This window comes from Lycium barbarum, chromosome 6 (assembly GCF_019175385.1).
Source record: "Lycium barbarum isolate Lr01 chromosome 6, ASM1917538v2, whole genome shotgun sequence".
NCBI classification, from domain to species: Eukaryota; Viridiplantae; Streptophyta; class Magnoliopsida; order Solanales; family Solanaceae; genus Lycium; species Lycium barbarum.
In genome coordinates, this window is record NC_083342.1 from 130,247,225 (window position 1) to 130,308,172 (window position 60,948).

Genomic DNA, 60,948 nt, shown 5'->3' on the forward strand with positions numbered 1-60,948 from the left:
GTTGTACCCGTTATTTGATCCATCTTGACCCAAGCAATTTTTGGCAGGTCAGTTCATGACTCGTTTACTAATTCAACTCATTCAAGCTTGATTCCACCCTATTTGTTACCGCTATCATCAATATTGTCTTAATTGTTTTTGCTTTTTTATAAGTAAAGTATTAAGTATTTAATTTCAAAAAGTATATATATTTATACTAAATTCTAACACATCGTCACAGAATATAGTATTGAACTCGGTAGTAGTAACTAATGCCTTTTTTTTAATCAGTCTCTATGTATGGCATTTTTACTTTAAAAAGAAAACAGTCAAGTATCATGTTGTAGGATATGTCACAAGAATCCGAGGTAGTAACCAAGTTTATATAAACCTGAAAAAGAAAGCACAGAGAAATAAAAACCTAGCTTCCTGGGTTCATGAATAATGTGTCTGATATTTGGATCGATTAAAATCGAAACGTACTATTTGTCACATCAGTATATATATTGTCAGAATTTCCATGTCCAAAGAAGTATTCATTTTTTAAGTTATGGTCTCCCGTGACTTTATTTATTTCCTATAGATACTTCTGTCTTTTAATGAGCAAGATGAAGGTGAAATTAAAGTTAGAAGTACGTAGGGCACCCCAATAAATGATGGCTTAATTTCAGAGAAGGTCATTCAACTTGTAATATAATTACGATAAATCATCAAACTTATTTTTCTAATCATAAAGTTACTAAACTTTCATTTTATTTCATGCAAAAAAAGAGTTCCATAATCCAAATAGATTATCCCGGAAAATTACACCCAATGACTTGAAAATGGGTGGCTTGTCTTGAATTTGCCCCGCAAACCCAAAAATCCAAAGTCAAAACTTGTTAAATTTGAAATTTTATGCATGAGGTATGCGAAGTCAAAAGTTAAAGATTATCCACATCCAAACTCATTCTTGCAAATCACCCAGATTATCCATACAAAAAAGGCGACTATGAGACTAAAGACTTTTTTTTTCACGGATTGGCCTTCAAAGGCGTTGGTCTTTAATTTTTGCCCTTCGCTTAAAAAAGTGGTTGAAATTATCCCGAGTTAATGAATTCGAATCTCCGCTCAGTAAAAATAAAAATAAAAAGGTATGATTGCTCGAATCCACCCAAAGTTTTCAACCCACGGTAAAAAGCCTGTGTCATTTGTAATTTCCTATTTTTACTGTTTTTTCTTTCTCCACCCTTTGGTAAGATATTAAAGTAATTTTCATGAGGTGCTCGCATTTTGTAATAGAAAATTAAACTTCGCTACAATGAGTTTAACTTTTGTCATTTGGAGTATAATTAAGAAAGAATTTAGCTTCTATACATTAATAATATAACCTTTCTACGCTATAAGATGATTACAGATATAATTGCAGATACATCACGATAATAAGTGAAATAATCAGTAATCTGAAATTATTTTTTAAAAAATAAGTAATCTTTTATAGCAAATTAAACTGTACTCATGTAGTATAAAAATTTATTACAATGCCTGCGGACATGGGCGGAGCCACCTTAGGCGAAGGGTGGTCAGGTGCACACCCTTCGTCAGAAAATTATACGGTATACATAGGTTAAATGTTTGCTATTATGAATATATATTTAATTTTGCACACCCTTAACTCAAGCGAGAAGAAAATTTGCACACCCTTCGACTAATTCCTGGCTCCGCCACTGCCTGCGGATATAAATTAAATCCAGAAATTATAGACATAAAAACATGGGAATGCACGTGTGTGGTCTCAGAATGTATTCAGATATCTTCGTTCTCATGCATGCTGAACATGCATATGTTAAAAATTTGTCTATTTACTTCCTTTCCAAAGTCACTGTGTCACTCAACACGCCAAAATGTTGTTTTGTTTTCCTTCTTTTTTATTACTACTACAGTATTATTTATTTAATGCATTTCATGTTAGATAAATTACTCATATTTTAATGGATAGTAGCTTTGGATACTTACGGCTCTGAATTTGATAATGACTATAAGGTGCCAGAAATTCGAGTTAGAAAATACTGCTATTAGTACGTACAGAAATGACGAGTCACAAGGGAACAGCAAATAGACATTACTGTGGACAAACTCATAATTTAATTTAATTTAACTATTTCTCCCTTTTACTTGTTGCTGTTTAAAAAATAAAGAAACTAAGATCCTCCCTTCAAGCTGACTCACATGCTATCATAAACAACGTTTTGGATTCCATTAATCATAAGCAAGCATCTTACATATAACATATGTGTATATATTCTGGAAAATTAGATCAGGAAATAAAGTGGCTCTATAATATTTTCACTTTTTAAGGAGCAGCTGGGGACTAATGCATTAAAAATGCGCTACGTTTGTGAAGCCTGAGCAAATCTCTGAAGTCAAGACAACAATGACAAAAAATGAGCAATTGAGTTACATTTGCATAGCATCGGCATATATATGTCCACCACAACTAGTTTTGACTTTAATAAATTGACACAAAAATATTGGTATGATAATATTGTTATTCTATCCATGGTTGCTAATCTGAAATCTACATTCTTTTTAAATTAGACTGTCAAAATTTTCCTTACTTTTTTGAAATTGCGGAAGAGTTATATATTCAGTATCTGTAATAGGTCGTGAAATTAGTTGAGGTACATGCAAGGGGTCCTCTTTTACCTTCTCAAAAAAAAAAAAGGGCAATTTATGTAAGTGAAGTTTGTTAAAAGTGTACTTGTATTAGATGGCCCAATTTCAAAGTGAGAACAAATCATTGTGCTTGCTCTTTGCTTCTTTTTTCTTCTTCAATTCGGAAAACGTGACGATTTAAGCAATTCTAAATTACTAGAGATTTGTTATATTAGGAACAAACCTGTAGCTCGAAGTTTACGTCAAGATCTAATTCTTTAATAGCAGCAAATTGAAGAAAGTGGACCAGAGAGTGAATGAGAAAGGGGAAATTGAATGGCTTAATATAAATATAATTGACATCTAAACGGTTCTATTAATAAGTATAACTTAGAGATAAAGAAAGTTGGATGTGGTAAGCTGACGAGACTGTGTTTGGTAAAGCTAGACTATAGGAAGTACTTTGAATATAATCTTGTTCCCATTACATATAAAACTTCCTCAATATCTCAAACTCAAAGTCTCTAATTTATTGTTTAGTATAGTATTATTTTGGACAGTTTGGTTAGACAAACTACTTGTAGATTGACGCTGACTAGTGACACTCTTTCCTTAAGTTGTTGGTATTAAGTTCAAACATCACTTCATTGTTCACTAAACACATTTGGTGACCCAAGTTGGCTAACAGACTCTTTGACACAGTTAGACACTACATTTTAAACATGTCATCAATTGTGACACTGCTCTTCGAACTTGTAACCTCTTGACTATTTGGCCGTCTCATTGGGGACACTTTCTCATATTCAATTAATAAAATCACTATATTCACATGGCATTATAGATGGAAAGGGAAGGGAAACAAAGAAAAAGGAAATCTTGCATGCTTAGGAAAAGAGAAGAAGGATTTAACGATGATTGTGAATTGTTTGGCTTTACCAAGGCTTATAGTCTAGTGGTATCATTGACAATTTCCCGTACAATATTAATAAACGTACATTTAATTTTCCATTGAGAATTCTCGTGCAATATTAACAAACCTGCATTTAATTCTCGATGTCCCTCTTGCTTACGCCATTCCGTTCCCTGCTCCCCACTATGTGATGTAATGGATACAATTCTGAAAAAAAGAAAGAATATTTAGCTCTTGTTTGGATGTACTGATTAGTAATGGTTCCTAAACTAGTAATCTTGTTTTTAACGGGCCTGTTCGAATCCCATATTTCGGCCCATGTGATTTGAAATCTATAGGCCCAAATGGATTGACAACTGGGCCTCCGGATGAATTGGAACTCCATCCAAACAGGGCAAAGTGCACGGATACTTGATTTTGACGCCACCATTTAAATTATGTACGCCTTTAAAAAAATTGTGTACGTGTATCCACTTGGGGACAACTTCAGACATACAACGACTAACTTCAGCCAATGTATGTCTGAAGTTTCATATAGCTGAAGTTAAGGTACATACGACTGAATTTTAGTCCTTTTTGCCTCATTTCAACCATATATGACTGAAGTTCAGTCATTTTCGCATGACTTTTGTCATTTTGCTTGAACTTTGCACAAAAATAGCTTAAATTGGGCAAAAATGATTGCATTAAAATGGGCTGGTCTTTAAATTAGAAAATCACCAGTGGACTATCTTCTTGCTTACCTTAAGTTAGAAAATCACTACATTCAACATGGCATTGATACATTATAGAAAAAGGGTAAAAATTTAGCATGGCCGTAAATTCTTTGGCTCTTGCTTAAGCAAACAAAATGAAAAATGCTCTCTACTGATTTTGGGCAATTTGCACGATTGCCCTTCATACGGACTGGTCTTTAATTTTTGTCCCTCAATTCGCTGGTCTTTAATTTTTATCCTTCGGTTAAAATGGTGGCCGAACATATCCCGAGGTTCTGGGTTCGAAACTCAGCAGAGTAAAAAATAATAATAATTTCGCAAGCCATATTTCTATGAATCCTATGCCTATTCGGGCGAAGTTACATAGAACCTATGTCGTACTTTACCTTATAAGGCAGACTTTTAGTTATGCCTTAAGGCAAAGTTTACCGCATAAGGCAGACTTTTGACAAAAGTCTTGCCTTGCGATTTTTTATTTATTTTTTTTACTAAGCGGGGGATCGAATCAAGAACCTCGGGATATTTTCTGCCACCTTTTAAAGCGAAGGACAAAAATTAAAGACTAGCAGTTTTAGGGACAAAAAATAAAGACCACCCCAAAAGGAGGACTTGTTTTGGGGTGGTCTTTAATTTTTTTTTCCATTAAAATGATAGTATTTAACTTTTGCCCTTAGCCTAAAACCTCAAGGTTCTGGGTTCAAACCCCTGCTCAAGCGAAAATTTAAAAAAAAAATCGTTTCGCAGAGGTTGCCTACAAACTCTGCCCTATCTGCCATAGTTTGTTTGCAAAACTCTACCTTAGGGTAGAGTTTGCAGGCAAATTATGCCTGATGGAGCAGAGTTTGCCTGCAAACTATGCCTTAAGGCAGAATTTTACCTTAGGTAGAGTTTGAAGGCAAAGGCAGAGTTTCGTAGGCAAAACTCTGCCTTGCGAATCCAAGTTTCACCTAACAAATTTTTTTAAAATTTTTCACTGAGTGGAAGTTCGAACCCGGAACCAGTGAGTTTTAGGCGAAGGGTAAAAATTAAAGATTAGCAATTTGAGGGCCAAAAATTAAAGACCGGTGCATTTGAATGGCACTCCGCACACAAAAATAAAAAATGATTAATTAGTGTTGACACCCAATTTTGTCCCGCCTCTCCTCCGAAATACCTATTTGTGCTTCTAATATTTTTGAGAAAAATAAAATAAATATATATTATGTTACTATAATTATTAGCCTCTTATCAATACCGCCATTGCATTATTCTATCAATTATTATTATTACTATTACCGCATTTATTATAATTCACAATTTTATCATTTCGGCATTTTACCAGCTTACGCACACGCATCGCATTTAGCTTTGCATAATTAAATAATAGTATTTATTTTACTGCGGATTTTTAAAAAAAAAATTATTACACGGCTATTATAACACCATATGATTTTATTACCCGAGTCCTAATAATCACACATTTTGTATTAAGCAATATTTTGTCACCCTCGGTATATCATTAATTAAAACGGGTCTTTTATTCAAATTCAGAAGCCAAACTATTTCTTGCACTCAGTCCGTATTTTGATTTATCGGATCCCGAATCAAAGCCCAATCAACTCATAAATACTTTTTGACCAGCCCATATTTTGATCCCAATTTTTAGACCAGTCCGTGTTAATTCGCTAGCCCATTTTTTTAAATACCCGGTCCAAAAATTGACCCAGTCCACAAATGGACCGGGTCTGACCCATACCCGTTCACAATAAGGGAAACCCTTTTAGGGTTTCCCCTCATTTTTCACCAGCGCCGCGCCTCCCCTCCCCCTTTCCTCCTTCGTCTCCCTCATCACCTACGCCCATACCTCTATCTTCACCACGTGACCCCCATCCCGCACCCCTCTGCCATCCCTCTGCCATCTCCACTCCTCACGCCACTGTCACACCACTTCACTTTGTTCCCCACTTCGTCACACCACCCGCTCCTCTTTTTCATCGTCATCGTCACCTCATCTCCACTTCACCTTGTCGTTCCCCACTTCTCTCTTTCATCGTCATCGTCTCCCCCACGTTGCCTCTGCCGCTTCTGCCCCTTCCACCTTCCTTTGTTTCCCATGCCTCTGCGCTCCACTCCTTTTTGTCCCCGCTCCTCTCAAACTCCAACCGAAAATCAGTCTATAAGTATTGGTTTCATCATCCATTAAAGGGAGGATTTTTTTTTTATTTTTTGGGGAGCTTGATGGTTGAAACCCCAAAAGAACAGAGCCCTTTTGATTCAGAAAATTCCCAAATAATAGTAGATTTTCGGTTCAAGAAACCCCTTGCAAAGTATATATATTTTTTTAACTGTCACAATATTACCTAATATCGATTCGAAAAAGAAAACGCTTTTGGTTTATTTTTTGTTGGCTGTTTCGAATCCGAAAGGATATCGACTTAGAACTTGGTGGTGTTTCGAGGTAATTCGAAGACTCGGAGCCTCACTTCGCTGCACCCGAAGAAGGTAATATACCTTCCATTAGTTAAATTTTAGCAAATGTTTTGAGTACTTAGATTACTTATGTGATTCGTTTTGGTCAGTCACGATTTAGTTCATGTTTGTGTTTGTGGCATTATGCACGATTAAGCTTAAGTTAATCCTGTTTCTAACACTGTAGTCGATCAGCTCTATGCTCTGCCTCAATCGGGTTAATCATATTGCTAGCTGGGTCTTTATTGATTATTTAGTCTTCATTTTATTGGTTCTATGCATTAATTTCTAGTTTGTCAATTAGGTGCATGTATTTACTTTTAGTGGTTCTGCAGTGTTTCAGTTTTATCTTAATCAATTCTACGTATTCAGTTTTGAAGCAGTTTAAGTATAACTTGTGTGTTCCAAAATGATTGTTCACGGATCAGTTCAGTAGTTGTTGGGTTGTGCCATACAGGTCCGACTTTGGTTGTTTATGCATCAGTTAACCTGTGATTTTGCTTGACTATATTTCTATATGATATCACATGTTGTAGTTTATGATTATTCCTCATATAAATTTAGCAGAAATCTTGTTGGATACAAGCATAGATACTTATTTAGATATCTTAGTAGTTTGGGATAACCCTGAATGTTGTTTCAGTCTGATGTCCCTATGGTATTCATGAATGCATTAGTGCTAGTTTAGGGCATCCACAAGGAATCTGTACAATTGTTTAATCTGTCCTTATATATCTGGTGTCTTCATTAAGTGGTACTTTGAATTAGAACTGGCCTCGTATGTTGTCGATGTCCAAATGCAGTCATGTCATCTGTTTCTGGATGGTTAACTTGTGTGTGATGTCTAAGAATGTCTACTCACCTTTTTTTTTACTGATGTATGAGATGCTATCATATGTTTGAGATGTTTTATATGAATACTTTGGTTCTGAATATTTGTTCATCTTAAAGGTTGTGTTGGCTTAATTCTAAACACATTAAATAAGACCATATTTAATGACATCACTGGTATCCTTCTGTGTTTACCAATTCCTGTGATTTGAGTACCTGTCCTTATCTAAATTAAACAGTGGTCTTATATGCTTATATCCTATCAGTGTTAGTTTGTAGTTTGCCTTCTGCAAAACCAGTGTCCCTCATGCCTGTTCCTGCTCTATATTATGCCAAATGCTTCCAACATATAAGTGTCTTTTGTTAAAAAGTCAGTAGCCTTCTCTATGTTGTGATGAAATTATGACCAGCCTGATCCCTTCAGTATGTTGTATTCCCTGTGTTATTTAATATATTCCAAGTTTTACCCCTTTTGCATCCTGTTCGCTTGACATGATAAACCTTCTCCCTTAGTTATTTTGTTTTGTTTAAATTGTGGTTTGTGCAGTTCATGTTATGTGTTTAATCATATGTTAGTAATAAACTTGATTAGGAATATTATGCTATTTCGTCAGAATTATGGAAGTAGGCATGATTAAGATCAGATTGTGACTTTGCTTAGTTGTAATTATAGTTTGGCTGAAACATTAATGGCTTGTCAAAAAAGTTACTCAGTTCTGTCCAGTTTTCTTACATATCAATTCGCGTTGGTTTGTTTGGAAACTATTGATGTATTAATCAGGGGGCAGCCCATTGTGTCAATTAAAAGTCGTTGAGTTGCTCATAAATTGTTATATTTAGTAAAGTCTGAAACCAGATCTATGGAGTATGTTTGGGTTTGCTGTTGCTTGATATTTTGTCGTGATCCTTATATTGCAACCATGTTCGATTAGTTATGCATATGTATGTATGAAATATACATTCATTAGGTGCGGTATATACCTGATCTGTTTTTAGCTATATTTTGCATGTTTAACCTCATTCGTTGATTATATACTAATCCTTGTCTTTCATTTTTTATTTTTTTTTGCATGACCATCGCATACGAGTCCGAGGGACTTGTCTCCTTTTTTGCATTCGGTGTTGGGCTAAAAGCCCAACGAAATCTCCCTCTCATCAGCTCCGTCCGCGGCAAATAAAATTCTGGGCCAAAGCCCAAACGAAAAACCGCAGCAGCACTCCCTAAAATGGGCTGATCCATTTAATTCCCGTCCTCTTTATCTTATTTTACTTTATGTATTTGATTTGTATTATTCGACTAACCCCCTTTACTTTTTTTTTGCTTTCTTAACTTAGATGAACTCTAGTAAAATAGTGGGTTAGTTTTAGCAATGGGTAATTAGTTCAAGGAAGACACATAAACAATTCTATAAATTTTATTCTTTCTTTTTCTTTTCATGTTAAAACCATTTATAATGTCTAATATTTATTTTATTTAAAGATCGATTTACAAAAATAAAATGATTATATATATTTAAATGAAAGAAATTATGTTCTTCTTATCTAAACCTTCAAAACGTCATTAGTATGTAAAATATAAAATCAAGTATTATGTTTGTAAATAACTCTTCAAATTTGGAATCAATCGCACATCATTTTAGCTAAACCTAATTAATAAAGTTAATGAAAAAGGAGGGAAATTTATGTCCTTTTTCGTCATAATTTTCTTCTAAACAAAAATGAGTCTAAGCATTTCTACATCACCATATTGATATAATATAAGTTTACTTAAGATTCACATTAGCTATTTTATATTTGTTCATGCTCTTAAAATCACAGAAAAGAATTATTAATATCTCGCCGTTTGGTTTGTCAAATATTTATTAAAATACTGTACGAACCCGCGTCTTCTTCTATTTATATATTCTATGCAAATCTTATTTTAAGAAGCATTATTATTTAAAGCTTTTTTAGCAATTTTATAAGTTTTATTCGAAATGACGTTTAAAATCTTCCTTTATGTAAATTATTATATTTTCTCTAAATCTTATCTCAAGCAACAGTTTATATTTTTCCTTAAAATTTCAGCAGTATTTATAAGCTAGTTTCTTTAACTTTAAATATTATATTTGCATCCTTAGCCTTAATTAATTAACCTAAGTTTGGTCGGATAACCGTAAGTTAACGGATTCTAAAGGATGCCTAACCCCTTCCCTTTAGGATAATATAGAGCCCTTACCTAGAATCACACTGGTTAAGCAGACCATTAACGGAGGTTTAGTTTTAACTTTACCTTAGTTAATATTCAGGTGTCCTAATTCACCGTTAAATTAATTAGGTGACGACTCCTTTAAACAAAATAAATAGGAATCACCAATACGTCATACTCCTAAAATTTAATCCGGTTAAAATGGGGTGTGACAATTAGTACTGCTACGGTGCTACCTAAACTGGTAATCTTGTTTTCAACGGCTGTTCGAACCCCATTATTCGGCCCACGTTAATTCTATTATATATAAGTGCGGAAGAGGGACCAACACAACATTGTCTGCTTGTACCAAGAGCTTTATAAATTATACACGCAATGAATGCTTGTACCAAAAGCTATATAACTTGTACACTTTAACCAACTATTTTTTTATCCCAAGTAGACATATGTCACAGTACTTAATATTTATTCCCTTCTCATGTATAGACGTATGCACTTCAATTTTAATTCTCCGACACATTTATTTCCTCCGTGCATTTTTACCTGTTCACTTTTGACTTTTCACGTTCTTGTTGAATATTTATTCTCTTCTCATGTATAGACTGTCGTACCCCATTTTAACCGGGGTTAAATTAGGGAGTACAACATATTGGTGATTCCTATTTTTGTTTTATTTTAAGGAGTCTCCACCTAATTAATTTAACGGTGAATTAGGACACCTAGATGTTAACTAAGGTAAAGTTAAAACTAAACCTCCGTTAATAGTCTGCTTAACCAATGTGATTCTAGGTAAAGACTCTATATTATCCTAAAGGGAAGGGGTTAGGCATCCTTTAGAATCCGCTAACTACGGTTATCCGGCCAAACTTAGGTTAATTAATTTAGATTAAATATAATGCTTAAATCTTAAGAAAATAGGTTGTAAATGTTATTAAGGTTTGAAAGGAAAACATAATGATGTTATTTAAACTAACTTGAAGAAATACATAGTAGTCCACTCAAAAATAAAACTTATAAATGTTGTTAAGCTTTAAATAATAACTTTATTTTAAAATGAGATTTGCAAAAATATAATGATTTGTGTATGGATAGAAGCTTTTACAGAAGACCCAGCCAATTTAAACCTAGGATAAAATTACATTATGTGAGTATAGTGATGAAGAAAATCTAGACTTATTTTTAGAAATAGAATGCAAAAGATGATGAATTTTCTTTCTCCTTTCACTAACTTATTTAACGATACTCGGCTAAAAAATATATATATATAATTGGATGAATCTTGAAAACAATGTTTATAAAATATACTTGAGTTTATATTTGCGTATTAGTGATGTTTTGAAATGTATATGATGGTAAGAATAAAATATGATTCCCTTTACTTAAAATATATAGTCATGCCATTTTGCAAATCAATTATTCCAAATAAAATAAATATTAGACATTTTTAACATGAAAAGAAGAGAATAAAAACTTATGGAATTAATTATTGGTTTAACTACCCATTACCAAAACTAAACCTACTAATTCCACTAAGGTTTGTCTAAATTAAAAAAAAATGTTAGTCATGCTATACAAATTAAATGCATAAATAAAAATAGAGGAATAAATAAATTAAACGGGCTCAGCCCATTTGGGCCGCTGATCTGCTGCTATTGGGCTTTTTGCCCAGTAATTTCTTTGTATTGCTGTGGGCTACTGCTGTTATATGGACCTTGGCCCATAACTTTGTTTTCTATTTTTTTTTTACTGCGGACAGAACTGATGGGGGGCTGACTTGAGAAGATTGCGTTGGGCATTTAGCCCAACAACGAATGCAGGAGAAGAACGAATCTCTCGGACTCGTATGCGATGGTCATGCACAAAATGAAAGGAAAAGGATTAATACACGATCAATGAACAATGTTCAACATGTAGAATATAAACTCAAAACAAATCAGTAAGTGGTGTATATAGTATGTATATTTAATGTATACCTCATGTATACACAAATCAGCCACCATACACTTATGACATAAAAAAAAAGGCAGATTCATGATATACCAAATATCTACTGAATTTAAGAGAGATATTTATGGCATAATTTGGCATGCTTTATATCGTATTGGATTCAACCACTTCAACAAAGTGATACTAAGCTAGCAAATAATTCGAAGATTTCAATGAAGATACATACCGCATGTATTCATACAAACTTGGCCAAAATAGGACTCAAGATCATAAAAGATAATTAGACATGTACAAAACACAATCAACCTTTCCCTTAAAACCCGACAAAATAACATAAGTGAGTAGATAATTCATGAAGACAAACAAGACCTCCTAGATGAGACTTAGAACCCAAACGTTTTTTCTTTTTTAAAGCAAGAGGTGAAAGAAGAATGCCAAGCGTAGATATATGACCAAACAGAGGAACCAAACTTCCTTAGTTAAACTAGTGTATTCATTTTTTCAGTATCCACGTAAGGAGTGAAGAATAAAGTGGGTCATGGCTTAATGTCTAGCTCACTATTTAATTGGAATCCTTTTTAACAAAGAAGTTTAAACATAATACAAGGTAAGCAAGCTCTAATACAGAAAGGAACTTGTACATGATCCCTAGCTTTAAAAAATGGTAAAAATATAGAATCATGGTAGTTTGGGCACCATATTACACCACAACAACCTTTAGAATATTAAAACCCAGTTTTAGATTTATGAACTCCAACACACACAGGCCAAACCTCAACCATTCAAGATCTTCTTTGTTTATGTCCCTAGATAAATAGTCAAAGACAAATGAACCAAATCAAACCAATATTGTTCAAGATAAGGGCCAGACAAGTCCCCCATTCTTTAATCAATCAACAAAATTAGTATTAGCATGAACAGAACCAACATGGTATTCATGAAATCCTTTATTCACATATTTGAGAGTGTAAAAGAAAGATTTCAGCATTTTTATTCTCAGCCTGTGTATTTCAACCAGTAGGATAACAACAAAAGAAGTAAAAATACAAATAAGGAAATCACATCACAGGGACAGTTTTGTTAAGCACATTATCATACATGTTCAAAATAGGAACTTCACACAACTCAAACAATGACAAGCACTTCCTCATCTTTCAAGATGAATGCAACAGAACCTACTTAAACTTACTTAATGATGACATTTAACTTACCAAAGAAACAACTTATGATTGAGATCATGACTCAACTACTTGTATTTTAACTAGTCACACATTATTCCCTACTAGACTTCATTCTCAAACTCATAAACAACTATTTCAACACTCATTGTTCATCAGATTAAAAAAAAAAAATTATCTCGTTGGACATGTAAATGGGGCGGAAACTGTCTCCAGATTTCTCCCCTTTAGCAAAACAGAACCAAATTGGAAAATACTTTAATAAGTTCCAAGAAAAGGACACCAAGATATGGAATCCCTTAACATAGACTGGTTTAAAGTATCTAAGCATGTTTGAATGCAAAAGAGAGACATCCACAACAACCAAACAGACCCTTAACAAGCGAAACATAAGCCAAGCTCGAACAAGATACCGCAATAAAACAGAATTAGAATTGAATTGAGGATAAAACAGGTTTGGTTCAACAGGTTCTTTAATATTCATGTTAGTCCACTTCCAAGAGTTCAAATACTCGATTTGGAGCACAATAATGTTCTAAAGGACCTAAATAAAGCCATAAACAGAAAAGAAATACACACAGGTAACCATCAAGCATACACACACAAGTTCTTTAATATTCATGTCAGTCCACTTCCAAGAGTTCAAATACTCGATTTGGAGCACAATAATGTTCTAAAGGACCTAAATAAAGCCACAAACAGAAAACAAACACACGCAGGTTCCATATGGATCAGGTAAACCATCAAGCATACTACATAAACATCATTAGCAATTTGACTACACAAAGCCTCCAAGCCAGCACAATGCAATCAAACTATTCACTCGCGCAAGTAAACAAATCCCTAATGGCCGTATGCTAATGCAGGAGCAGAAACAAACACACTATTCTACACTTTATGTGAACTGACACAAGTCCAAACAGGGCCATACACAGATCGATTTTAATCCATTAATTTAACTAAGCATATGACCAGATTTAGGTGATTCTGAACCAGACGTGTACTTAGTAAAATGTAAGACTAACAACATCTAATCCATACCACGTAGTCATTAATCTAAACAACAACATAAAAACAGTTAACTATGAAACATGCTAATACAACACATAATTAGCCGCAAATAACTAAAGAAAAACCGCACCCAATGCAAATGATAAGAGGGATGGGGAATTACCTTCTTCGGGTGCAGCGAAGTGAGGCGAAGGTTTCGATATAACCTCGAACACTTCAAATCTACTTCGAAACACTACAAATCCCGAATTTGTATGCCCTTCGAATCCAAACAGATGCCGAGGGCAAAATAGAACAAAAATGGTGTAGATTTTGACTCGATATCGAACAATACGACTAAAAGAATTAATGTCATCTATGGGGGATTTCTTGCGACTCGAAAAACCTCAGTTTCTTGGGGAATTTTTTGAATCGAAAACCCCTCCCTCAACTGGATCAAAAAGTGAGTACTTATAGGGAAATTTTAGGGCTTTTCGTTTGACCAGAAGAGAGAGATGAGCGGGGAACAAGGGAAAGTGGGGAACAGAGGGAAGTGGGAGCGGGATGTAGGCGGCGGTGGTGGGGACGAAGATGATGAAGGAGAAATAGAGAGAAGGGAGTGGGAGTAGGGAGTGAAAGAGGAAGGGAGAGGAGAGAGAGAGAGCGATAGGGGGGTTGGCGGCGTGAAGGAGACGAAAATGAAAGGAAACCCTTTCCTTTATTTTGAACGAATCCGGGTCGGGTCCAAATGATTTAATGGACTGGGTTGGCTAAAATATGGGCTGGTTGGGTAATTATTTGGGCTGAATTTTATGAATTGATCCGAAAATAGTACGGGTTCTAAAGAGGCCCGTTTTAAATTAATCATATACTGAGTGTGCTAAAATATCCCCTAATATAAAGTATGCGTTTATTAATATTTAGATGAAAATAAAATGATATGACGTCGTAATAGTTGTGCAAAATATTTTTTAAAGTTCAATAGTAAATGAAAGATATTATTTAACGGTGCGAAAACAAATGCGATGCGTGCGCATAAGCTGGTAAAATGATAAAAATTGTGAATAATAATAATAATAATAATAATAATAATAACAATAATAATTATAATAATGGTAGTAGAAATGGTAATAAAAGATAATGACAGCATAATGCAATGCCGGTATTAATAAAAACTAATAATTACAGTAAAAATATAAATACATTTTTTTTTTAGATTTGCCAAAATATTAAAAGCGTAAATAGGTATTTCGGAGGGGAGGCGGGACAAAATTGGGTGTCAACATAGACGTATGCACTTCAATTTTAATTCTCCTACACAAATTTATTTCTTCCGTGCATTTTTACTTGTTCACTTTTGACTTTTCACGTTCTTTAAGAATTAATAAATCCCACGTGGACATATGTCATAGTACTGAATATTTATTCTCTTCTCATGTATATACGTATGCACTTCAATTTTAACTCTCCGACACATATTTATTTCCTCCTTGCACTTTTACTTTTTCACTTTTGAAACTTCACGTTCTTTCTGAATATTGATTCTCTTCTCATGTATACATGTATGCACTTCAATTTTAATTCTCCGACACATATTTATTTCCTCCGTGCACTTTTACTTGTTAACTTTTCACGTTCTTTAAGAATTAATAAATGAGATAGTCCCTCCGTCCCATATTACTTGACTACATTACTTGACTTTTCACGTTTTAAGAATTAATAAATGAAGTACTCCTTTCGTCCCATATTACCTGGCCACGTTACTGTACTTGAATTTTCACGTTCTTTAAGAATTAATAAATGAAGTACTTCCTTCGTTCCATATTACTTGGCCACATTATTAAAATATATATATCTATTTTTTTATTCTATATTTTTCTTATTATATATAAACGCCCAAGGTGGACGAACACAGCAACAAAAAGTTGTACAAAAAGCAACTGAAATTGTACTCTAAGCAGGGACTAACATGTGTACATTTCAAAAGTTGAACATTAATTCTACCTCCGGTGTGTTTACATTTTCCCCACGGGTCCGCAACGTCTTAATTGTCATTTCATTTCCTTCATTTGACATATACTCTCTCTGTCTCAATTTAAGTGTCTATGTTTGACTAGACACGGAGTTTAAGAAATAAAGATAGACTTTTAAATCTTGTGGTTCTAAATTAAAAATGTGTATCATCTAATAAAATATCCTTTGAATCTTGTGATTATAAACTTGACATGTAGGATATTTGAATTGTCAACTTACTAAATATAAAAAGAGGCGGACATAACTAAAATAAGATAAATTTTAACTACAATTGAGAAATTAAGGGGAAAAATAAGAGGAAAAGAAAAAAAAAATACTCCCTCCGTTTCAATTTATGTGAACTCATTTAATTGGGCGCGACATTTAAGAAAAAGTGAAGACTTTGAAACTTGTGGCTCAAACTAAGTCTTGAATATTTGTGTGGCCGTAAATCCTTTCATAAAGTGAATTAGTTTCCAAATTAGAAAAAAGGTCATTCATTTTGACACAGACTAAAAAGAAAATAGTTCACATAAATTAAAACAGAGAGAGTATAAAAACTCACTAAGGAGAATCTTATTATTTTTTGTAAAATATACGAATCATAAAAACTAGCTAAATTGAATAATTAAATTAATTATGTGAGCCCCGTGCATCACACATAGTTTACTAGTCTGTAATATAAGGCCCAAATAGATTTGACAACTGCTTTGTTTCAATTAGCTCAGATTCAATGAGATACTGATACGTGTCAATAGAATTTTAAGTATGTCGGTTGGTCCATTTTTTTTTCCCTCTTTGCCGCTCAGGATTTTCTATATAAGCACTGTGACCTGTAGATAGTCTCATTTCAATAAAAATATCTTTTACCGGTCACATGAATTCTCTCTAGAATGTGCTTTTACAGATTCAGAATTCGTAACTTTTATGATGAAAATGTATTCTTCTAATCGATAAATCTCTGTGAATTCTGAAGTTGAATTTCTTCTTAAAACAGAAAATCGCACAAATCAATTTCATTCAGATCTAGTTTAGAATCACAATATGTACACCTGCATACACGCAATTATTCTTCCAGAACCTTCCTGTACACAAACCCTAATATACCTGTATATTCTTTTTATTTCACTTTAGTCCACAAAATTAGTTACAGGGCGTAGTCAATAATAGAAGGCCACGTGTATAGGCCATAACAAATTTTATTCCTTTTGTTTTGTATACTATATAAAAAGCAACGTACAATATTCAATTCAATAGTACAGTAGAAAATTTCTACAATTGCTTTGTTTTTCTAATATCACTGCATTTTTATTTCTTCTTGTTATGGAGGCTACAATTGATCCGTATTATCTCAACGGATCAGAGAACACAGTAACGGGTTAGTATTTGATGGATCAGGTTATAGTATTTGGAAAGGTGCGACGCTATAGTATGGTCATGGATATTCAATTCTGTGTCTAAAGAAATAGCGAAAAGCGTTGTATATTCAAACTCTGCTAAGGATATGTACTGTAGATTGGAAGAGACGTTTGAGGAACCATATGGAGTTAAATTGTTCCGATTATATAAGGAGTTAGTAGGATTGAAACAGGGAAGAAGCAACATTGCTACATATTTTACAAAATTGAGTAGTATCTGGAATGAACTAAATAGTATGTATTGTAACATGAAATGTGACTGTGGTGCTAAGTCGCAATTTTACAAGGCCGAGGAAGATAGAAAATTGATGCAATTCCTTATAGGGTTAAATGAGTGTTACGTTGGGATTAGAGGAAGAAGTTTGATGATGAGCCCCTTGCCGTCACTCAATCAAAGCGTATACTCTCCTTATTCAAGAAGAGATGCTAAGGGAAGTGCAATCTGGGCAGAAAATGAACATTAATGATGCTAGAAAATGAATCTCGAGAGCAATTATTTTAAGAAACAAGGTGACACTATAGATAAATGTGATAAGATCCACGGATCTACAGCACATTTTAATAAGAGGAAAGTTGCGAATGGACTATTCGGTTTGCTGTTACCTCATGATGCTTGCCTTTCCACTTTATCATTTACATCTTCTGTTCCTTCCATTTTAGCTGAAAATTTGCATATAAACAAGTCTGTAGCTACTTTCAACAATGTACGTTCAGATTTGTGTATAAATAAAATTGTTTCAAATTCGGTTTCTTTTTACAATCCTTTACATTTGCAGGATACTCTTTGGCATTATCAGTTAGGACACATTCTCTATTCTAGTATGAGGCATAGACCTAATTTGTGCTGGTCTGTGTGACGACATTTACAGTTTGCACCTTTCTTTATTTGAAATGCACTGTGATTTTTATGATTCTGAGTTCCAGGGTTAGGATTGCTTTCGTAGTTGGGCTGGAAATGAAGAGCTTACTCTGAGTAACAAACACTTGGTACTCTAAAATTTATCGCCATATCACTTTTGGGTTGTTCCAGTTAAGTTGTTTTGGATTGTATTTTGCTGTCACCATTGACACATTATATTTTCAAAATCTGTTATGTACTCAAGCTGTTTCACCAATAAAAGAAATTATTGTCTGATTTCTCCTGAAAAGGGAAAAAAAGAAGAAGAAAAAGAATGCTTGATGTTCTGTACATTTTATTGGCACTGAGAACTTATTCATTTTCAACTCATATGCTCCATGGTCAAATCATTTCATCATAAGAACAACGTAGCCCATATTCTTGAATTGGAATCCTGGAGGACCCATACATAGCACTTCAAACACTTCTCTGAATGATTTGGAAGGATGCTGCAACTTGCAAACCTTAGTTAAGTTTGAGGAATGCAGCTATATCCGTAATCAATTGTGGCCCATTCTCAAAAAAAAAAAAAAAAAAAAAAAAAAAAAAAAAAAAAAAAAAAAAATGCAACTGTATCCATTCATAGTTCCTCTGGGGTAGATCCATGGCAAATGGAGCTTCTTCATTGACTTCAACTCCCCATTTTGGGTTTATCTGTGGATAGGTGAGGAGGAATGTGAATGATGTAAAGAACAATGCTAGTAAGAAGAGAAATCCAAAGTTAGCTTTGTTGCCTTTTATTACTTTTATTTTCCATGAAATTTCAGCTGTTGAAGATTCAGCGAGAGCAGGGTTGGCCCTTTGCTATATTTGTTTGGCTTCTTGATTTTCCCTTTATTTTGGGGCATAGCTGAAGCTCTAGCACAGATGAGCTTTCCACAAGGTTTCCTGCAAATGGAGGATATGTCATTTGGATTTCATCAGCTTTTGGCCCTTTCAGGGAATTTCAAGAAGGCTTTTGGAAATGGTTTAGGGTGTTATGGATAACGCTCTTTACCCAATATTTTTTCTTGATTACGTGAAGCATTCGTTATTTATATTTAATCACTTCATTGGAAGAATTCGATCCCTATTAGGAGTTTGGCACTTACTATCTCTTTCACACACTTGAATTGTAGAGGCCTGCATATTCTTGGATTTTCAGCTGTTTTGCTTGCAAGTTTTGCACTTTCCTGTTTTGGTGTGATGGGGATTCCCTTAATTCCTGGGATTTATTGTGTATTTCAAGAAGGTGGAATGGAGGGGATACATCAATACCATGTCTCGAGGAGGCCAATGCTTTCCAAAGGCACTCTTAGGACCGTTATTTTGATGGTTTCTTCATATCTTATTTCACTTCTTGCACAGCAGGAACTTTGGATTCAAATCATAGTGAGTGGAATGGTGGCTTTGCGCAAGTTGTAACGCTGATTGTTGGCTTTTGGCTGAAATGGTGGATCCAGGCTGCTGCTGCCTGCTGCTGCGATGTCCAGTATGGGTTTATTTGAAGCTGAAACGAGCAGTGATGCCTTCCAACTTCTTGGATTAAGTGAAACGGGAATGCTTCCTTCTATATTTGCTTCAAGGTTTGACAGGTTTCCCATTGATTCTTTACATTTTGTACTACACTTTTAATGATTAAGCACTTGTAGTTCACAAGGCCTTTTCCTTGATATTAGAACTTCAAATCTCAACAAAACATAGAAGTATTCCATCTTCTTAGCTATGATGATCATGATTTTCCAAAACATATTTTAGAGTGATGTTTGCTCTTGCGAGTTGTACTTAGAATGTCGCATGCTAAACCATTGTTATAGGTATCTTTTACTTTTTCGTAAAGAGCATTAGCTTTGTCCAGAAGAAACATCAAGCTAATGATCTGGAGGACCTGTCAGGAAGGTGTTTCTGATGAAGCATTTCTTAGCCGACTCGTGGAGTCTAGAGAAAATACAAGATTCTGAGACATTGACAATAGAAAATTCAGAACTAGAGTAGATGTTTTCATATTTTGTACAATGGTATCAGATAGAATACATACAAAGTTCAAGATAACAAAAATATGGCATATCTATTAACTCGGCAGATTACCTGAGTAGGAATCTGTGAAATGTATAGACAGCAATATTGAGTAGGAATCTGTTCTAAGTTCTTATGAACTGCAGATCGTGAACTAACCATTTCAGATTGCTCTCCAAATTTTGATTGACAACTGAAGATTAATGCATTCGGATCTTCTTTCGTGCAAATTTTGTTCTTGTCAAGCCACCACACCGAAAATGAAGTCTAATTGAGCTGGATAGTTGCAATGTGTACCTTTCTGGGAACTTGTTCTTTCTCTTCAACAAGGCATTTGCTGACGGCTCATATTTCAGCCTTTTCCACCTGCCTGCTCTTTTATCTTCTAAAATGGATAATTATAAATACCTTACTTTAAGGCAATGGTGGTACTATTACCTCAATTATTAAGCCATTACAACCAACAGAAATATGCGATACCATAATACTCTGTACTTCTAACTTTTTGATCTCCTATTCACAAAAATAAGTACTACTTATTATTATTCCTACTCACATGCATTTTTTAAGTTTACCTGGTTTATCATTTGAACATAGTACGATTATCGGTTTATCGACCTCTTTAATTAATAAAAACTGATACGTGTGTTTTTTTCATTACTACTGTAGTATTTATACAAAACAGTCTTAGCAAGTCATAATTGTTGTTGAAGAAGGTCAACAACATTGATCTATTATGTGCTCTATAAAAATAAAGGCTCTTTTTTTATCTGACAGTGGTAAAAAACACATTATTTGTACTATTTCCCTTTTCGTTTACCTGCTTAGTTATGACTTTCAAATGTGAGTTTACATAAATAGACTAATTTTGTAAAGAAATATTTCTAGAATTCCAGCTATATACTTGAAGCAAGTAAACAAAGTTTGATACTACTATTTTGGGATCCAAATGAAAACAAAGCTATTTATTTAACATTAGTTATCAAGGGGTATTAATATAAAACTTCTCCAAATATACATAAAAACCATTTTTTATTTTATACGGCGCCTAAAATTGCCGCCATTTGGTTGAGGGTAGTAGACGGCATCAGCCAAACACGGTCCAATGAAACTAGCTCATTCAGAGTTTAATAATACGGACATGACTTACAAATATCGCACGTGTGACATTAGGTCTTATAAGTGAGAACTATTCGTGTTTGGCTTATGTTCATTACTCGAAAGTCGAAACACAATAAACCAAAAAATTAGTTTACAAAAGACAGACGGATCGCAAAAGCATACCTCAAAACAGACCCGATTAAAAAAATAAAAAAATAAAAAGACAAGCTTTGAGTGACCAACTCGAACGTCGTCTTCGTCCACACACAGGTCAATTCCTATTCTATGTTTGTGTCATTACTTCAATTTCGTTAATTGGGGTTTTTAATCTTCTTGTTTAATTATCAAAAGGGTTTCCTTAATTTCATGTCAAATGCTTAATTGTCTTTAATTTTAGTTTGATTCTCATCTGGTTTCTCTCTCTATGTTCCTCGATCGGTTAATTTGAATTTGGGTTTAGCTTCCTTTTTGTTTAATTATTTTTACTTCGTTTGATGGTACTCTCAATTGGGTTAGTTTTACTTTCATTTTTTTAAATGAGGTTAATTCTACTTTGAAATTGTTAAATTGGGGAGGGGGGGGGGGGGGGGGGGGTAAAAGCTGTCTTTAATGCATATTTGGAACTAGTAATGGAAGAATTGCTGACATTATCTTGGTCTAGTTAATTCATGGATTAATTCCATTTGATCTAAGTCTTGAAAAGTTGAATTTTAACACTGCAAACTAGGAAAGTGTATTTGCAATTAGGGCTTTTTGGGTATCGGTAGTAAATGATGTTATTTGTTTCTGATCTTTGCTGGAAATTCACGAAAGTCTGGTATTTTGAATGTCTAGGAGCTTCGATTGAAAATGGTGAGCAAGCACCATTATACTCGAGTTGATACATTAGAGCTGAGAGATCTGATATGTAGGAAGATTGGGCAGCAGAGAGCTGAAAAGTACTTCAATGAGCTTAGTAGATTTTTCAGTTCAAAGCTGAGCAAGGTTGACTTCGATAAGTCTTGCATTCGAACTATTGGGAGAGAGAATATCCACCTACATAATCGTCTCCTTCTCTCCATTGTGAAAAATGCCTCTTTGTCTAAGGTTCCTCCACCAAAACCTAAAAAGGTTGATGAATCTCTCAGCATCAAGGTCGGGAATGGTTACCAAAGAAGTTGTCTACAGTCGCTCTATGGTGATGCATTTCCCTCATCACCTCGCAAAACCAGGTCTCCAGTTAGTAGGGACAGAAGGTTGCGGGACCGTCCAAGTCCTCTTGGACCACTTGGGAAGAGCCCTATAACTTGTGAAGAAGCAGCACCGAGGATACAAGAACAGCAAAGTGCCACGGAATTGCATTCTCTTGGTAGCAGACCTCCAGTTGAAGTTGCATCTGTAGAAGATGGGGAAGAAGTTGAACAATTTGTTGGAAGTCCAGGCATTCAAAGCAGAAGCCTCGTCACTGCCCCTCTCGGAATTTCTGTGAATGTTGGTGGTGCTCGGAAAACTCTCCATAGTGGATCTGTGTACAACTTTAGTCTGGAGACTTGTCAAAGCCATAGAGAATTGCCTGATAGTAGATCGTTAAAAAGCCGTTTGGAGCAGAAGTTAGAGTCAGAGGGGCTTGGCATATCATTGGACTGTGCTAACCTGCTAAATAATAGTTTAGATGCATTTTTGAAAAGGCTGATTGAACCTTGCATAGGACTGGCTGGCTCTCGACATACAAATGAACATATCAGACGTCGTAATGGCCAAATACTGCCTGGATGGTACGGGCAATTTCCTGGGAATTATACAAAAAGACAAACAAAATCCTCGTGTGTAAGTATGTTGGATTTCCGAGTGGCAATGGAGATAAATCCTCGTATACTTGGGGGAGATTGGTCCACGCTACTTGAGAAGGTCTGTGCGTCTGCTTCAGAATAAACAGCTCTTTGTCATCAATCTTGTTACCAGATGGATAAGTGGAGATTTCAAGCTTTTGCGTCTGATTTGATGATGAGGTTCTTGACATGATTTCTCACGAAATGAAGTATAAGTGAGAATTGTCAAAGGAACAAGCATGTGAATATTGTGGGAACTCGTCGGATGTGTGGGATGAGATTTGTATTCTAGGAGAATTGGTCCCTTGAAAGGGACATGTTTACATAGATTACTCATAGATATTGTTTAGAAGCACTCGGTTTTATGTCATTTTTCATTTTACAGCTGAGGTTTTCTATGAAATACTTTCATGAAATAAATCATTTAGTTCCATGCAGCTGTGTGCTATTGTAACTGAGAAGTCATCAAGTGAATCAATTTCTAACCATTACTGAGTGCTTTCAGCTCCAAAGATTTTCCAATTTTCTGTCTCTTCAATGATCCATTTTTGCAACATAGAAGCAACAATTATATTTCCTATGTCCAGTGAAGTGGACATTTTTTTTCTTCTTCCTGGGTTGAGGTGTCAAGTGTGTTCCTCCTCTAGAGATGAATGAGGTGAGATATGTACTTCTTGATTATAACTTTGTCCAATGTGATGCCTCATTTGTGGCTTCAAGCTTCAGGTGACATATGCTTCCATTATTGGCTGCAAAATGTAATATAATGGTTCAAAGAACGGTTGCTTTCAGCAGTCATTTGTCTCTAGCATATCTTATATTTTTTCCTTTTTGATTGTTTAGCTTGTTACTGCATTTCTGGATGTTAGTGGGCTTTTTTCCTCACTTTGTCATTCTTACTTTCTGGTCCATCCAAATGATAATGCCCTTTAGAAGTACGAGGTTGTGGCCGCCCCAAAATTATTGAGTTTGATCTGAAGTGATGTGATGCCTTATTGGTGGTTTCAGTCCTTCAAGTTATGTATATGCTTCCAGCGTTGACTGCAAAAGGTTACATCATGGTCCAAAGACTCGTTGCTTTTGGTGTCTTCTGTTTCTATCGTATTAAACATTGTTACTCTTCCTTATTGTTTTGCTTGTTAGTGCACTTCTGAATGTTGGTGGGCGTTTCTTTCTCACCTTGTCATCCCTATATCTAGTCCATCCAAATGACCAAGCCCTTTAAAAGTTTGAGGTTGAGGCATGCACTTATTGCCCTTAAATTGTTGAGTTTGAACTGAATTTGTCCAATAAGATGCCTGATTGGTGGCTTCAAGCCTTCAAGTGATATACAATTACAGTCTAAGTTGCGCGAACTCTTCATTTTGATGCCACACCCGTCTCGACACGGGACGGGTGCGGGTGCGGGATACGTCCCGGATACGGTCAACCAACTTCGGATATTGGGACAAATTTGGGGGGAAATTGAGATTTTGATTTCTCAAAATGAAAGATAAAACAGATTTAAGACATGGGAAATGGTATACCTTTGGTATTTTATAGTCCTTTTGTCTCATAGTCGTTGCTTCATGTTTCAGGACAAACAGAGAGAAACGAAGAATGCAAGGGGATCGTGTTCTTTTGTAGCTCTATTTTTATAATTTTGAATTTTCTTTGCCGAATCCCCACACCTGTATCCATACCTGGTTCCGCACCCCCGAATCCTAAAATTTAGATTTTGCCGAATCCGACACTCGGATCCGTACCCGTATCGGATACCGGCACCCGAGTCCGAGCAACTTAGATTACAGTATTGGCTTCAAAAGGTAACATCTCTGTTCAAAGCTTATCAGTGGACTTCAGTATGCTTGATGGGTTTATTTCTCTTTTCTGTGCTTTCATTCTAGTTCATCCAAAATACAAAACCCTTTAAATGTTTTGAGGTTAAGGCATGCTCTTCTTGTCATTAAATTGCTTGTTAGTACAGTTAGAAACTTTTATGTATGTTGGTGGGGCTCTTTTCTCCGACTTGCGCTTGCCATCCCTTCTCCTGCGATACTGCAGTTTGCACTTCTAATTTTCTCTTAATTTATAAAATATATGTTCTTAAAATAGTGACACTTTATTATCTCAGCTAATTCTCCTTACCAGGTAATACATGAACATGTATACCAGCATTAGATAGAGCAAAAAACATGTGGAGGGCTTTCCCATTTGGATTGAATTTTTTTACTGATTCAATTGAGTTTTAATTAGCCAATGTTTTCATATACAATAATTGTGTACAGTACATTTTGTTATACTATGTTTGAAAGGGACCAAAACAAATTTTGTTAACTCTTTTCCAGTGATTATTTGGGGAAGCTGAATATTGTGAAACTTTGCATCATTGAAGCGATTGTTGTTTAATTACTTGCCAGAAAAGAAGCAAAATACGAAAACAAGGTAGGATTGAAAATAAATAAAAGGGAAACTATACCATAGCTTGTAGATTGAAGATAGATGTACAGATCTGTTTGTGTTGGATTAAGTTACTTGATTTTCAGTTCTTTTTGTATAGTAAGCAATGTAATCAGAATCAGTGTGTGGTTACAATTTCTTTTAGCATTTGCTATCATTTTAGTGAAACTGAATAATTTTTTCAATTATCTGATATTTACTTTTCTAAATAATCAGGAATCAATTTGAAAATCCAAACCAAATGGGCCGACTGAATCAAGAACAGTGTCCTTGACATCATCCTGCAGTAAACTGTCCTTTTTAATCATTCTTTTTCAGTGTTGTTAATTTGAACTATTGCTTTTCTTTTTTTTTATTTTGTTTCTCAAATATTGTCATATGTCAGTCTATTTTATCGACCATCAGAGTGTAGTACTTCTGTACATCAACATGCTCCCACTGTTTACTGTGGTATGTATGCACAAATTCTGACAGCCTTGATGTAGCTTCAGAATTCTGCACATCCTCGCACAAGCTAAGCTCTATGTTGCCTTACAATGGAGGCAATATAAGAAATTCTTTTTGTGCACGAACAAATTTGAACTCAAAAGGAATAGAAGCACATTTTATAAGATTGGCACATTAAATATCACACACGTCTCTATCTGTTCTGTCTCATAATTTCTCCACAACATGACAATGAACTTTCTTCTTGTCTATGTTTTGGCCTCCATCTAATTTCTTCTCCTATATTGAGCGTGCCTGGCTTAGTTGAATCTGCAGAGAAGAGGTTTTACCTTGTGCAACAGATGTTAACCTTTGTCCCAGCAACTCGGGGAATATCAACCATCTATTTTTTGACTGCCCAATGCATATACTGACTGAACTGAACCGACTTTGATATGATAATATGCCCCAAGGCTAAACTGCACCGAACTTTGTGGATGCGCTGATGCAACTGTATGCATGAACTATACTGTACTGATCGGGCCACAGAATGATTTAGGTGTTTGTAACCCCATTGTATATAATGGATGTAGATTGAACGTCGTGGGATCATTGCTGAACTTGTAGCATCGTTTCCTTGAGCTATAGGCTTTAGCTACTCAATTGCAACACATGTCGTTGTCGTTGTCTGTTTGATGTTAAATGAAGTGTACTGGGAGAACAATTGTAAGCTCTCATCTGCTGTTTGGAGGAAAATGAATCAAAAGCTCAAGGTTTTCTGGTGCATCATACCCAACCCTGTAAATGTCTAGCATGTGTTAAATGTGTTTTCCTACATAGAGTCTTAATTGTTTATCTGCTGTTGACCAACTCCTCAATTGTAAATACACAAAAGACTTAAGTTGATAATAACACTATAATGGCAGGATGGTTATCATTATTCTTTCTCCAATCTTGTACCTTCTGACTGAAATATTTTAGCTCACAATTCTATCTCGAATTATTGCAGCATCTCTTCAAATTAATAACAAAGTCTCTGATTTCTTCAAAAACAAGAATATTGTGGTAAGCATTAATATAATTCTCAGGAGAATACACCAAAGAGTCTTTTGATTCAATGATCCAACTGATGGAGATCTCGAGATCTTAATTTTGATCTCAAAAAAATACATATTACAAATTATTACAACAAAAGAACACGCAACAAGCAAGCCATTATTTTGGAAAGAAAAAAAAATTGGCAGAGTAAATGGAAATGCTCCAAACAGGAGGATGAAAATGAGTTAAAAGTCAAGGAAATGGTGGAAAAATATTGAAGCTAAAGATTTCAATATCAGTAGTAGGTTGGTGGGGGAGATGGTGATGGAGGTAGAGGTGAAACATAGGTGGCAGATTGCTCGTACTTCGTAGGTGGTGGAGGTGAGGCATAGTTGGTTGGTGGTGGAGGTGATGCATAGGTGGCAGATTGCTCGTACTTCGTAGGTGGTGGAGGTAAGGCATAGTTGGTTGGTGGTGGAGGTGAAGCATAGGTGAGTGATTGCTCGTACTTGGTAGGTGGTGGAGGTGAGGCGTAGTTGGTTGGTGGTGGAGGTGATGCATAGGTGGCAAATTGCTCGTACTTCGTAGGTGGTGGAGGTGAGGCATAGGTGGTAGATTGCTCGTACTTCGTAGGTGGTGGAGGTGAATAGTATGACGGTGCTTGTTCATAGGTCTTTGGTGGAGGTGGTGGAGATTTATAGTAAGGTGGAGGTGGAGACTTATAATAAGTTGGTGATTGCTCATAATATTTTGGTGGTGGAGGTGGAGGTGACTTGTAATAAGAAGGTGATTGGTATTTTGGAGGAGGTGGAGGTGACTTGTAGTATGTAGGTGATTTCTCGTAGTATTTCGGAGGGGGTGGAGGTGATTTTACATAATAAGTTGGTGGTGGTGGAGACTTGTAGTAAACTGGTGACTTGTAATATTTTGTTGGTGGCGGTGAGTTGTAGTATTTAGTAGGAGCGGGAGACTTGTAGTAGTGCTTTGATGGAGTTGGCGACTTGTAGTAGTGCTGTGAAGGAGCAGGTGATTTGTAGTACTTTATCGGCGATGGCGACTTGTAGTAATGCTTTGAAGGAGTTGGTGACTTGTAGTAATGCTTTGAAGGAGCAGGTGACTTGTAGTACTTTACCGGCGATGGCGACTTGTAGTACTTTACTAGCGATGGTGACTTGTAGTAGTGCTTTGAAGGAGTTGGCGGCTTGTAATACTTTGCAGGAGCAGGTGACTTGTAGTACTTTACTGGCGATGGTGACTTGTAGTAGTGCTTTGAAGGAGTTGGCGACTTGTGATACTTTGCAGGAGCAGGTGACTTGTAGTACTTTACCGGCGATGGTGACTTGTAGTAGTGCGTTGATGGAGCAGGCGACTTGTAATGCTTTGAAGGAGTAGGTGACTTATAATACTTCTTTGCAATTGGCGACTTGTAGTAATGCTTTGAAGGAGCAGGTGACTTGTAATACTTCTTTGCAATTGGTGACTTGTAGTAATGCTTTGAAGGAGTAGGCGCCTTGTAATATTTTGCTGGTGAGGGTGATTTATAATATTTTACTACTGGTGAGGGTGATTTATAATATTTTACTGGCGATGGCGACTTGTAATAGTTGTGCTTCGAAAGAAGAGGTGCTTTGTAATATTTGTGTGATGGAGAATATTCAGCAGATTTTCCAGGTTTTTTGTAGTAAGGAGTAGGTACATGATACTTAGACGGAGATGGTGATTTGTAGTACTTCTTAGAGTTGTAAGAAGGTGAGGGTTTAGTATACCCATAGGAGTGATCAGCAAAAACAGTGCTGGCTGCTAAGCAAATTGCCAAAGCAGCTACAAGTAGGGGCCATTGCCCCAGCTTCCCTAAGCTTCTCATTTTATCTGCAAACCAACTTTACTTAGAGAAGAGACAGAGAGAATTAAAACTTGTCCTGCATATTTGAGAAGGGAGCTCTGGTTTTTATATAGCAATGTGGCATCTTTCTGGTTGACATTGATATAATGGTTTCATGGTTACCCACTAAGAAGAGAGCAAAGGCCAAATAAAGACTTGGCCATTACTAAGTTGGAGGTACTCTCAGGTGACCAAAAAAGATACAAAAAATTAAAATAAAAACAAAGAGGGATAGCACAAAGTAGTTAAGATTTGAAAATTTCTAAACTATAAACTGAACAGAGAAATGGTGACATTTTCTTTGTTCTTTTTGCATGATGAAGGCTGTGGAGTGAATGGCCTTGCAGATAAGGGACATTCAGTTGATATGGTCCTTTCTGATCCTTGTCTCTTTGTAATTTCAACTATAGAGGTAGAGGATCAAAGTCAAAATGGCTTACCAAGTGGGCAATAAAGAAAGAATTGGCATAAGCCAGCTAAGGAGAGAAATGCATGTCACCTCCTTCTAAAACAGCTCGCAGTTTCTGCATGTTTCTATAATCAGATGGTCACTGAACTTTATCCATTAGAATAGAATAGTAGTCGTAATACTACTTTTTGTTACATCAAAATAGCTTGACTCTGGCCATTATAACAATAAAGAAATAATATTAAAGTAACTGCATTTTGCTCATTTTGACAATAAAGCATAAACCTTATACACTTTAAAAGTCAAAGTCACCTTTAATCAATAGGTTTTTGTCATTATAGTAGGTAAAGTTTAGTGAGTATTACTGTTATAGAGGATAAAATTTAGTTGCTTTAATGTGACAACAATAGCTTTATTTCCTTTCATGTTGGATACTTTTGCAAGCTTTATTGGGTAGTTAGCAAGATTACAACTATATGCACACTGCAAATACATCTTTGATATTCAGAACAATTTGGTACATTAACAAATTGTAACAGAGGTTTCTTCTAATCCAAAAATTGTCAACTTGCAATGAAGTTGAGAATAAGGATACAAATGCAAAATCTTCAAAATTAGATCTATGCCTGCCCTTCATAGTCAATATCCTCTTTGGCAAAAGCTAATAGTGTAATATGCGATTTCTTTAACTAGAACTAGGATATACAAAAAGAACCATGATGGTCCAAGTAACTCTTAAATAATACATTCAATGGCATCATCTGTGCTTCTGCTGAAATTCTGGTCCACCACACTAACATGTCATCGGGGAGAAAATCATTCCAAAGCCATGCCTCCAGCCAGATTGTTAGCAAGAAGAATATGTGAATTGTTAGCAGAGAAGACATCATATAGCTTCTTATACAAGGATCACGTCGTAGAGACTTTTTCTTGGCTTGCCATGTAGGTCAGATACACATTCCATACGTACGAAAATGTGTTGCTCACAAGCGGCTGTCAATGTAGTAACAACATCTAGTTAGTTACCCAATCAAATAAATATACGAATACATTATTTCTATAATAGGAAAGACAACCCTCTATTGAAAATGAAGGGGGAAAACCACTTTTTTCTTTTGGTACCATAGAGAACTTCATTTGTTACTCTGAGCATATATGTATATTTAAAAAATTACTAAAATATTAAACAAAAGTGCATTGGGTTCAGTGACGAAAACACAAAGTTTGAACCCATCAAATTTTAAATCCTGGATTTGTCTCTCAGTAGGCCAAAGGCCTAATGGCAGAAAAGGACATCTTAAGTTATGTAAAGTAACCTTACAGGTCGATGAGACCCTAAGCATACCTGTAAATGAACAGGAGCAAACTTGAATGTAATGAAATCACATATTGGCCAGTACATAAGACCATTGACAACCGTGGGAATCAAGTCGCGCTTGAGTCGGGCAACAATCTCTGAACTACTTTCACCTAAGGGTAGCAACCAATACAAGGATTAGTGATACAGGCATCCAAAGTTAATGCCCATTGTAATTCAGAAAATAAAATTGGAAGAGTTTGAATAAATGTCAAAAGTAATGCTAGTTCATTCATCTAATAAAGAAGTTTGGGATATCCAAATTCAAACTTAACAAGCATGGTAGATAGCCATTAAGGACTAATGGCGACAAAAAAGTAAAAAAGGGAAAGGAGCTGATCCACTTCCAATCAGTAAATATTTACTGATGGATCTACTAAAGAAGCAGCTTGCCAATGAACTGACAGATTCTTATGTTGTGTCAAATTTATCAAATAGATGTTCCTTATCTAACCTTAATTTTTGGTTTCTGTGTCACTTCTCAGACACACTGGCACAAAAGGAACAGGTTCTACCTTTAATATCAAGGGCTCAAGAATATGATAATTGTCCAAGTCCTCCATAAATATTTTATTTTATTAATGACGGTAAAGTAAAGCCTACTCAGTCGTACCTTGTGCTGCAGCATTCATGGAGAAGAAAATAGAGTTAACTGCAGGGCCATAAACTGTCTGTCCCAAAACTATTTTTTTTAATGTTGAGATAACATCACGCTTTGGAAGGCGCCTTGACAGAAAATTGAACCAGAAATGAAGTGAAGGTCCAACAATTAATGCTCCAAAACCAGCCATCCGCAATGTTCGTGTGAGGTCATACTGCTCCATCAATGACCCAGCAATTGTCTACAGAACAGAGAGCGCGAAGAAAAGGGGGGAAAAGATTAGAAACGTGTAAGGATTAATTCCACAGGTGAACCAGAATAGAAAGACAAACTAGAAGAGGGAATGGTAAATAAGGCAGGTGAAACGCAAATTACATAAGAGAACTAACAGACTTTGATATTCTGAAGTGTTGTTGAACATTTACTGGTGTTATTTCTACACCATAGAACTGCAACGCCTCAACCCCAAGCAAGTTGGGGTCGTCTATGAATCATCTCTGACCTTGCCACTCCATTTAATATTGGACATTATTACTACACACCATAATACATGAAAAGCAAGTTTAACCCCTTCAAGATGTATCCTGATATACAAATGTAGTATTCTGAAAGGTACCAAGTGCCAATTTCTGTCACATTATAGGAACAGAACTGTTCTTTTCCACTAAGCGATACAGACTACTATTAGCTTCCACGGGAATAAATGCTTGTGACTACAAGACCACGCTGGATTAATTTTAAAGAATAAATGGCTATTTCCCCTGTGCAGGTTTGACTCCAACTTGGGAATGAATAATTTGAGTTTTGTTATTATAAAACCATCATTAATTAACATAAGATTACGTTGACCCTCGATCTTCATCTTATATGATCATTTTCCTTAATTTTGCTCTCCTATAGTTGAAGTTCTCTCGGCATCATCTTACTTTTGTTCAGTATTAGAATTCTTCAATCAAATCTCAACTTGACATTTCTCAAATAACAAAGAAGCAAAATCAAACTTTGTCATTTCGTGCTAGTTTCTAAGAATTGACAATCCTTTGCACTTCTTTATTATTTTGTAGAATCCGGTTGCTAGTGTAGTCTGAGGCTACATCAACTATCCTAGTCTTTAGATGCTAATAATTTGAATTACCAATAAGGGTCATTATGTAAAAGAAATTGGTGCAAATACCAACAGTCATTCAGTTTTCAGTCCAGAAAGAACTCATGGAAAGGAGCACCAAAGAATCAGATCTGGCAACTATGAGAAGACAATTGTGGAACTTGTGGGCTAAAATGAGTGAATGTCGTTGAACTGGTCCATGATTACCTGTTAAAAGACAGGCGTTTATAGGAAGCTCCTATACCCTACGATTGCGAATGAACTTGGAGGAAACTCTTAGGGCTCTCGTTTGCTTGAAAGCATGTGAAGATGAAAGTAAGGAATGACGAAAACAAGTCTATCAGACAATAATAGCCCCCCAAGACTTTGGTTTAGTTGTAACTTGTAAGAGTGCAGTGTCTGTCGTGTGGGTTAGGCACACCTTATATGAGAAATTCTTGAGGGTCAATGGTGCACGGTTGAAACTCGGTGGAAAATGGAATAGTCCCTCCATGGGTTCACAGGCGTTTATAGGAAGCTCCTATACCCTACGATTGCGAATGAACTTGGAGGAAACTCTTAGGGCTCTCGTTTGCTTGAAATCATGTGAAGATGAAAGTAAGGAATGACGAAAACAAGTCTATCAGACAATAATAGCCCCCCAAGACTTTGGTTTAGTTGTAACTTGTAAGAGTGCAGTGTTTGTCGTGTGGGTTAGGCACACCTTATATGAGAAATTCTTGAGGGTCAATGGTGCACGGTTGAAACTCGGTGGAAAATGGAATAGTCCCTCCATGGGTTCTTTAGTATGCGTATTACTCCGGTGTTATGAAGCAGTTCTCTATATATAAAGCTGAGAAGGTTGCTCTACGTGAAGGATGACTAATTAGTGGAAACTAGCTAGTTTTGTACTTAATGTACTCATTCCAGCTATGCCAAGAAGATAGATAATCTATAAGGACAGTAAGCAGATTAATTGATGCCTACTTTCCTTTGAGCCTTTGAAAGTTGAAAGCATAGAAAAATAGAATCTTCATCTTTAGGCGGGTCTTCTTCTCCACCACCAACTAAGACATATGAAAGCGGTATCCGACATTGTTGGGCAGAAAGACATGATATCATGAAACTCAAGTACATAATACACTGATTGTTCGTCCACTTCAAATGCTTATAAGACCATTTTCCGTTGAAATAACAAGGATTGGTTTGGTTACTTAGGAAATCCCAAGCAAAGCAATCTGTCCAATTTCCAGGCTAAGTGGTATGAAAGAAGGGGAACTCGCACTTAATCCAATAACGAGTTCTAAGCGCACCTCTTTCTAAGAATAGCTTCCATACTTGACCGGGCAAGTCGTAGATAGTCTTGGCTACGGGTCAAGTTGGGATTTGATTTCATTCCTGTAACTAGATGAGCGCACCACAAGACCAGACAAGTTGCTTGCTCGCCTCACATTATCCGTCTTTTAAGTCGAGTCATTTAGTAAGGAAGCTACTTTTATTCTTTAAAAACCCTGCTGTAGTGGTGCTTCGCGAATTTAACAAGTCCTATTCTTCTAGATGCCTTCAGCACTTGGATCCACTGTGGAGCAGTGTTATCAAAAGCTAAAAGGGCAAAACAACTCTAAGGTCTGTCGGAGCTTTAAGTGCAAAGCGCAAAGGGCAAATAAAGCATGGGCATTAATGAAAGAAGGCGCAAATGGAGAAAAATACAAATAGATATGTTTATTTCAAAGTTAGTAATTATAAGCATGAATAACAAATATATCGAAAAGAAATTGGAAAAAGAATAACAATAAAGTGAAATATTAATTGTTTAGTGTTGCCTCTTCAGGAAGCGCTCATTGGCAGGGGAAAATGTCTTAGAACCTTGATGACGACACTAAAGCGCACATTAAGCGAGGCGAGTGCTCAACACTGCTGTGGAGACAGGTCACAAATTAAAGGACAAACAGGAGGAATAGTGCTCAGTGTGTAGTCCGAACTCCTGAATGAAGATGATTCAGAAGCCAACCAAACTTTGAATTGTGCAAATGCTAAGTAAGAGTGGGTTTGGGTGAGACTACTACATATGTTGGGAAAGTTAAGAAACTAAACTCATAGATTTAAGGTCACTTATCCCATACCTAATAGTAAGAGTAACTCCACGAGGAACTTAGTGCCATCTAGCTACTCTTTTTTTTTTTTTTTTTTTTTTTTTCTTTTCTGGTTGACAATGGTTTGCCCTATTTCATCAGCTCTATGTTTAATTGGGGCGAAAAAGTATCCGGATGAGGAGGAAAGGAAAGGGGTCAAGATCATTAATCTTGTTTGATTAATACACAAACTCTATATAACAACTACTTCATAATCTCTGCAATTTGAACCCTTGTAACTTTACTTTTTCACCCCAAATTAAAGAACAGGATGCAGTACACAACATGCATAATTATTTACCCTAATAATGAATTTTTCAACAAAGTAACTTTCAAAGAAGCTTAAAACCTTTCTATAAAGTAAACAAGAACAGAAACACAAATTTCCAGAGAATAGAGAATCTTTTTTTTTTTTTTTCCTTTTACAACATTACTGAATAAAAATACCTGCGAGGAAAAATCAGCTGCAGTGAGAATAAGGCCACAAGTGATACTTTTGGTGAGAATGGGTCGAGTGTTGAGTTTTTCTAAGTACCAACCAACGAACCCAACTTTTGAAGCAGACGAAGATACCCCTGAAAAGAAAGCCAAGAAACTTGGACTTGACAACTCTAGTTCCTTGGTTTTCCTATAAAAAGATTGAGGTAATCTTGAATAAACTTTAGATTGTTGAAGTTGGTGATGAACAATACGGTTCTTGATATTCAAAGGTGCAATGGAAGGTCTTCTCCATAAATGGTGGGCTTTAGAGCCATTCCTGAGAAAAAAAGCACACATGTTTTAACTTGTGGAGAAAAACTGGAGACACCCCAGGTGTTACAAATTGAAAAGGGTTCTCTTATAGTTGTCAGTAGGGGAGACAGAGAAGTTGGACTGGTGCAGGAGTTTCAAAGATGGCCGCCAATAAATAGGAGCAAAGTGTAGAAGACAAAATATGGTAAGAGTCTTGTGGTTTACCAAAGCACTTCCCTAATTTTCTTCCACGTTTACATTTTCATTCGCTCTTGAACCATACTCCCTCCTCTTTGCCCCCTAGTCCTTTTCACATTCATGCCACTTAATAAGACACTAACTTTTAGAAATAAAGAGTAGCTATTTTGACTAAATTGTTTTTTGTTAATAAGACCGGCAAAGTTTGATATTTGATGAGATCTCTCTATCAATAGGTAGTAATGAGTGTTAGCTACAGGGGATACGATCCATCTACTCTTTATTTCATAATTTTTTTATGAGAAATCAAGATATTTTTTTTCATTGAAAATGAAGAAGGCCGAGGATGACCTACGGTGCGTCTTATCTGAAGGAAACACTCTTGTTGATTTATTGGCTTGAGTACATAGGAGTAAATAGAAATGAGTGTTCGATATAGGGGATAGGACCCATCTGCTCTTTATCACAGATTTTTTTTTGTGAGAGATCAAGATATTTTTTTCATCGACGAGGATGGCCTACGGTGCGTCTTATCTGAAGGGAACACTCTTGTTGATTTATTGGCTTGAGTACATAGGAGTAAATAGAAATGAGTGTTCGATATAGGGGATAGGACCCATATGCTCTTTATCACAGATTTTTTTTTGTGAGAGATCAAGATATTTTTTTCATCGACGAGGATGGCCTACGATGCGTCTTATCTGAAGGGAACACTCTTGTTGAATTATTGGCTTGAGTAAATAGGAAAATATTTGAAAAAACAAAGTCAATTCCTTTTTTATTTTGTAAGTAAAAACTTAATTAAACCAAAATAAAAGGTTAAGTGGATACTTATTTTACACTAGAGAGAGTAATAATTTGTTTTTCTCAATATCTTTTTATGAGCAGTAATTAGAAGGAATTAAAGATAAGGAACAATGAGTAATATTTTGCTTTTCTCAATATTTGAGTAGTTCGGAGAAATTTGTTGATTTACCAAATTTAGGAATTGCAACTAGATTTTATAAGAACTTAAAAATGAAGATTAATAACAATTGATATAAGGGATTAATTTTAACTTGAACTTTAGTTTTAAAAATTTCAACATGTTTTTTAATTTCTTAAAGTATTATATTCTCAAGACGAATAAAACAATAATGATTTCATTATCACACAAATTTACATTTTTATTTGATAGATAAATTGCTACTATTTTTAATATGAAATAACCTGTGTTATTCAAAATCTCTAGACTAATTTACACACGAGTCCAATCAAACAATAAAAATATAGTCACTAAAAAAAGTAGTACTCCATTATACATGCTACATTTTTCAATTATTTGCGTGTGTACATGTTACATATATATATATATATATATATATATATATTACTTTTTACACCTTTAGTCCAAATTATTTGACTCCCTTTTTTCTCCAATTAAAAGTGTGAAACATTAAATACGAAAAAGTTCACTGTCCATCTCTTTTGCAAAATGAAAATATTTGTTCTTATTATTTTTTACACGGTTTGTCCAAATTATTTGACTCCTTTTTTTCTCCAATTAAAAATATAAAATCTTAATTATGAAAAAGACTATTGTCCTATCTCTTTTTTGCAAAATAAAAGAAGTTGGGTTGGATGAAATATACAATCATGTTCATTAGTATTTCTCTAGTAGTAGCAATTTCGTAATGGTAATGCCATTGCTTATATTAAGATTTGTGCCCTTGAGATTTACTTCTGTTTCAAAATAATTTATTTTATTTAAGAGAGAACAATCTAAGTACATAACGTCGGCAAACATGCCAGTTGCATTGAAGGCTTTCCATCATTTATGTTAACGTCACGTCAGCAATAACCTTTTTGAAATGATTCCGTTCTTCCATCCCCCTTTTAACACGTGGTCAGGGTCTTCCAGCTCACATAATCGTTGCTTTCTGAGTCCTCTAAGTTTTGCGTATTTCTAGAGCGATCCCTGGTTCTTTAAGTCAGCTTCACTTCACGTGCCAAATTGTTTGCGCGTTTAAAAATTATTTTACTTTTGGACTTGTTGACTATTGTTTAGTGCTTTTACCTCACATGAAACTTGTTTGTCATTGATTAAATGGTCAGTACATGAGAAAAGGACAAAAATGGTCCCTTAACTATGATAGTAGGTTCAAAATAATTCCTTAACTATGCACTTAACGGTTTTAGTCCTTTAAGTTTGTTACAAGTTAACAAAAACGGTATCTTAACTATGAGAGTAGGTTCAAAATAGTCCCTTAACTATGCACTTAACGATTTTGGTCCTTTAAGTTTGCCATAAGTTGACAGTTTTAGTCTCGACAAAATATTCATCGAACTCTATTTGTTAGATTTGACGAGAACTATGAAAAAAAAAGAAAAATTAGTGAGAACTCTAGATCGATCAAATAACTCGGGACAAAACCGACGGACGTTAGTCGGTTATAGAAAAAAACTGAGGAAAAACCTACAGACTTGATAATGTCAAAAAATAGTGTCTCGGAGCACAAAGACCGACAGATTCTGTCGATTAAAATCGAGGGAGTCCATTCGCTAAGTAAAATACACTAGATTCGTTTTTACTGAAAACTAGAGAAAACTAAATACTTCTAGTGTAGTGGTTCTTTTTTAAAAAGAAAATAGTTTCTGCGCATTTTTCCTCAAAAATAACCGATGGACTTCCGTTGGTTTTCGTAAAAAACAATAAAAATTAAAAAAAAATAGTGTCCCTCGATTTTATCCATCGGTTTCCGTCCATCGTTTTTTTCGCTTGTTTTTGGTAGTGACAACTTTTTTAGTTTCTGCTATTTCTAATTTATTTCTAAAGTCTAGTGTATTTTATTTAGTCGATGGAGTCCCTCAGTTTTAATCGATAGAGTACGTCGGTCTTTGTGTTTCGAGACACCATTTTCTGACATTATCAAACCGTTAAGCATACTTAAGGGACTATTTTTAACCAACCCTCATAGTTAAGGGACCATTTTGTCAACTTATGACAAACTTAAAGGACCAAAACCGTTAAGTTCATAGTTAAGGGACTATTTTGAATCTACTCTCATAGTTAAGGGACCAATTTTGTTAACTTGTAACAAACTTAAATGACTAAAACTGTTAAGTGCATAGTTAAGGGACTATTTTGAACCTACTATCATAGTTAAGGGACTATTTTTGTCCTTTTCTCGTCAGTTCATTATTTAAAAACAATGGAGATTCTATTCTCATCGGCATTTGATTCATCACTTAGTTCTGTTAAGGTTCCGTTGGGACATGATTTGAAATCATGGTTTAAAATTTCAAATCATACTTTTTTGGATGATTTGAGATTTTATCTCATGATTCAAATCATGAGATGAGATGAAATCGCATATCCAAAGTCCAAACGCTAATTTCAAATCATGATTTCAAACTATTGTTTCAAATTCGCATGTCCAAACGCCTACTTAGAAAATTATTCAATTTGGCAATTAGAGTAAATATTTTCTTTAGAGATTCTGCCTCCTTGTATATGCACAATTTTTGGGTTTGCCTTCCCCAATTCAGTCAAGGATTCTTTTTCTTTTCTGAAAGCCCAAGTTAACATATCACAACAAGGGAAAATTATATATATAGATACATGTTAAGGAGAAATATTTACGAAACGTGACGATAGTTTTTTTTATTTACAAAACCTAACGATATATGAGTGTTCGATATAGAGGATAGGACCCATCTGCTCTTTATCACAGATTTTTTTGTGAGAGATCAAGATATTTTTTTCATCGAAAACGAAGAAAGCCGAGGATGGCCTACGGTGCGTCTTATCTGAAGGGAACACTCTTGTTGAATTATTGGCTTGAGTAAATAGGAGCAAATTTGGAAAAACAAAGTCAATTCCTTTTTTATTTTGTAAGTAAACACTTAATTAAACCAAAATAAAAGGTTAAGTGGATACTTATTTTAAACTAGAGGGAGTAATAATTTGTTTTTCTCAATATCTTTTTATGAGCAGTAATTAGAAGGAATTAAAGATAAGGAACAATGAGTAATATTTTGCTTTTCTCAATATTTGAGTTGTTACGAGAAATTTGTTGATTTACCAAATTTAGGAATTGCAACTAGATTTTATAAGAACTTAAAAATGAAGATTAATAACAATTGATATAAGGGATTAATTTTAACTTGAACTTTAGTTTTAAAAATTTCAACATGTTTTTTAATTTCTTAAAGTATTATATTCTCAAGACGAATAAAACAATAATGATTTCATTATCACACAAATTTACATTTTTATTTGATAGTTAAATTGCTACTATTTTTAATATGAAATAACCTGTGTTATTCAAAATCTCTAGACTAATTTACACACGAGTACAATCAAACAATAAAAATATAGTCACTAAAAAAAGTAGTACTCCATTATACATGCTACATTTTTCAATTATTTGCGCGTGTACGTGTTACATATATATATATATATATATATATATATATATATATTTGTATTACTTTTTACACCTTTAGTCCAAATTATTTGACTCCCTTTTTTCTCCAATTAAAAGTGTGAAACATTAAATACGAAAAAGTTCACTGTCCATCTCTTTTGCAAAATGAAAATAATTGTTCTTATTACTTTTTACACGTTTTGTCCAAATTATTTGACTCCTTTTTTTCTCCAATTAACAGTATAAAATCTTAATTATGAAAAAGACTATTGTCTTTGCAAAATAAAAGAAGCTGGACTGGATGAAATATACAATCATGTGCATTAGTATTTCTCTAGTAGTAGCAATGTCGTAATGCTAATGCCATTGCTTATATTAAGATTTGGGCCCTTGAGATTTACTTCTGCTTCAAAATAATTTATTTTATTTAAGAAAGAACAATCTAAGTACATAACGTCCGCTAGGGGTGTCAATGATTTTGTAAAAATCGACTTAACCGACCGAATTGAACCGAACCGATTATTAGAAATTCTTAATAAAATCGATGGTTTTTATATAAATTTTTAACCGTACCGAAAAATTGGATAGATTTTTTATTTTATAAAAATAAACCGAAAAAATACTGAACCGTACCGAATATATTTATATGTGTAATATATATTTTATATATTAAGTTTAAAATTGATAAACCATTAAATTTTTTGCCTTGTGCCTTGGATGGTGGGAATGATTACAAGTCAGCAACAAGTAATTAATATTAATTCAACTACGAAACCTGTTATGTTACCCCCATTGAAACTAAATTAGTTCTAGCACCTCAAGTAGTAACTAGTTATAAGGTATTCCAACAATCTTTAGTAACAAGCTACATGGTATTACATATTTTTCCTTTCTTATGATTTAAATTCTTTTATTGGATATTGAATCTTATTAGACTCAGTTCTTGTCTCATCTTGATTGAGTACTTTCCGTTCGTGTGATCTAAATTTTTTGTCTTTATTAAATATTATCGTACACTACTATAAAATAGTGGAATGGATCTCTATTCTTGTCGTGATTCACATTTTCTTAATTCTTCACCTTTTAAACAATAAAATGTCTAGAGAGTTCTTGTCAAAGTCTTATACAAGTATGCATGATATCGTGTACAACTTCTACTACTTTTATATGACGTTTTTTAAAAAAATATCAAAAAATTAACCGAATCGTACCGATACCGAAGAAAACCGAGATGATGGAACGGTTTCGAAAAGTTCAATTTTAGTTATACAAAATGAAATAACCAAAAAATTAATATGCTATAAATTTTATAAAATAACCACCCGAACCGTACCATTGACACCCCTGCGTCGTCGGCTAACATGCTAATTGCATTGAAGGGTTTCCATCATTTATGTTAACGTCACGTCAGCAACAACTTTTTGAAATGATTCCGTACTTCCATCCTCCTGTTAACACGTGTTCAGGGTCTTCCAGCTCACATAATGCGTTGCTTTCTGAGTCCTCTAAGTTTTGCGTATTTCTAGAGCGACCCCTGGTTCTTTAAGTCAGCTTCACTTCACGTGCCAAATTGTTTGCGCGTTTAAAAATTATTTTACTTTTGGACTTGTTGACTATTGTTTAGTGCTTTTACCTCACATGAAACTTGTTTGTCATTGATTAAATAGTCAGTTCATTATTTTAAAACAATGGAGATTCTATTCTCATCGGCATTTGATTCATCAATTAGTTCTGTTAAGGTTCCGTTTGGACATGATTTGAAATCATGGTTTGAAACCTCAAATCATACTTTTTTGGATGATTTGGGATTTTATCTCATGATTTCAAATCATGAGATGAGATGAAATCGCATATCCAAACGCTAATTTCAAACCATAATTTCAAACTATTGTTTCAAATTCGCATGTCCAAACGCCTACTTAGATAATTATTCAATTTGGCAATTAGAGTAAATATTTTCTTTAGAGATTCTGCCTCCTTGTATATGCACAATTTTTGGGTTTGCCTTCCCCATTTCAGTCAAGGATTCTTTTTCTTTTCTGAAAGCCCAAGTTAACATATCACAACAAGGGAAAACTATATATATTACTTTACTACTATTTAGAAGAGTGAGTTGTTACTCACTCTTCGTCGTCCGTTCCAACAACATTTCGTCGCCATCGTGGGCCCTTAAAAAAAAATTGGGCCCCATATTAAACAGCCCCCATAAAAAAATAAAATAAAATTGTGGACCTCATATTAACAAAATCAAGCAATATAAAAAAAAAGTGCTGACTTTGTATTAATAGCAAACACTAATATAATAAAGTTTTAGATACGAAACACAAACTACAATGTTATATTAATCGTGTTTTGAACATAGTATATGTATATATATATTATATGTATAAAAATAGTACAAACTAATAATGTCTAAAAAAAAAGTGCACCCCATAAAGGGTGGACCCCATACTAAACAACATCAAGAATATAAAAAAAAAAAGTGAAACCCACCATCTCTAAACTCACGGTAAAAAAAAGTGGACCCCATATTAACAAAATCAAGCCATATAAAAAAAAAGTGAACCCCATATTAAAAATAAAATAATGTAAAAAAAAAGTGCAGACTTTGTATTCGTAGTAAACACTAATATAATAAAGTTTTAGATATGGAGTACAAATCACAATGTTATATTAATCGTCTTTTGAACATAGTATATATATATATATATATATATATATATATATATATATATATATATATATATATATATATATATATATATATATATATATATATATATATATATGCATAAAAATAGTACAAATTAATAATGTCCAAAAAAAAAAAAGTGCACCCATATTAAAAAATCAAACAATATTCATGTAATTTCCAAAGTATCTCATTAAGTCAACAATGATGGATTCATTGCCACGTACGTATTCGTAGCAAACACTAATATAATAAATTTTTAAATACGGAGGACAAACTACAATGTTATATTAATTGTGTTTTGAACATAGCATCCCATATTGACAAAAATCAAGCAATATAAAAAAAAAAAAGTGAATCCCATATTAAAAAAATAAACAATGTCAAAAAAAAAAAAAGTGCAGACTTTGTATTTGTAGCAAACACTAATATAATAAAGTTTTAGATACGGAGCACAAACTATATTGTTATATTAATCGTGTTTTGAACATAGTATATACATACATACATACATATATATATATATATATATATATATATATATTATATATAAAAATAGTGCAAACTAATAATGTCCAAAAGGGTGGGCTCATACTAAACAACACTAAGCAATATAAAAAATAAAAAAAGAAACTATATAAAGCATGGGTTTAGACCCATGCTTCGTTGTCCGTTGTCCCTTAAAAAAAAGGTGGGCCCCATACTAAATAACACCGAACAATAAAAAAAAAAGAAAAAAAAAAGTGGAACTCACCATCTCCAAACTCATGGGAAAAAAAAGTGGACCCCATATTATCAAAATCAAGCAATATCAAAATAAAAATAAAAAATGAACCCCATATTAAAAAAAATATAATGTTAAAAAAAATGCTGACTTTGTATTCGTAGCAAACACTAATATAATAAAGTTTTAGATACGGAACACAAACTACAATATTATATTAATCGTGTTTTGAACATAGTATATGTTATATATATCATATGTATAAAAATAGTACAAACTAATAATGTCCAAAAAAAAAAAGTGCACCCCATAAAGGGTGGACCTCATACTAAACAACGTCAAGCAATATAAAAAAAATAAAATGGAACCTACCATCTCCAAACTCACGGTAAAAAAAAGTGGACCCCATATTAACAAAATCAAGCAATATATAAAAAAAAAAGTGAACCCCATATTAAAAAAAAATAATGTAAAAAAAAAAAGTGCAGACTTTGTATTCATAGTAAACACTAATATAATAAAGTTTTAGATACAGAGTACAAACTACCATGTTATATTAAAAAATCAAACAATATTCATGTAATTTCCAAAGTATCTCATTAAGTCAATAATGATGGAATCATTGCCACGTGCGTATCAATCCATTAGTGAGAGCAAATGAAATTGCTTTTCTTCAAAAGATTAAGTAGTCAAACCATACAATTTTCTTTCTTTTTTTATATTAGCCTGAGATCTAATCTTGATATTAAACTGTTGTATTTGCTATTCCGCCATGTCATTTATTTGTTATGTTTACTAAAATAAATATACTTAAAATATTTATATTTTAAAATAAGATAGAATTTAATTACTTTTTTATTTTTATTCTTACTCTAATAAATGTGAAAAGAGATTAATGTCGTAAAAAAAAATATATCAAATGGAGATCAAATAATGAATAAGGTAAATTAGTCAAATTATAATTCTAATCGGCGTTTTCTTAAAAAACCATACAAAAGACAACATGACAAGTAAAATGAGCTAAACCGAGAATATTTACCAAAAATTAAAAAATAGTATTTCTTCGTTTAAATAGAAAATCAATTTCTACTTTATTTCGTTTTAAACATGTAAAATTAATTTAATAATTTGAATTAGAATTATTCAAATCAAAATTTGATAAAACATAATAAGTATTTTACACCTTTAAATTAATCGAATGAAAATTGAAAGTATCAACTGATGCTTAAATATTGCTATTGTTTTATCTCAAAGAGAGGAAAATAGTTCCTTTTAAACAAGTCTTCTATTTTAAAAAATATTAATAAATTTGCCGATTTTGTATTCGTAGCAAACATTAATATAATAAAATTTTAGATACGGAGCACAAACTACAATGTTATATTAATCGTGTTTTGAACATAATATATATATATACATATTAAGGAGAAATATTTACGAAACGTGACGATAGTTTTCCTTATTTACAAAACCTAACGATATATTACGAAACATGACGAATTTTCATATATTTTTCGTTTTTTTTTCCAGAAAATATATTTTTTAAAAAAAATTATTTTAAAAAAATAATTTTTTTATATATATTTTTTAAAAATAATTTTATATTTTTTTAAATTTTTTATTTTATTTTTTGCCTCAAAGACTTAAAAAATTTACCTCAAATTTTTGTGTATGAAAGCTGTATGAAAAATGTATGAAATGTGTATGTATGAGCGAATTTTTTAATATAATTTTCATACAGAAAATTGTGAGCGAAAACTTTAAGCCTTGAATATTGTATGAAAGTTGTTACAATGTTGTTGTAGTTGTATTAATTTTTCAGAAACCTAATATGAACATTATATACACATTTCATACTATTCTCATGCATAAAATTTTGAGTGTAATGTTTAAGCCTTGATCGAGATATACACACTTCATACATTCTTCATACATAAAATTTGAGCGAACTTTTTAAACCTTGAATAAGATATACACATTTCATACACAAAAATTTGAGCGATTATTTTAAGTCTTGAATGTTGTGTCAAAATTGTATACAATATTGTTGTAGTTGTATTAATTTTACAGAAATCTAACATAAACTTTATACACAAAAACGTGAGCGAAATTTTAAGACTTGAGCGAGATACAAATTTCATACTGTTTTCATACACACAATTTTGAGCAGATTTTTAAAGCCTTGAATGAGATATACACATTTCATACATTTTTCATACACTAAATTTTGAGCGAACTTTTTAAGCCTTAAGCGAGATATACACATTTCATATAATTTTCATACATAATATTTTGAGTGAAAAAAAATTATATATTTTTTTTTTTTTAAATAAACATGTTTTATATAGGATTTGTAATGTTATGTTTTGTAAATATAAAACTATCGTCACGTTTCGTAAATATTTCTCCTTGAGATGTATATATACGTATTTGTGCCTATCAACAACCACGTATCGTGTTATATTAACCCTGTACCTCTCTTGGCCTGGTCCAAAATAAAGATAAAACTGTACTTGGAGAAAGAAATTTCAATTCAAAAACCATCAAATACTTCTAATTTAAAAAGTTCAACACTCAGCTATGCAGGGGTTTTCTGCTGCCAAGTTATTGGTGAAGGTGAGCTTTACTGATAGGTTTAAAGAACCTTATAAATGCCAGCTGGTACTAACATGAACTGCATTAGACTTGAACACTGTCAAACTACATATACAATACATAAAATATACTAGCAGGTATCTTATGATACCACAAAGCAACCTGCTATGAAACTGTATTTTGACCTATTTGCATCCAAAGTCATAGGGCACTAGTCCTTTCAGCTCAGGTCCATTGAGTCTGTTGTGTGCAAAACTGAAACAAGAGGAATGTCATTACTAGTACAAATTTTGAATCACGATTAGATAAGAAGAGATCTCATTTTACTGCAAGTAGTAGAACTTATAACATTACACAAAATTAAGAAAAAACAAATTGAATGAACCATTGAACTGCAGTATACAGTTAAAGGTCCCAACATGTGTAACTCAGGACAGCTCCTTTTTCTATTCCGTTTTCGGAATTCAAATTTTGATTTTGTGATTCCAGTTCTAGCACAAATATCACTGCTTTACCTATTAATATGATGTATCCTAGTCCGACAATGATAGATTTGATGAACTGGAACACTTAGGGTTGTCTATGTCATCCGAATTCAACAATCCACAAGTCGGTAAATAGAAATAGTTCCCGAGACCAATGAATAGTTTCTAAGACTCTTGCTAGTGTCGTATGAAAATATACATCGTATAGCAATTTAAGGCATATAGTAGATGTGGGATTTACAGGCTAGGCAGCCACATAAAGTATAATTGCACTTGCTCCAGCAAGCATATGAGGTTCACTAATCAGCAGCTATCAACCAAAGTCACCAACTACTAACTAATGACCCTTTTTTCTCAGCAACTACTCCCTCCATCCCAGATTAGTTGTGATGTTTTTAACTTTTCGAGAGTCAATTTGACTAATCTTCGAAGCTAAACTGGATTAGATCAACTCAATATTTTACAATTTTTTTTTAAAAAATTGGTAACTGAAATATTTTACAATTTAAAATTTAAATATTCAAAAACTATACGAAAAGTATTACATGATGCAACTTTTTTCATGTCAATTTGATGAAAAAATACATTTTAAAATGTTGGCCAATGTTCACATAGTTTGACTCTCGAGAAGCGAAACATGACAACTAATTTGGGACGGAGGGCAGTACTAACTAATGACTTGACAGAAGTTTATTTTTGCAATAGGTGGGATTAAGCTTAATAATGCAAAGTTGTGCATTCAAAACCTCTGCCTATGAACCTAAAAGCATATTTTTAGCATGATGCAACCGATCATTCAATAGAATGCTTCTCCCTGAGTAAAACAGCTAACATAATGAGGCTTAAAACAACTTTCACCAATAAGATGGGCTACTATGAACCAGTATCATATCAAGGGATAGATAGAGCATCAGAGACAATGTAATCGAATTTTCCAAGAAGGAAGAAAAAAGGACAAGAATGAATACCCTTCCATAGGGAAGCTTCCAAAGGGGCCATCAACGGGGATTGTTCCACAAAGATCATTATTAGAAACATCACTGCAAACACGAGATTAAAAGATTTATTCAAGCAGAAATCAACGCCATATCATTTGATCGTCTTTTTCTGTTTCTTGGTAAATATGAAAGCTACAGCCGGTATGAATTTGAAACAAAACTTACAATACTTTAAGGTTGGGGAGTTTCGTGAGTTCCCTTGGAATGGAACCAGTTAGTTTATTGTCATTTAACCGCCTGTAGTCATATAACATAAAAAAAATTCAATCTTCGCAACATCAATGCCAGCTCGAAATTGTCAAACTCATGAATCATTGAATGAGAATACTTACAAAAATCTAAGAGACTTTAATTTAGCAAAAGACTTGGGAATGTTGCCTTCAAATTTGTTGCCATATAGGTCCATGCTAATAAGGTTTTCCAAATTACCCAATTCCTTTGGGATTTTCCCTTCTATGTTATTACTATAAAGTTCCCTGCAATCCAGGAAAAAAAGTTTGCCCGTCACCTTAAAGACAGATAAGACTTGCAAGTTAAGAAGCACACAAAATATTGAACCGTTAGTTACAGAAACAACACTAATCATGTGACAATAATCTATACATATTCTTTTGTCTGAAAAACGCCCCTTTTCTATTACTTTTCAGTTACTTTTTCCACGGTTTCAGTACAGCCAACAGGAGATAGTAAGCTGAGACAAGAAAAAAAAAAAAAAACAAGAAAGAGGTAAGCAAACAAAGAAAAATTACAGGTATTGTAGATTCTTGAGTTCACCAAGCTCTGGTCCTAAAGTTCCAGAAATATTAGTATTGCCCAAATCCCTGCAAATTTCAAAGATTAAAAAAAATTCACGAGAATTGCCAATTGGAAACACAAATCAAAAGAAAAAGAAAAACCAAGAGCATCTTACAGGCGAATAACATGATTATTATCAGAGTCACAGGTAACATGGAACCAGGTACAAGGATTCACAAGTGTAGGATCCCAGCTCTGTAGAACATTTTTTGGGTCTGACAATCTGCTTCTCAAAGCATGCAAAGCATTCCCTGCAAAAAAAAAAAAAAAAAAGAAGGAATTTGAGTAAGAGGGTCCATTCCAAGATTCAACCTTTTTCTTTCTTTAATATACAAGTGTGTCCATTTCCAAGATTTTAACTCAAACCCCTAGAAAAACAAAGAGGGGTTCACATGGTAACACAAAGCTGAAAGCTTTAAACACTAAGAATGGCAAAAAAAGATACATGGGAAACTTAGATTAGCTTAAATTGAGTAAATTTACCTTCAGAATTTGTGGAGAAGGAAGGAGAGATAGAGAGAATAATGGTGAAAAAGAAGAGAAATGAGGAAGGAAAAGCCATTGAGAGAGAGAATGGGGAAAATGGAGAGTGAAAAGTCAAGAAATAGGCCAAAGAAGCAAGTACATGTATGTAGTATGGTAGTGATACAAGAGCCAATAAGAGTGTTTTTATATAAGAGATGTCAGGTCAAATTTGGAAGTTGTAACACTGTTGAGTGTTGGTACCTTGTACTGGGCAGGAGTCAATAAAGGGTGGAAAACAAGTGAGAACAGTGTGGTGTTCACACTATCACTGTGAGATTTTCGTGTGGACTTTGGGTGTCTCAAACTCTCCTCTTGGGCTCGTTTGGTAAGAGGATAAAGACAAATAATTTTAAAATTAAATTTGAGATGAATTTATTTTATATTTGATTGGGATATAATTATGATATAACTGATCTCGGAATTAGTTATTTCGAAATTATAGTTTTATTTTATCCTTGTAGAAAGGTGAAATAAATTCTGGAATAACTTGTTCCTAACCAAGGGACCCCTCAACTCTCAGCTGAAATATTTTTAGTATAATAATTCAGTAGTCAAATTTTAATGGCATAACTAATCAGGATTTGCATCGGATAAGTCCAGTAAAATAATCTCTATCATTCAAAAACCGTTAGTTAGGTTAGATATGACGCTACAAAAAAATATAGAAATGACAACAAAAAATTTAATATTTGACAATAACTTAGTTTTTTTTATTGGCAAATGAATTTTTTTGTTGCCAAAGAATTTAATTTTGTTGCCATAGTATTGATTATTATTGCAAAAAGTACTTTTGACCAAAAAAAAAAAAGTTGTTGCGTGTTGTTGCAATAACAGCCGTTGGCAAAAGTCTATGCAAAAAAAAAAAAAAAAAGGTCCATGCAACAAAAAAAAAAATTGTTGCCAAAAGTACTTTTTGCAACAATAATTAATCTATAGCAATAAAAAAAATTGTTGCCAAATATATTTTTTCTTTAGTGTGAAGTGATTTCAATCAATCCACCACACTTTCAGTTTTTATATTCAAATTTATGATACCCAGGGAATTATCCAGTGCAACGTCGTTTAGAAAAATAAAATAAAATAAAAATTAAATTAAAAAAATCAATTTTGAAGAATTATATTCTCTTTTTTCTCCAACCATTTTATCAATTGTTTTAATTATATTATCAAATCTAGTACTAAATATTAAAAAGGAAACTAAGCTCAACAAATTTAATGTTAATCAAATGAGAGATAACACATTTTTATTTAATAACCAAAATTATGTACTCCCTAATAACCAATTGATTTCATTTCTATTGCACAAAAGATCTATTGAAAAACTGAAATTTTTAAAAGGCATTCCAGTTGAAACGCCACTTAGTGAAGAAGACAGGAGTTTCTGTCGAAACAAAATCAAACCGGCAAACACACAACCTAACGGTTACATATTTTCTTAAAGAAATCCAAAAGTAGCCGACTTCTCTCACAATACTTTAGCACTTTCAATGTGAAGGTTCGTGCTCAGAGTGCTCGATCAGATGAGATGACTCCGGTCAGTAAAGGATATATGTTTTGTTTTATTGCTGTACTTGTTCACTTTTCAAATATTCAATCCGCATTTGTGAAATTATTGTATAAATCACATCTAGAAAAAATTTAAGTTCTATAATTGCATTTGTAACAAAAGATAAATGTAATGTTAATTGTAAATGATAAGTAGATAATTAGGAAGATATAAGCATAGGAATGCAATATTAATCGGTCTAAATTTGACTTAAACTCTATAAAAACTTCTCACTTTATAAGCTTGGATTTTTGCTTTATTTAAATGTTAAACACCAAAAAATGAGAAAACACAATTAAAATTGGAACATGCAATAAGTGAGAATTTCACCATTTAAATGAGAGCATACCATTATTTCATTGTTAAGAACGTAAGAAATAAAATTGCAGAAGAAAAAAATGAAAAGAGAAACGCTGGGTGATTGTAAGAAAGCAAAAAACTAAAGAATACTTCATCAAAAAACAGATATATGTGTGAAAAATGTTATCCTAGTAGAATACAGTGATGAACATTATCTAAACTAACCTAAACTCAAATACTCCCTGCATGAGTTAATGAAATTAAATGGAGTGTTGCAGGTATGTTATGTCTTCTAAAGTAGTAAATCAACTTCTCCCTTTTCTTGATGGTGCTCTCTCATGAATTTATAGAAGAAAATTAATGAATACTTGAATGGTTGGAGAAAAGAAAATAGAAAGATTCAAGAGCAAAAAGTCACATACAATCTTATATAGAAGCCCTAGAAGCAGAGTTAACCAAATGAAAAAGTAAGATATGCATGCAGTTCAAAGTGAGGAGGACATCAAGCTTTATATTAAGGGAGAAAATATGAGGATGAGCCAAATAATTAATTGCCCATTATGATGGCATTGAATGATATATTATGGACATCAATTGGCTTTGATTAAGTCTATAAGAGGTTTCCGTTTCTCTCATCTAATAATAAGTTGTTATTCGTTCGAATATTAAAAACCATCACCTCATATTAGTCAGCTTTGTAAATCTTAATTGCCTTGACAAATCTATCATTAAGTGGTGTGACTTTTTGAATATTTTAAATTAGCATATAAATTTTTAAAATGAGGAGAAAATCCAAAAGACGGAGAAAAAGATAAATAGAATTCTTGGTCATCATTAATATAAAATTTTCATTATATATTTGGATATACTTCAGGAAATTTTGGAGTTTAAATACAAAATCAAATCACAATTCATTTCCTTCTTTTTTTTAAAGTTATGAAGACCCTGTCATTTGAAATCATAGAGATCTGAAGGCCATAAATTTGAAATCTTGTATATTAAATTATAAATCCTTTCTTCTGAATGAACTCTAAGAATAATTTAATTCATTTTAAATGATGCTCAAAAAACATTAATTTTTGAAATTCTAACTTCTACAACTTTTTTTTTTTTTTGAATTTCTCAGATGCATGAGCTTTATTAATAAAATAACAGGATCATGATGCCAAAGAAAAGGAAAGGATCAAAAGGGGAAAAAGAAAATCTACAAGAAAGAATTGCTCCCTCCATCCCATAATAAGTGTCACCTTGATCAAAAAAATTTATCCATAATAAGTATCATCTTAGGAAATCAATACATAAATTGGCTAGTTTTTTCCAACTCTACCTTTAGACAAAAGCGACAAGTGAAAGTAACATCTAAATGATGATTGGAAAAGCCACATAATAACTTGGTATTGTTGGATTTCCAATGTCAAAAGGATTACTACTTGTGCATGCTCTAATCAAGTGAAAAATAATAATTTATTTCTTAATATGCATATTTTTTACTAAGATGATACTTATTATGAAACGGAGGAAGTAATTATTAAAAAATCAACATATTCCTACATTGTACAAGAAAGAAACATTTATTTTATATTTATAAATAGCATAATTAGATGTCTTCCAATTACATGTCAAAGTGTGGCATATAATGGAGAATAAAGGGGTTTTTAAGGGTGCAGCTAAGGAAGGAAGTGCAATTATTTCGTTCATTCACGTATCTTGTAGTTGTAGCCCCAGCTCAAAATTGAAAATTCCCCAACTTGTTTCTTAGCTCTAACGGATACCTGTTCATGTCTCTTCGACCTTCCCTCAAAAGAGAGAAAGAAAGCCAGCCCGGCCTTCCCCCAGCCCTGCTAGCCAAAACTCGACCTTGAATTCTTGGTTTCTCTGAAGCAAAATTGATACAATAGTAGTGTAATATTGAAGGCATGTCATTTCCTTATCTTAAATCTGTTTTATCTTTAATTTTGAGACATAAAAATCTCAATTTTTTCCCCAACTTTATCGATGGAATCCGGTCCCAACTTATTTGACCGTGTCCCGCTCCCGCTCCCGCACCCGTATCGAGCCGGGAACATCACCAAAAACGGAGAGTCCGCCCAACTTAGCAGATTTTTGGATAATGTTGATTCACTAATCTGAATCAATGAGCTTAAAATTAATGAAACGAGAAGCTCAGCAATCCAATACTTGTTTACTTTCAAGCTATACATATCATTTAGCTCAAAGGGCAAAGGTTGAGGGGCTTGTTTGTGTCACAAGTTCGAGCCCTATGCCAAGCCAACTAAGTTCAATATTATTTTAGTGGAGAGGAAGGGTAGAGGGGTGACCCATCTTCTCGAGTTTCAAAGGCTTTAGGTGGCCCAAAGACGGATTTCTCCATCATTAAGAAAAAGCTATACATTTCGTTTAGGAGCATAATTTCATTTTCATGAAACGACACCATTCATAAACAGTAAATAGGTGGGAATACGTTCCTTTATTGCAGTAAGTTAGCTCAAACACTATTTTGAATGTTCAGCCATCTTCCAAATGAAAAACCAAGATGTTGACCATAGATGAGTTGTTGTATGTGCGAATGATGTAATGTACTAGTGTTCCAAGACTTCCCTCAATTTGAGATTAAGGCTCTAATCCGTCTCAATCCTTTTTTTTAAAAAAAAAACTTAGCTAGGGTCGTATAATGCGTGCGGAACTGCAAAAAGACCAACTGAAAGAGATGGATTGGAAAACTCTGGGTGGTACAGAAACTAGTGAGCCTAATGTTGGACCAGCTGTGAAGAAACGGCTTCCAAAAAAGATTCGACAAGTTCCCGAGTATTATTTTCTTCCCCGAAGATCCTGATCTTACCGTACAACATTGATAGAAATAAAAATGATGAAGAAACAGATTGAAATGAATTTTCTGTGTCATTTCATCTGCACAGTAGATGTTTATATAACAATAAAAATGAATCATTGAAACAGCTAACTATATGATCTTTACAGCACTACACAACACTACTAACTCTTTATTTAATTGGGAGCATCTTTTTGCACAGCACTAGCACTACACAACACTAGTAATTCTTTTATTGAATTGAGAGCATCTTTTAACGTGTCAGCACTAGCACTACACAACACTACTAATTTTAATTTGAGAGGGCTGACTATGTGATATGTTAACATGCACAACATTAGAATTGAATGCTATACTTTATTCCCTTTCTCTGCAAAACACAGGCTGCCATTTCTTGTCTTCTCCGATACATCGGAGATGTAATTAATTCCAACACCCCCCTTCAAATTGGAGGGGGAGGAACGGACACCCAATTTGCTCAACAAAAAACGATGAGAAGATGTTGGAAGAGGTTTAGTAAAGAGATCGGCTGGTTGTGAAGAGGAAGGAAGAAAGGAGAGGGAAATAAGGCCATCTAAGTATTGTTGACGGACGAAGTGACAATCCAAGTCAACATGCTTCGTCCGTTCATGAAAAACGGGATTTTTAGCAATGTGAATCGCCGCCTGACTGTCGGAAAACAGTGAAATAGGAAGGGAAATGGCTAGATCTAGATCGGAAAAGAGGCGAACAAGCCAAGTAAGCTCTGCGACAACACGTCTCATGGAGCGGTATTCGGCCTCGGCGGAGGAAAGGGAGAGAGAGGCTTGTTTTTTAGATTTCCAAGAAATAGGACTGCCGCCAAGGGTTATATAGAACCCACTGATGGATCGTCGGGAATCCGGGCAAGTGGCCCAGTCGGAGTCACAAAAAGCAAGTAAAGAAAGAGAAGGAGATGAATTAAGGAAAATGCCAAGACCGGGATCATTGAGAAGGTAACGGAGTACATGATGTGCTGCTGCAAGATGTGCTTTGTGGGGTGATTGCATATATTGGCTTAAGTGTTGAACGGAGAAAGAGATGTCGGGGCGTGTGTGGGTAAGAAAATTGAGTTGACCGATGAGCCTCCGGTAAGCAGTAGCATCGGAGAGAGGATCATGTTGACACCCAATTTTGTCCCTCCTTTATTTGATTTTATTTACCCGGGCGTCTAAATTTATTGACGAGCTAAATACTTTATTTTTTTCACAATATTTTATTGCTACTATTATTAATATCACTACTTTTATTTTTGACATTACAAGTATTACTTTACTACAAATTTTAGATGATTCGTCATCATTTCATTTTTTCGGGTTTGGACTCGTTAAATTAATTACAATACAACACTTGGTAAAATATATTTTTTACATACTAATTATTTATTGTATTTTCATAATATATATTATACCAGTTATTAAATTAGAAGCCCAAAAAATAATTAAATAGCAGAGGAAGGATTAACAATTTTCAGCCAAATTAATGACCCAAAATACAAATACAATACTATTTTCCTACCCAAATAAACAACCACATTTTATTACCCAACCCACATTTTCGACCCACATTTTTCAGCCCAACTAAAATACTCAAAATGAGCAGCCCATGTTTTAATTTTATCCGGTCCAACCCATTACCTAAAAAATACTTGACCCGGCCCATTTGTTTTTTTTCTCTCTTCTTCTAAAACCTAAACCCTACCTTTCCGCCTCCCTCACCTATCTCTCCATCTCTCTGTTCTCTTTCTCGCCTTCTCCGCCTCCTCGCCCTTTCTCCCCATTCCCTCTCCTCCCCACGCTCTACCTGCTCTCTCCACTCCTTTCTGTCCCCCTCACGTTCTCTGTCACTCCACCATCGCCATCTCTGGTCCCCACTCACCACTGTCCCCTACATTCTCCCTGCCATCTCCATCTATCTTTGTTCCCCACGCCGATAGCCTCTCTCATACGCTCCTCTTCATTCCCAACTCTATAAATAATGGAATTACTCAATTGAAAAAGGGGGACGAGACATTGTTTAGAAAAGGGGGCTAGATTTTAGGAAGAAACCGAGAATCAAAAAAAGAAAAGGAGCTGAAACCAAAAAATTCTCTACAAAACACAAGTTTAATCATCAAATGTAGTCTGACTCCAAGAAGAACATCCAACAATTACTCTATTTGTTGGTTGGAAACTTTGTCACTTTAATCGGTTTCTTCGAGTTCGAGCATAAATCTGAGACGTCGACACCCACTTCACTGCACCCACAAAAGGTATTATTTTTTATTCCATGAAGTTATTCGGTGTTGTTAGTTCATCATTTGTTGTCTGTTGTTTGTGTTTAGCTTAAGTTTGTGTCATTGGTTTTTTTCTGTTATTATTGGTAGCAATTTAGAGTATCTGTTTAGGTCCTGCCTGTTAGTTAAAAAGAATATATGCTAACATAGGTTCCGCCTGTTAGTTAATAATCTCTTTACTTAATTGTTCACGATCTGTTGAAAAGAAGCGGGAGTTCATATGCTAGTCTGAGTAATAAGAACAAATTATCGTCTCTGTGATATTTAGGACGCCTTAGATCTCAGCATTGGATCGAACCAAGCATGAATTTGGTTATATACAGTCGCCTTAAGTGTTTATTGGTTCTATTTCTCTTTCCATTGTGTACAGTTTGAATTGGGTCTTATTGTCGAATGGAAACAAGCTCCAAATCTGCCCTGTTTCCTTTTTTATACTTTCAACTTTAGCGGAGAGGATTTAATTACTCTAACCTATATGTGTATCATTTGAGATATGAAAAGGAGTTGATTCTGCCTATAGTCAATATCATTCAAATCTTATCACTGATATGCTGCATAGAACCTTAGGAAAGTCTGAAGCAAGTTTGTTCTGTATTATTGGCTTTGGTCTTAGCTAGTTGAATCTGTAAATTGCCTTAATCCCAAACATTATGGTTTGAACCCATATATTGTCTCCTGTTACCATGGGTATGTAGTGTATTATACATAATTTTAAAAGGGTCTATCTCTATTTGTCTTATTTTGGGTTGAAATTGGTTATGGCTATGAAAACTGACAGTTGTTTATTGCATAAATAGGAAATATCATGTATACATTATGATGTATACATGAGAGTACCCCTGATATTATATATATATATATAAGTTGTTTATTCTAGAAACTAAGACTGTTTTCACTTCTTCTGTTACTTGGTCTTGCTGCCACCCTATTGTTTTCAAAGGAAATTGATACTACACTCGTTTGAGTATTTCCACTCTCATGGACCATCTACATAGTTACTGCTGCCATGAGTTATTATTGTTATTTGTTGCTGTTATCTGATCATACGGCTGCTGTCACAAAGGATATCTTGAATAAATGTCAAACCAAATGGGGGACAAATCCTGTGCTATTTTGTTGCGTTGCTTGCTACACTGGTTGTTGCTATTGGTTGCTACTTATCCTTCCTGAATTGCTGTATATTTGTTAGAATGGTATTATATTTTTGAGTGCTGAAAATGTTACATTTTTTATAGCACTCTTGGGCAGCCAACTACTGATTTTGGCTGTGTAGTTGCAAACTGAGGCTTGACCGTTTAGTGTGAACCTACCTGGGAGCTTGTTTGCCGCCAAGACTTAAGTCTTGATAGGGTGCCCTTGTCTTGAACTTATCATACCCGTAATTTCTGAGTTTGCTTCTTGTTTGTCACTTGTTTTTTTTTAGCTCCACTGTGGCCCGCTAAGTGTCTAAGTCCAAGCATGATATTCATGTCCCATTTTTATAGATAATACTGCTTGCTTGCTGTTAATCCTGAGCTTGCTTATTTCTTGAACTTGCCTACACTCTATGCAAAGTTTAAATAACTGTCATACTATGTCAAAAAGAACATTGTTAGAATTTACTTCTTTTAATTTCTATAGCATATTTCGTCTCTAAGCTCTTTCCATCTAAATGGTTAGGCAGTCACGTATGTATAAATATATATACATAAGATATACCAAATATCCACGGTATATACATACTCTACTAATTTGTTTTGAGTTATATTTTACATATTTAATCTTATTTATTGATCGTATACTAATTGTTTTCTTCCGTTTTTATGCATGATCATCGCATACGAGTCCAAGCGACTCGTCATCTCTTTCTGCACCTGGCGTCGGGCTAAAAGCCCAACACAACTTCTCTCGAATCAGCCCACATAATGGCAGCCAGTCCACAGCCAAAAAGGAAATAAAATCTGGTTTAAGCCCAATGACGTGAACAGTAACGCAGCAGCAATCCCGGAAATGGGCCAATCTATTTGATTTTGTTTTCTTCTCTACCCTGTTTATTTACTTGTTGTGTATTGTGATTTGACTTATCTTATTTTTTTATCTCTTAGTTTAGACGAATTATGGGGAATTAATGTGGTTAGTAATGGGTAGTTAATTCAAAGAGAAACTAACAATTAGCCTCTTTAGTTTACGTCAAAAGTTATTTATAGTATCTATAATGTTTATCTTTTAGAATAGTTGATTTTCAAGATAGCAGGACTATATATTTTAGCTAAAAGAAACGTAATTTATGCTTACTATTTTAGAAGTTTAAAACGTCACAAATCTTACACTAATGCTAGCTTATTCTAAGAAATAAAAAGCAAACTAATTCAACAAAACAACCTTTTCACTTTAGTTTCTTTTTTTCAACACTCAGAAATACACATTGAAATACATATTTATCTAGAACAACTTTTACAACTTTATTAAATAACTTTTTTTGAATTTTAGTCATTTCCTCCACATATAAACATTACATGTCACGCTTTTTTTTAGTTTATTTTTAACTAAACTCTTTTATGCAATTGCTATTTTCTACAAGTATTATTTTAAACAACGCTATTATACTTTCGTCTTAAAACCTTAACAACATTTATAAGTCGTATTTCAAAAACAGCATTAAAAATACTCTTTTATACAAATTATTATTATTATTATTTTACAAGTTCTATTTTAAATAGCATTCTTACATATCTATCTATAATTTTAGCCATACTTACAAAAACTACTTTCCTTTTTCTATAATATTATATTTACATTTAGCCTAATTAATTTTAAGTCCGGTCGGTTAACCATTGTTAATGGGTCTTAAAGGATGCCTAATACCTTCCCTTTGGACTAATTGAACCCTTTACCTAGAATTTTAAGTTTCGCAGACCTTAAACAGAGTTAACTTTAAACATAACTTTAATAAACTTTAGGTGTCCTAATTCACCATAAATAATTAGGTGGCGACTCCTTAAAAACAACAAAAAACAGGAATCTCCAATATGTCGTACTTCTAACTTTAATCCCGGTTAAAATGGGGTATGACAGATCACCCATGTCAGCCTGGAGTTTGTGATAAGGGTCTAGAGGTGAAGAAGCTGGTTTCAAACCAAGTGTATCATACTCAGAAAACATCTCAAGAAGAAACTTGCGTTGATTTAGAATCAATCCCTGAGGCTCACGGATAATCTCAATTCCTAAAAAATAATGTAAGTCCCCCAGGTCCTTGATTTTGAATTCTGAGTCTAAAAATGACTTTAAGGCATCTAATTCCTCTTTGTTGTTCCCTGTAAGAAGTATGTCGTCGACATAAACGGCTAAAATGGAAATAGAAGAATTATGAGTCTTGTAAAATAATGAATAATCATTCAACGAATGAGTAAACCCTTTGAACTTTAAAGCAGCCGTTAATCTCGAATACCATTGTCGCGATGCTTGCTTTAAACCATATAATGATTTCTTAAGTCGACATACCTGAGTTGGATCAGTAACTTGTAAACCAGCAGGAAACTTCATATAAACTTCTTCTTCTAACTCTCCATGTAAAAACGCATTGTTTACATCTAACTGATATAAACCCCAACCTTTCTTTATTGCCAACGCTAAGACACATCTGATAGTGGTTATTTTAACAACAGGGCTAAAAGTCTCTGTAAAATCAATACCCTCTATCTGTATATCTCCCCTAACAACTAAACGAGCCTTGAGTCTCTCCACATTTCCATTGGAGTTTAATTTCACCTTGTAGACCCATTTTGTAGGCAATGCTTTCTTGCCAGGAGGCAAAGTGACCACTTCCCAAGTGTCATTAGTGATTAAAGCTTCTAACTCTTTAGTCATAGCATCCTTCCATCCTGGATATAAGATTGCTTGGGAAAAGGTTGTGGGTTCTTGAATGTGTGATAAAGAATTTATGTAACATTGGTTAGGATTAGATAGGGCAGCAAAAGCAATAGGAGATTTTTCAGGTGGAATAAAACAGAAATCTGATACATTAGAGAGTTGGATACTGTTGCAAACATAATCTTCCAAGTATGTAGGAGTGTGAACTGACCTGATGGATTTCCTGAGAGCAGTGGGAATGGTAGGAATAGAAGGGTTATCAGGTTCTAAAACATCAGTGGGGAGAGTAGAGATAGGAGAAGATGAACAACTAGGAGAAATTGAGGGAGAAGTAGTTTTAGAAGGATGACTAGCAGAAGGTAGGACATTGACATTTTCTTGAGCAGGAATAGTGATAGGAGTATCATTTGCATAATCTATAGGAGGAATATGAGAAACCAAAGGAAACAGAGGCACAGTAGGAGTAGCGGAAGCAAATGGAAAAACATTTTCATAAAAGATAACATTTCTGGAAATAAGAAACTTGTTGGTTTTGAGACTAAACAACTTATATCCTTTTTTGTTAAATGGGTACCCAAGAAAAACACATGGCTCGGCTCTAGGGTCCAATTTTGATCTACCTTGTGACAGTGTAGAGGTGAAAGCAAAACATCCAAAACTCCTTAAATGAGAATATGAGGGACTGGTCCCATATAACTTTTCATAAGGTGTTTTAAAAGATAACAATTTTGTAGGAGATCTATTAATGATGTAGGTTGCAGTCATGAGTGCATCGCCCCAAAACTTATGTGGAAGATTAGATTGAAAAAGTAGGGCCCTACAAATTTCCAAAATGTGTTTATGCTTTCTTTCAACAACACCATTTTGTTGTGGTGTTGCCACACAAGATGTTTGGTGTAAAATGCCTTGAGAAGATAAGAAACTGGAATTTTCTGAACTTGACCCTAACTCCCAAGCATTATCAGATCTGATAGCCTTAACCTTTTTGTTGAATTGTCTTTGTGTCATGGCTAAGAAACTTTTGAGAATTGGGAAAGCATTGCTTTTAGTGGACAATAAGGTAGTCCAGGTTCCCCTAGTAAAATCATCAACTATAGTAAGAAAATATTTATAACCATCATAGGTAGGAGTTTGATAAGGTCCCCATGTATCAATATGTATTAGATCAAAAAGTTGTTTAGTGGAAATGGTACTGTTAGGAAAAGGGAGCTTGTGTTGTTTTGCTAATGGACAAACAGGACATGGAACAGAAAATTTTGAACACACATTAAAAGGAACATTACTGATATTTTTCATATTTAAAAGGGGCATATGGCCCAACCTTACGTGCCATAATTGGCTTTGAACATCAGAAATTGAACTGCAAGATAGAGTGGATGATATATCCTTCTTTGAATAAAATTTAGAACTACAAAGACTAGAAATAAGACTGCTAGAAGCTGGAACAGCTGAAATTCTATCTTTGAGGACATAGAGGCCATTTTGTTCTTCACCAAGCTGCATTATTGGGATCTTCATTGAAGGGCCCTGCATAAAACAATGAGAAGTGGTGAATAAT

General features: G+C 34.1%; 4 protein-coding genes and 1 pseudogene across 4 annotated transcripts; 2 read left to right on the top strand and 3 right to left on the bottom strand.

Moving 5' to 3' along the window:
• The first annotated feature begins 17,728 nt into the window (after positions 1-17,728).
• LOC132644669 (probable polyamine transporter At3g19553) lies at positions 17,729-19,764 on the top strand (annotated as a pseudogene).
• A 1,594-nt stretch (positions 19,765-21,358) lies between these two features.
• LOC132598954 (uncharacterized) lies at positions 21,359-23,576 on the top strand. Its single transcript, XM_060312123.1, has 2 exons — positions 21,359-21,516; positions 22,081-23,576. The coding sequence occupies exon 2, from the start codon at positions 22,096-22,098 to the stop codon at positions 23,155-23,157; it is 1,062 nt and encodes a 353-aa protein (XP_060168106.1). The 5' UTR covers positions 21,359-21,516; positions 22,081-22,095; the 3' UTR covers positions 23,158-23,576.
• Positions 23,577-27,252: 3,676 nt separating this feature from the next.
• LOC132644670 (extensin-1-like) lies at positions 27,253-28,821 on the bottom strand. The gene has a single exon (XM_060361269.1). The coding sequence runs from the start codon at positions 28,819-28,821 to the stop codon at positions 27,253-27,255; it is 1,569 nt and encodes a 522-aa protein (XP_060217252.1).
• A 949-nt stretch (positions 28,822-29,770) lies between these two features.
• On the bottom strand, positions 29,771-35,737 carry LOC132598955 (uncharacterized). The gene is made up of 4 exons (XM_060312124.1): positions 34,870-35,737; positions 31,219-31,447; positions 30,594-30,718; positions 29,771-30,241 (listed from the first exon to the last, which is right to left on the bottom strand). The coding sequence occupies exons 1-4, from the start codon at positions 35,197-35,199 to the stop codon at positions 30,158-30,160; spliced, it is 768 nt and encodes a 255-aa protein (XP_060168107.1). The 5' UTR covers positions 35,200-35,737; the 3' UTR covers positions 29,771-30,157.
• Positions 35,738-45,703: 9,966 nt separating this feature from the next.
• On the bottom strand, positions 45,704-48,694 carry LOC132598956 (leucine-rich repeat protein 1-like). Its single transcript, XM_060312125.1, has 7 exons — positions 48,534-48,694; positions 48,166-48,301; positions 48,005-48,076; positions 47,588-47,731; positions 47,421-47,492; positions 47,226-47,297; positions 45,704-46,027 (listed from the first exon to the last, which is right to left on the bottom strand). Exons 1-7 carry the CDS (start codon positions 48,610-48,612, stop codon positions 45,958-45,960), a joined length of 645 nt encoding a protein of 214 aa, XP_060168108.1. The 5' UTR covers positions 48,613-48,694; the 3' UTR covers positions 45,704-45,957.
• Between the last annotated feature and the right edge of the window lie 12,254 nt (positions 48,695-60,948).

What these genes read in the sequence shown, in the direction of transcription:
- LOC132598954 (XM_060312123.1), top strand. Translation starts at nt 22,096, where the DNA reads ATGGTGAGCAAGCACCATTATACTCGAGTTGATACATTAGAGCTGAGA.
- LOC132644670 (XM_060361269.1), bottom strand. Translation starts at nt 28,821, where the DNA reads ATGAGAAGCTTAGGGAAGCTGGGGCAATGGCCCCTACTTGTAGCTGCT.
- LOC132598955 (XM_060312124.1), bottom strand. Translation starts at nt 35,199, where the DNA reads ATGTGTGCTTTTTTTCTCAGGAATGGCTCTAAAGCCCACCATTTATGG. An exon ending in CAGCTGATTTTTCCTCGCAG is followed by an intron (nt 31,448 to 34,869) that starts GTATTTTTATTC and finishes TCTGTTCTGTAG; the next exon opens with ACAATTGCTGGGTCATTGAT. An exon ending in CATGAATGCTGCAGCACAAG is followed by an intron (nt 30,719 to 31,218) that starts GTACGACTGAGT and finishes TGCTACCCTTAG; the next exon opens with GTGAAAGTAGTTCAGAGATT.
- LOC132598956 (XM_060312125.1), bottom strand. Translation starts at nt 48,612, where the DNA reads ATGGCTTTTCCTTCCTCATTTCTCTTCTTTTTCACCATTATTCTCTCT. An exon ending in CTTCTCCACAAATTCTGAAG is followed by an intron (nt 48,302 to 48,533) that starts GTAAATTTACTC and finishes TTTTTTTTGCAG; the next exon opens with GGAATGCTTTGCATGCTTTG. An exon ending in CTCCCCAACCTTAAAGTATT is followed by an intron (nt 47,298 to 47,420) that starts GTAAGTTTTGTT and finishes TCGTGTTTGCAG; the next exon opens with TGATGTTTCTAATAATGATC.